Below are 65,389 nucleotides of genomic sequence, written 5' to 3' on the forward strand. Positions count from 1 at the left end.
GTGCACATTAAAGGGATAGATATGTGTGATAGGAATAAACTTCTTATGGGAAGAGTTAACAACCAGGGTTCTCCGTCAAACCCCAGTAAGAGGATGTTCAGAGGAGAGATAGGAAGAACGTTTTCACTCTGAGAGTGTTGATTATTTGGAATTCACTGTTTGAACGTGTGGTAAAGCTATGCGTCAGGAGTATTTAGCCGAATACTTGAGAAGTTAGAGCACACATGGATAAGGACCAGGTACTAGAAAGTGAGGTGAAGATAAATAGAAGTCTGATGAAAAATCCAAACACTGTACAGAAAATACAGAGCATGAAAACATGGAAAGGGTAAAGACATGGAAACTACTGACGATCTGTTACAAGGGGTCTGCGGAATGCTACGCGCGTCAAAAGGTCACTGGGGCAGGATGGGGCCAGTGTGGCAGGATGGGATAAGAATAGTGGAATGCTGCTACACCAATTAGCAGAGTCAGACTGCGCTGAAAGGTTACTATGGCAGGCTGAGATAATAACAATTAATAACGTCAGACTCGCCTACTAAATATCATCATGGCAGGCTGGGACAAGTCGTGACAATAAATACTTAGGACATGACTTTAAATAATAAATTGATAGTAGAGTAAGCCTGCTTGAGACGCTTGTAGCAGGACATGACATGAAATATCTAATCACTAGTTTGTCGAGTCAGCTTGGGACAGGAAAACATTGTGGTAGATGGGGTAGCTAAATATCTAATCATGACAGGTTAGTCTGGGATGGAAGATCATTGCAGCACAGGTGGCAGTAGAATACCTAATAGTGACAGTAGAATAATATTAAGTAGAAATATGAAAAACCATAGTGGTAGAAGTAGAACGATAATGGGAACTAACACTATTGGTTTATTGTATAATTGAAATGAGGTAATTCTGACGAACACAGTTGGCCATTTTGATAAGCTAAAAAAACATGATTCAAGAAAAGGAAAGAAGTGATGGAGTTTAATTCAGATACATGCGAGGGGCTGCACTTTGGGAAAGCAAATCTTAGCAGGACTTATACACTTAATGGTAAGGTCCGAGGAAGTGTTGCTGAACAAAGAGACCTTGGAGTGCAGGTTCATAGCTCCTTGAAAGTGGAGTCGCAGGTAGATAAGATAGTGAAGAAGGCGTATGCTTTCCTTTTTTGGTCAGAGTGTTGAGTACAGGAGTTGGGAGGTCGTGTTGCGGCTGTACAGGACATTGGTTAGGCCACTGTTAGAATAATGCGTGCAATTCTGGTCTCCTTCCTACCGGAAAGACGTTGTGAAACTTGGAAGGGTTCAGAAAGATTTACAAGAATGTTTCCAGGATTGAAGGATTTGAGCTAAAGGAAGAGGCTGAACAGGCTGGGACTCTTTTCCCTGGAGCGTCGAAGGCTGAGGGGTGACCTTCTCGAGGTTTACAAAATTATGAGGAGCATGGATATTATAAATAGACAAAGTCTTTTTCCTGGGTCGGGGATTCCAGAACTAGAGGGTATAGGTTTAGTTTGAGAGTGGAAAGATAAAACAGACCTAACGGGCAACTTTTTTTCACTCAGTGGGTGGGACGTGTATGGAATGAGTTGCCAGATGATGTTGTGGAGGCTGGTACAATTTCAACGTTTAAGAGGCATGTGAATAGGAAGGATTTAGAGGAATATGGGCCAGTTGCTGGCAGGTGGGATTAGATTGGGTTGGGATATCTGGTCGGCATTGACAAGTTGGACAGCAGGTTCTGTTTCCATGCTGCATATCTCAATGACTCTATGACTCTATGCCATGGACCCTGAGGTTCGGGGGGATTCAAGAATTTGTTTTCTGAGTGTCACAGCTTTTGTTTGCAAATAAAAGATCTTCTCCTTGAAAAACTCTCCGTAATCTCCTGGTGATTGTTGACAATTCCTCCACGACAACCACAACTTTGGGTGCAGTAAAATTGTGGCGACTGCAGCTCTGTGGTGCAATGAAAAGTGTGTTAGATTTCTACAAATTTGGTAACTTTGCTATTCAAGGTTTGTGGGTTTGAACCAACCAGAATTGGAGTTTAGTTCAGTGAAGCATCAGGTTGCAGAAGTCACGTGTTTGTACTTTCACTGACACTGTCTCGCCAGGAGCTGCAGTCCTTCCCCACACAGATTCAGACAGCACTGTCCTTCCTGTGACATGTCCCATGGAGAATGGAAGGACAGGCATTAATAACCCGCACTTTAGATATTAGCGACAGTTTTAAAACATTTGCACTGCCCCATCGAGGAATTGATCTCCAATCTCCCGCATAACATGCGGCGACACGAACCACTATACTACCGAGGACAACAGTTTCAAAGGAGACCCCTCAGCCCGTTGTGACTCCATTTGTCAAAAAACAACTGTTTAACGACTCGAATCATTTAGCCCATAGCCTTATAGTTATTGGCAGAACATATTCACATCTGAATATTTCTTCAGGTTCTAAGGTTTCCTGCCTCTCTGACTCTTACAGACACAGTGTTGTAAATTCCAACACCCGCCGGCCTATACCGCTTTTCCACACATCTACTTAAACTTTACTGCCTTTCTCATTAAATTTCTGCCCCCCTGCGATCGATCTCTCCGTCGATGGGAAACGTTACTTTCAGTCTCCCTTATCCATACCCCTCATTATTTTGTACATCTGAACCATGCCTTCTCACAAATGTCTCTGCACTGTGACAAACAACCCCAGTCTGTCCTGTCTCTCTTCATGACCAAATCTCTTCAGCCTCGACACTATCCGAGTGAATCTCTCCTGCACCTTTCCCAGTGTGATCACATCCCTGGACTTATGTGAATTGCAGATAATTGTCGAGGTAGAGTCAAATTGAACCTTTTTTTACATTCTGTGCCAGCATGCAGTGTGGCTCTGCAGCATATATTGCCTCGCGGTCTGGAGTCACATGGAGGCCAGACCAGTTCTGGACGGCCGATTCCATCCCTCAAGACCTTTAGTGAAACAGATGGGTTTTTCAGACAACGTATTTAGCGTATTCTTAATTGGAGGTATTTCTTGCATTTATATTCTACCACCGGCGTGGTGTGGTGAGAATCGAACCTGTCTCACCAGAATGTGACCTGGCCTTTTGTGTGAACAATCCAGCGATAATACCAGTAGGCTATTGCAGAAAGCCGTCATGGCTGATCTTTTCCAATTGAGTCGCTTTTCCCCAATTATTCTCTGTGCTCATTTATTGAACCTCACGCTCCAATAATCTCTGGTCCATGTCAGTAAAAGCTGCTAAAAGAGAATTGATCTCACAGCCACGATATCCAAACGGATCGAATGATTTGAAGGTGCCAATGAAGAGATTGGAGCATGGTCGCCCAGCAACAGTAAGTGCAATGGCATAGACTGGACGGTATCAACGTGAAAGTGTATGTTAGATTGTGCAATGCCTCAGTCAAATGGGACGAGGGACGGAAAAGAGAGTGAGGGCGAGTGGGAGGGAGGGACTTCTTCGAGAACATTTGGGTTTAAATCCTGATACATGAAACGCTGAAATATCAGAGAACAAAATTCGATGGAAAACAAATCATCACCTCGGAGAACATTATCATGTAAAAACGAGTTATTTCTTACCGTGTTTCATCAAAAGTAAAACTTTGAGAGAACTGACCGCTATGATGTGGATTCAATGCGAAGTCGCAGCAATCCCAACGCAGAAAACGAAATACTAAATGGTTGCAGCACTCCACAGACCACACTTGCCAACTGCAGCCAGTATGGTAGCAGAGGAAATGTCAGGAAGAATACATAATATCAGGACTTAGCGACAGGCATGTGGGAACTCAGAATGGGCTGAATCTTTAACTTTAACGTCCCCAGAGACTGTGGAGATTCCATGAATAAGAGTACTGGAGAATGGGATTAATGAAACTCTCCAAACTCATGGGACAGTGCAGGATATTGTTGAAACGTATGCTTCAAGAGCATTATAGTTGAACATCGGCTACTTCATCACTTTGCCCACACAAGGCAGTACTAACTGCTGCACGCAATCACACTTAATTCCAGTTCCAGACCCGGAATCAGGGATACTGTGTGAAGCAGCCAAGAAGATCCACTCGGAATTTGGGATGGAATGACGGGAGAGAGGCGCATGTATTTCTGAGATTGGGAATGCTCCTGGTCAAAAGCGGGGCGGAAGGGAATACTTGCCCCCATTTATTATATTAAAACCATAAGCAGTATATGTTGTTGATACAGCCAAATGGCGTATCTAAAGCGTGTTGGACCTTTAACTTTGGGGTGGCAATGTTCGAAATTTCATTTTCCTATTTGGATCAGTGTTCCTGACATTGGCAGTAGCAGCTGTTTATGTTTGCATCAGCTCAGGATCAGCTTCTTGTTCCCAGTAAATGCTGGAACCTGGAGAAGGAGGTGTTGTGGTTATATAATAAACGAGTCATCTTTGGGGACTCGGAACTGGTAATGTTAAAGTTCGACGAATAAAACCTGGAATGGAAGCCTGATCTCAGGAACAGAGAACATGACTTTAATTTCCTGCAATCCCATTCATGCATGACCCTTATGCAGGGGATGCTACTATCTTGACCCAATCCTGCCTATTTGTGACACCAGGTGCAGAACAACATGGCTGACCCTGAGTCCAAGAATGCCGACACTGTGCGTAGGCTGGCCATTCGGCCAATTCCAGTCGACACCATCCCTCCGAAGCACATCCTATCCACCCACACTCCATACCTATTCCATTCCTCTTCATTTCCCATGGCTGATCCCAGTAACCTTCACACCTTCAGACTGTGGGAGCAAACTCACACAAGCAAAGAGAGAATGTGCAAACTGCACGCAGTCACACGAGACTGGGATCGAATCCATGTCTCTCGTGCAGCGAGACAGCAGCGAATCAGCAGCGAATGAACAACAAATGCTGTCCTGACCAGCGACATCCACATCCTGAGGGTATATCAGGAAGAATAAAAACATATTCACAACATGGTCAACGGGACTTACGTCTGCGTGGACATGATTTGAACCAATCGTTCACCCTGGGTAGATACAAAGACACCGATATCACAGAGAAACCAGGGCAATACGGAATTCAAATACCTGCTGCAGTGGAAACTCATTTACTCAGTCAAACTGGGAACAGACTGGTCAACAGTCCCGTGTGTGGGAAGGGCTCAATGGCCAATAAAAACTCCAGCGTAGCCAGCAAGATTACATATACCAAACGGAGGTCAATTAAACTGTCAATGCTGCTGTTAATCCCAACCAGCTGCCGGTTTCATAGCGTCAAACTCATGCAGCATGAAAACAGGCCTTTCACTCCTTCCAGCTCATACTGCACAAAATGCCAAACTAAACGAGTCACATCTGACGGCTCCTGTAATTGCTGAGGGTTAATAATGCCCTTGTAATATTATTACTGCATTGTTAATATGAATGTCCAGATATAATTCTGTGGACACGTGTTCATATCCTGGCGTGGCAGATGCTGGAATTTTATTTCAATAAAATGAGTCTAATGATAATGTTGAATCAGTTGTTGGCGATCTGATTCACTAATGCCTGATAGGGAAGGAAACTGCCATACTTATCTGGTCTGGCTGGTATGTGACTCCAGATCCATCATATTGTGGTTGATTCTGAACTGCCCTCTGGACAATAAACAATGCACTAGGTATGAATGAATAGCTTTTTTCTAATCCCACGGAAACTTTCCAATTCATTTATCGATCCAAATATCCTGTAAATATTGTAAATGTACTTTCATCCACCACTGCCTCAGGAAGTGAATTGCACATATCAACCATCCTCTGGTAAAAAAGTCTCTCATGTCTTATTTTAAATCTCTCTCTCTTCACCTAAAACATTTGCCCTCTCGTCTTGAAGTGCCCCTCCTTGGAGAAAAGACAGTTACCGTTAACTCGAGCCGAACTCTCAATAATTTATAAATTTCTATCAGGTCGCCTTTCAAACTCCAATGCTCGAGTGAAAATATTTTCAGCCTATCCAGCCTTTCGTTATAACACAAACCTTCCCCACTAGCCATACGCTGGGATACCTGTTCTAAACCTACTCCAGCTGAATAATTTCCTTGCTATTACTGGGCGACAAGAACTGGATGCAGTACTCCAGAAGAGGGCTCACACAATGTCCTATTCAATTCAACATAACATACCAACTCCTACGCTCAAAGGACTGTGCAACGCAGGCAGGATGACAATTGTTTTAACCATTCTGTCTATATGTGAAGCAAACTAAAAAGAAATATTTAACTGTATCCATGGCCTTCGTTTTCCACAACACTATGCAACGCCCGATCACTAATTGTATAAGCCTTACTCTTATTTGATGTAGCAAAATGCAATACCTTCCATTTATCCAGGTTGAACTCCTTGTGGACCTTTTCAGCCCAAAGACGCATTGGATTAAGATCCTTCTGGAAAATTCGATCACTTTCTTTATTGTCTCCAATTCTGGTGTCCTCTATGAGATTATGAACCATGGCTTCTATGAGTTCCATTGTTTTCTCATATAGGTCAATGATTTATATTTATTTGTCGTGGCCATCATTTAGCAGCTTACAAATCAGGTAACAATTAGTTATGTCGTTAACCATGAGGAAGAAAGCTATAGACTGCAGGGAGATTGGAAACAATTGGCAAGAAAATGTGCTGAAAGGAATTCAATCCAGTGAAGTGGGTGATAATGAATTTGGGGAGGATCAATGATAAAAGTGTGAATACTGAGTGCCTTAAAGTAATAAAAGAGAAATTGGAGTAAACATTCACGAATCTTTGTATTTGATTGGACAAGGGATCAAGTGGTCTCGAGGGGTTGGAGATACTTTCTGTTCTTGACCGCAGGTGGGAATGTAAGAGCAGGGAAATGATGCTGGAACTTTAGCAACGGCCTATTCAAGATCAATGGACAGGGGAATCAGATGGACGGAAGTGCGTACTGCAGGTGCTGTAAATCAGAATCAAGATGAGAGTGGTGCTGAAGAAGCACAGCAGGTCAGGCAGCATCCGAGTTGCAGAAAAAAATAACACTTCGGGCAAAAGCTCTTCATTAGGAATAAAGCTGGGAGCCTCGAGGGTGGAGAGATAAACGGGAGGACTGGGTCTGGGAAGAATTTAACTGAGAGTGCAAGAGGTGAATGGAGATGGGGTTAAAGGTCGAAGAAGAGGGTGGAGTGGATAGGTAGGAAGGAAGTTAGACAGGTGAGACAGGTCAATAGGATGGTGCCAAGCGAGAAAATTGGAACTCGGATAACGTGGGAGTGGGGAGATAAGGAAACTGGTGAAGACCACGTTGATGCCCTGGGGTTGAAGGGTCCTGAGGTGGAAAATGAGGCGTCCGGTGGTGATGGAATGGCGGTGGAGGAGACCCAGGAACTGCAATTCCTCGGGAGAGTCGGGGGGGGCGAGTTGTTGATGTTTTTGGTCATGGGGCATTGGAGTTGATTTTTGCGGGTCTCTTGGAAATGTTCTCAAAAGCGCTCTACGAGAAGGTGTCTGTTGGCCCCAATGTAAAGGAGACCACTTCGGGAGCAACAGATGCAATAAATGACTCGTGTGGAAGTGCACATGCACATTTGATGGATGTGGAAGGCTCATTGGAGCCTTGGACGGATGTGAGAGGGAAGATGTGGATGCAGGTTTTGCAATTCCTGTGGTGGCAGGGGAAGGTGCCGCGAGGGGAGAGTCGGTCATTGGAGGGCGAGGACTTGACGAGGTAGTCATGGAGGAAACAGTCTTTGTGAAAAGTGGATCGGGTTGGGAGGGAAATATATCCCACGAGGTCAGTGTTGCTGACACTTTTTGCAAACCCACTTATTCCCACAGCTATCTGGATTATACCTCCTCCCACCCCAATTCTTGCGCAAATGTTGCCCTGTATTCCCAATTCCTCCACCTCAATTGCATCTGCTCCCAAAGGCCCATTCCACCATAGAACACACCAGATGGCCTCCTTCTTTAAAGACCGCAACTTCCCTCCTATGTGGTTGAAAATGCCCTCCAATGCACCTCATCCATGTCCTGCACCTCCGCTCACGAATCACACACCTTCAACCACAACAAGGACAAAACCCCCTTGATCCTCATCTTCTATCCCTCCAACCTCTGCAAAAATCACATCATCCTCCGACAGTTTCGCCACCTCTAAACGGATCCCACCACCAGGGATATGTTCCCCTCCCCACCCCTATCCACTTTCTGCCAAGACCGTTTGCTCCGTGACTACCAAGTCAAGTTCGCACCTTTCAATGACCCACCCTTCCCTCCTAACACCTTCCCCTGTCACTGCAGGAATTGCAAAACCTGCACCCACATCTACCTCCTCCCCTCTGTAAAAGGCTCTAATGGAGGCTTCCACATCCATCAAAATTTCTCCTGCACTTCCACACATGTCATTTCTTGTATACATTCCTCCCGATGCGGTCTCCTCTAAATTGGAGAGAGTAGATGTGTTCTCATAGAGCACTTCACTGAACATCTCCAGGATACCCGCAAGAATCAACCCCAGTGCCCCATGGCCAAACATTTCAGCTCCCCCTCCCACTCTCCCAAGGACATGTAGGTCATGGGCCTCCTGAATCGCCACTGCCTCACGACCCGATGGCTGGAGGAAGAAAGCCTCATAATCCGCGTCGGGGCGCTTCAAACCCATGGCATCAATTTGGACTTCACCCGTTTCCTCATTTCCCCTCCCCCTACCTTACCCCAGTTCCCACCTTCCAGCTTAACACCGTCCTCCTGACCTGTCCCACCTGTGCATCTTCATTCCTACCTATCCACTCCACCTTCTTCTCTGACATTTCATGTTCACCCCCCACCTGCATCCACTTATAGCACTCTCAGCTACCTTCTCCCCAGCCCCACACCCTTCCCAATTATCTCTCCATCCCATATGCTGCAGTCTCATTCCTGATGAAGGTCTTTTGCCTGAAACGTCCATTTTTCCTGCTCCTCAGATGCTGCTGGACCTGCTGTGCTTTTCCAACACCACTCTAATCTGGAGGGGAAACATTTCATTGAGACGGTTTTCGGATATTTTCTATTGTTGACCACAGGCTGTGGATGATAGCAGAACTTTAGCAACCACCAGGTCAGGGAACAGCTAAAGGACTGATCACAAGTCTCGTCACCGCATAAATTAACATTTTTTTAAAAATGTAAGATAAAATATGGAAGGCTGAAGGATGCAACTTTGCCCATCAAGACCGTTTCACCAATGAGTTTATCACTAATTCCTTTCCAAGTCAGGGTGCTATGGGCATTGGAGGGTAACTTAAAAATGGTGGCGTTTCGTTGCATCTTCCTTATTATTTTTCGTTGTCCTTATAGTCAGTACAGCTGTTGAGTTTTGAAGGTTCTATCAAAAATGCCCAAATGACTTACTCCTGTGCATCTTGAAGTTGGTGCACTCTGCTGCAATTGTGCCTTAGCGGTGTGGGGAATGAATATTGCAGGTATTGAAGAGGGTACACTCAAGTGACTGCATTGTCGTGGACGGTGTCCAGTTCCTTAAGTGTTATTGAAGCTACACCCATCTAGGCAAATGGAGAGAGTTATGTTCCACATCTCATTTGTGCCTTGCAAACGATGTAGGATTCACGGAACAATGAGTTGAGTTTATAATCAAAAAATGTCTCAAGAACACGTTGTTGTTGTCAAAGTGTTTATGTAGCCAGCTTCTATCCGTTTTTGCCCAAAATAATAGCTCTGTTGACGATTACACAGGGTAATATGTTTACAGTAAAGCCATTGAATGTCAGTGGGATATAATTAGAGTCTCATTTCTCAGAGTTATCATTACTCGATTTCGTCCTTGTGTGGACTAATCTGATTCCAGTCGCTGTCTGATTTCAAGTTCCAATTCCCGTCTATGCTTGAAATTTCAACTGTTTATTCGCATAAATGTCTCCCCCTGCCTTAGTAATATGAAATGAGGCTGCCGGTGACGAACATGTTGTCAACACTGGAGAAAATGGAGCTTCGTGGAATGATTGGTTGGGCTGGGATTATTCTCCTTGAAACAAAGGAGGCGGAGGGGAGCTCTATAATCACGCAATAACATAATAACATTCATAAACGGTCAATATTCATGGGACCTTGACAGGGTAGTTATGGGCAGGTGATTTACCCTCTGGTATGAGGAGAGCACCAGAGGACATGAACTCAGAATTAGATATTGCCTATTGAATTCAGAAATGAGGAGTACTTTCTTTGCTCAGGGGCCAGTGAATTGGTGGAACTACTTGCAGAAACTATTGTTGAGGCTGAGTTGTTGTGTATTTTCAAACTGTGCCAGACAGATATTTATTCAGAAAGACGATGAAGGTTTGTCGAGGCAATGCAGAAGAATTGAGTTGAGGATTATCAGATCAGCCATGAGTTCATTGAATGGTGGAGCAGACTCGATGGGCTGATTGGCTGACTTCCAATCCTACATCATTTGGTCTAACGCCTTATTTTATTGATAAATTTAGAGTTCTGAGGGGATGGGATGAAGGGACAGAAAAGGTTTCTCAAACTGATCAGACAGATGAGAAACTAGGCTCATAAGTTCATGAACAAGAAATGTGCTGTGGCCTGAAGACAACAAATGGCACTGGGCACACCGCAGATGGGTGTGTGCAGAAGTTGTAATTACTAAACAAAATGTGTGGATCTTATATTGTTGCCAACTTGGTCATCATGCTGGATGATGGATCGCGGGATGTTTCATACAGCAAAAGGTTGTGAAAGAATGAAAGATTCGTTTCATTGGAAAAGTTTTCTGCGGTTTCAATTCAATTGACTGTTGGAAATACTGATCAGACCTTTGTGTGGAGTATTACATTAAAATTCACAATCCCACTGGATAAACTATTGCACTCGATCTCTCCTTATTTATTTCACTTTCTATGGGTAAATTCATAGAAAGTCAAGATGGAATGAAAAGAGGAAAGAAATGTTTGCACTCCTTTTCATTATCCCAATTTAACTTTCAACAGAAACAAATTTCTTTACTTTGCTTTGATGAGGTATCAATTTATCACAAATCTCCGGTGAAATGAAGGGCATTAGCAAGATTCTCCATCCAGTGTATTCTAAAGATGCGAGGCACAAAGGGAAACCACAGCTGCGTTTGATAGAAGTAACAGCGAGAGTAGGATTCAAATCCACACATGCACAATGAAAGAGCAACCCGCCGCCTTCACCTCTGGGCCACTTCAGCCCATGGCAAAGGGGCTCACATGTGACCACATCAAGATTACATACGGTGCACCTCAGGGATAAGAAATTCCCGGAGCGGAATCGAATCCACACCATTATGTTACTGTTTTCAGCAGAATAATACCAGCAAAATCCAAGGAATTGACCTCGTCCTTGGAAGGAATACCTTGTCCTTGATTTATTCCGATTCGGAACTGTCTCAGAATGAACCAGCAAACATGAAATTCCCGTCACATTCACACACACATTTAATCTTGACTCATAATTTCTTCAGACAGTTTCTCTCTCACGTGAAGAAGTATATATGGGGAGAGGAGTGAAGGTGATGTTTTAGCTCGATGGTGTTTCTCATATGGCTGAACCTGAACTGGGTAAACTTCCCGGAAATGCAGTTTTGTTCGTTTCATTTTATTAATTTTGCTGCACCTTCACTCTGTTCATTCCAATGATCGGAAGTGAATTGGATTTATATGATTGGAATGCTTAATATTGTATTCAATTTTGCTCCGAATTTATTTCAGCTTAAAGAAAATACTGATGAGAAAAACAAAAGGTTCCACGACAAAACAAGATGCCAGTTTTGAGTCTCAGTTACTTTGGCAGATTTCAGTGAGTATCAAATGAACCCAACATCATGGCGATCATCCTCCCATCTTTAAACCATGGGATTAAAGCAGGAAATTGATCTCCAAGAGACGGGTCACTTCCTAATCATTATGGAATAGCTTTCCTTGACAATATACAAAATCTGCTCTGTTCCATTTATAATGCTTCATGTGGAATATTAATAGAAATCTTTCAAGACTCTGAGTTTGTTTTTTGCTGAATCTTACTCAGCTGCAGACGTTTCCGATATTTCTTTTCATCTGAAGTCGTCCAAAATAGACATTGTTTCCTCGCACCTTCTACCTCCTACACCCCACTTTTACACTTTTACCTGGCCACAGGCTGTCTCTCTCCTGGTGAAACTCGCTGCTTGTGTGTCTCTCAATGTGCCTTTCCAAATATTTTGGAAACGTATTGTCTCAGTGACAGAAAGTCTGCTCCCATTATTTCTTTGTCCTACATCAATGGTATTGAAATCTTGACTGTCAGAAATTTATGAACTTGAAAGAGAGAATTTACCACATATTTACTCTCTCCAAACCTCAAATACTCCGGAAAACTTCCATTCGGTTTTCCTTGGTTTAGTTTCAAATTTTCCAAAACACAAATAAATAAAATTCCATCCCCACTAAACGCCGTCAGCATCGTCTCCAATGTTTTAGCAGCCCAGTAAACGCTGGCAATGTCCTCTGATAGAATCACAGATTCCCTACAATGCAGGAAGTACAATTCAGCCAATAGATTCTGTAGGGACACTCTGAACAGCATCTCAATCAGACCTAGCTCCCGTTTCTATCCCTGCAGGCCTCTGGCTTGTGATTTCAAATAAACCTGCTGGAATAAAACCTGGCATCGTGTGACTGCTGAGCTTATCACTGCGTTACCCATGGATAACTCAACTTACTGAAGTCACTCCCTGGACACATCAGCGCAATTTAACATGGCCAATCCGCCTGACCTACAGACTTAACAGCATTGCGAACCACTGTAGTGTACCATCACATTGAACACTATCTGTATCATGTGTAATGGCTTGACACACTGGTAACTCATCCTAGTGAAAGCCTGCTGCGCCCACCAAACCGAATTCAATCCATCCAAACGCGGTTCTACGCTGTACAACCTCATTAGTGCTGCTGGAAATGTTTCTGCACTCAGATCTGAATGGGTTTACTTTGTTTTCTTCCTCAGATTCCTGCTTTAAATAAACACATCAGTCAGGAACAACTGTATAAAATGGATTTCATTGCAACGCAAACACAATATGCAGTTTGCTGAAGTTACGTGTTTGCACTTTCACTGACACTCTCTCTCCCCAGGAGCTGCAGTCCGTCTCCACGCTGATTCAGACAGCACTGTCCTTCCTGTGACATATCCAATCGAGAATGGAAGGCCAAGCATTAATAACTTTCAGTTGCGAACAAAGCGACAGGTTTAATACCTTTCCGATGCCCCCAGCGGAGAGTTGTGCCCTGTGACAGGCGGGGACAGTAACCTCGATACTGTGGAGGACAACAACATCGAAGGTGGCCCTTCAGCCTGTTGTGGCCACACTTGTCCAACACAACTGCTTTACGACCTGAATCAAGATTTCCACCGTTTAGCCCATAGTCTTATTTATTTTGGCATCACAAATTCACATCTCAATTTTTTTTAAAGGTTAGGACGATTTCCGCCTCTCTGACCCTAACCGCAAATCTACTCAAAACTTTCTGCCTTTTTCCGAAGTCTCTTGGCCCCAGTGTTCGAACTCTCCATCAATAACAAACGCTTCTTTCAGTCTATCCTATCCATATCCCTCATTATTTTGTACATCTCAGTCATGTGTTCTCCAATCTCCTCTGCTCGGCGACAAACAACCCCAGTGAACTCCTCACAACTGAAACTCTTCAGCCCAGACAATATCCCAGTGAATCTTTTGCAACGTTCCCAGTGCGATCACATCCAAGAAGTACTCTGAATTGCAGAACTGCGCAAAGTAATCTATATAGAGCCGAATGAACTTTTTTTTTCTATTCCGTTACAGTATGAGGGCGTCGCTGGTTCGGCAGTATTTATTGCCATCCCTAATTGCACAGCGGGTTGTTGAGACTCAACCATATTGTAGTGAGTCTGGAGTCACATGAAGGCCCGAGCAGGTAAGAATGGCAGTTTCATTCCTTAAATGACGTCAGATTTTTTTTCAACAATTGAACATGGATATATAGGAGTTTTTAGATTCGTAATTCCAGGTATTTATTGAATCCCAATTCTACCACCTAGCATGGTCTGAGTCAAACCCGAGTCCGTGGTGTCTGAATAAACAGTCCAGTGTTCAGTGGTAATAGCACTCGGCCATTGCAGAAAAGGAGTGAAACTGATCATATCCAATGAAGTCGCTTTTCCCCGATACTGTTCTGTGCCATTTTCCTGAGCTTGACACCTCCCCCCACCCCCCCAATAATCTCTGGTCCATGTCGGTAAAAGCTGCTACATGAGTGTTGAACTCACAACAGTGGTAACCAAATGGTCTGCAGGTCCCGATGGTGGGGTTGGGGCATGTTCACCCAGTAACAGTGACCGCAGCATCACAGACTGATCGGTATCAATGGGAGAGACTGTAATAGATTCTACAATGCCTTTGTGAAATAGGAAATGACTCCATAAACACATGATGAAAGAGCAGCGCTCCGAAAGCTAGTGCTTCAATTAAACCTGTAAGATCATAACCTGGTGTTGGGTGATTTTTAACTTTGTACTCCACAGTCCAACACCGGCATCTCCAAATTAATGGAATGGGGGTATGGGATGGAAAGTTCGGTTAGTGATCGTAGGAGGGAAGAAATCTCTGAGAACGGGTGGATTTGAATTCTGACATATGAAGCACAGAGACGTGAGCGAGCAGAGCTTGAAGGAAAATAACATCACCTTGGAGAAAATCAAAATGTTAAAACAACTGATTTCTTTGTGTTTCACAAAAGACTGGGACACATCGAGCGATTACTGCTGTGACTCGGATTCGAACCGAGGTTGCTGCGGCCACAACGCAGAGTACTAACCACTATACGATCACAGCACCCCACAGATAAACACTCTTAACATGCACCATAAGTACAGTATCATAACAAGTGTTAGGCAGAGCACCAAATGCACAATATCAGTGCTAAGCGAACAGTGGCAAATATGTGGGAACTCAGAATGGGCTGACCGTTTTACATCGGTGTCCACAGAGGATGTGGTGATTCCATCGTTAATGTGCTGAAGGCTGAGGTAAATAGATTTCTCCAAAACATCAAAGACTCTGGGGACAGTGCAGCTTTTGTTACCTGCACATCCACCAATATCATTTATTGCATCCGTTGCTCCCGGCGCGGTCTCCTGTACATTGGGGAGACTGGACGCCTCCTCGCAGAGCGATTTAGGGAACATCTCTGGGACAACCGCACCAATCAACCACACCGCCCTGTGGCCCAAAATTTCAACTCTCCCTCCCACTCTGCCGAGGACATCGAGGTCCTGGGCCTCCTTCACCGCCGCTCCTTCACCACCAGATATCTGGAGGAAGAACACCTCATCTTCCGCCTCGGAACACTTCAACCCCAGGGCATCAATGTGGACTTCAACAGTTTCCTCATTTCCCCTTCCCCCACCCCACCCCAGTTCCAAACTTCCAGCTCAGCACTGTCCCCATGACGTGTCCTGACTTGTCCTACCTGCCTATCTTCTTTTCCACCTATCCACTCCGCCCTCCCCCCCCGACCTATCACCTTCATCCCCTCCCCCACTCAACTATTGTACTCTATGCTACTTTCTCCCCACCCCCCCCACTCCTCTCACTTATCTCTCCACCCTTCATGCTCTCTGCCTGTATTCCTGATGAAGGGATTTTACCCCAAACGTCGATTTTACTGCTCCTCGGATGCTGCCTGAACTGCTGTGCTCTTCCAGCACCACTAATCCAAAATCTGGTTTCCAGCATCTGCAGTCATTGTTTTTACCAAGCTTTTATTGAAATGTATACTTCAATAGCAATGCAGTTTAACATCGGTTACTTCACAAGTTTCCCCACACAAGGCAGGAACCACTGCTGCCACATCGTCCTAGTTCCCAGCCCCTGAATCAGAGGAACTAAGTGGCGCAGTCGCGAAGATGCAACTTGAAATCGGGATGGGAATGAGGTCGCTGAGATACTCGCTGGCTCAAGTGAAACAACCGGAGAATGCACGGTGTTTCTATGATGGTTTAGAGGCGCAAGCAATTCCGAGGTTGGGAGTGTTCCTGGTCAAAGGCGGGGCAGAAGGGAAAATTTGTTCCCGTTTATCATAACAGCAATCTACAGTGCATCTTGCTGAGACAGATGAGTGCCACAACTGGAACGTGAGCAGCTGGTTTGAAGTTTAATTTTGCTTCACTATCACCCAGTTCCCTGGAATGAATTGCTTTCACCATTTTTATTTCCAATTGTTTGATATCTCCCTGCAGTCTGCGGCTTTCTTCCTCATGGTGAATTGCATGACTAACTGTTGTATGACCTGCACACTGCTAAATCACGGCCACTACAAGTAAATATGAATCATTGATCTATATGAGAAAACAGTGGAACTCACTGCAGGCATGCTGCGTAGGTTTGCAGGCGACGTCAGAATTGTAGACAGTGAGGAAGATTATCTAAGTTTCAAAAGGATCTTCATCCAATGAGTCGTTGGACTGAAAAATGTAACATGGAGTTCAATCTGGATAAATGGAAGGTATTGCATTTTGGTACAACAACAAGAGTAGGGCTTTGCGTAGTGTTGGAGAACATGGAATCTCGGGATGCAGGTACATAATTCCTTGTCATTTGCATTACATACAGACAAGATGGTTCAAAGGCATTTAACAAACTTCCCTTCATTGCTCAGTCCTTTGTGTATAGTAGTTGGGACGTTATGGTGAAGTTTTGCAGGACATTGATGAGGCCTCTTCTGGAATATTCTGTCCAGTTCTGGTCGCCCAGTTGTTGGAATGATATTATTCAGCTGGAGTAGGTTCAGAAAAGGTATACACGCTTGTTGCCTGTGGAAGGTTTGAGTTCTAATGAAACGCTAGATAGGCTGAGACTATTTTCAGATTCGAGATCGGGGTGCTGGAAAACCACATCATGTAAGACAGAATCCGAGGAGCAGGAGAATCATTTTTTTTCGCACAAGTGTCGTTCATCAGGCTCTTCCCTAAACGTCGATTCTCCTGCTCCTCAGATGCTACCTGACCTGCTGTGCTTTCCCAGCACAACACTCTCGACTCTGATCTCTCATCTGCAGTTCTCATTTTCTCTTAGTTGAGACTGTTTTCACTCGAGATTAGGGGTTTGAGCGGCGATCTGACAGACGTTTATGAATTATTGAGAGGCAAGTTTAGAGTTAACGATAGCGGCCTTTTCCCAGGAGGGGGATTTCAAGGCGAGAGGGCATATGTTTAAGATGAAAAGAGAGATTATTTTTTAAAAAAAGGCATATGAGGCATTTTTTTAGGGAAGGTGTTTTACGTGTGCAATTAACTTGCTGAGGAAGTGATGGATGATGGGACGTTTGCAACATTTAATGGACAATTGATTCCAAACATGAATGGGGAAGTGGGACTTTTAAAATAAATTTATTCATGCCTAGTACGTCAGTTATTTCCCAGAAGGCATTTAAGAGTCAACCACGGTATTATCCATCTGGAGTCTCATGTGGGACGGAGCAGATGACTATGGCAGGTTGCTTCCCGAACTGGCATGAGTGAATCCGATGGGATTTTCCACACAACTGATTCAGGTCATCTGGAGACTCTTCAATTCCAGGTGCTTATTGAATTCAAACTCCACCACCTGTCATGCCAGGACCTGGATCCTTTGTCCCCAAAATATTACCTGGGTTTTTGGATTAACACCACAGTAATAACACTACAAGGGCATTATAACCACTCAGCGGGTACAGCAGGAGGCAGATGGGACTAGATTAGTTTGGCAGTATGTTCAGAATGGATTGGTTGGACTGACAGGCCTGTGTTCATGCTGTATGAATCTATGATTAACGCTATGGAACAAATAGCTGGTTGGGATTAACAACAGCATTGATATCATAATCGAACACCTGATGGGATATGTAATCCTGCTGGAGTCTCCGGAGGTTGTTTTGCTCAGTGATACCCCCTTCCCGCACACGGGACTGGTGAACGGTCTCTCCACAGTGTTACTGATTAAATGAGTTTCCATTTCTGTGGTTAATTGAATCCCTTCCAGCAGTTCCCACATTGCCCTGCTTTCTCTGTGGTATCGGCCTCCTTTTTTTTCTACACAGGGTGAACGATCCTTTCAAATTGTGTCCACACAGATACAAATCCTGTTGTCCATGTTGTTCCTGTGTTTTCATTGTTTCTCATTCACCCACAGGATGTGAGTATCACTGGTCTGGACAACATTTATTCTTCGCCCCTTGTTCGTTGCTGTCTGTCTGCACCATAAACCCGGGTGTGATCCCAGCCTCGGGTGTCTGACTGTGTGCAGTCTGCACATTCTCTGCGTGTTTGCGTTTTTATTTCTCCCTCTGACCAAAGATGTGCCAGTTACAGGGATCAAAAATGGGAAATGCAGGCTTATGGGATAGGGAATACCGTGGGGTCTGGTGGGATGCGCTTCGGATGGACCGTATGGACTGGAAGGGCCGATTAGACTGCTTCCCCACACGGTGGGGATTTCTGAATTAAGGGTCAGCTCATGTTTTTCTGGTCCTGGAGTCTCTCGTAGGCAGGATTGGGTGAAGATGGTAGAATCCCCTGCATAAGGGACATGAATGAATGGGATTGCAGGAAATTAAATGTATTATCTCTGTTCCTAAGGTCAGGCTTGTATTTCAGGTTTTATTCGTCGAACTTAAACATCACCGTTTCCGTGTCCCAACCCCCAAGGATGACGAGTTTAAAATATCACCCCAACACCACCTTCTCCAGGTTGAAGTCATGACTGTGTGGAAGAAACTGATACTGAGCTGATGCGAGCAAATGTAGCTGCCACCGCCAGTGTCGGAAACACCGATCCAAACAGCAAAATCATCTTTTAAACCCACTACTGCAAAGTTCACGGCTCAACACGCTCCAGTTGTGCCACTCAGCTGTCTTAGCAAGATGTACTGTAGATCGCTATGCTCGTATAAACGGGGACAACCATTCCCTTGATCAGGAGCACACTCAACTGAGGAATTTCTTGCGCCTCTATACCATCACAGAAGGACAGGACGCACACCTATTGCATCACTGGAGACAGAGAGTAACTCTGCGCACTCATTGTCATCCCCATTTCCGGTTGGATCTGGGCGGCTGTGCCGATGTTAAGCTAAAATGGTATTCAAGCATACATTTCAACAATATCCTGTACTGTCCCGCGAGTCTTTGATGTTTTGTCGAAATCGATCAATCTTACTTTTCAACCTTTTCTTTCAAGGGATCTCCACAGCCTCTGAGGACACCGAACTGAAAGATTCAGCTCATTCTCAGTTCCCACATATCTGTCACTGTTCACTGAGTACTGACATTGTACATTTACTGTTCTTCCAAACATTTCCTCTGCTAGTATACTTATTGCTGCTTTCTTGCATCCTGTTCTGTGTTTACTGTGATCGTGGTTGTCGGTATTTTGCATTGTGACCACAGCAACTTCGATTTGAAACCAAATCACGGCACTAAGTGTTCTCTCAGTTGTCTTTTTTTGTGACACATGCTCAGAAATTAATTGTTTTACCTTCAAATTCCGCTCCCTCAAATCTCTGCGTTTCATATATCAGTATTCAAACACACCCGTAGAAAGAGATTTATCTCCTTCCCACAACCATTAAACCTTCTTTCCGCCCCTCCTCCATTTCTCTGTGGCAGTGCACAATCTATCACTCTCTTTCACATTCATACTGTTCTGTCTGTGCTGCTGCTGTGGTTACTGTTGTTGGGTGAACGTGCCCCAATCCCACCATCGGGGCCTTCAAACAAATCGATCCATTTGGATACCGCGGTTGTGAAATCAATCCCCATGTAGCAGCTTTTACTGACTTAGGCCAGAGACAATTGGAGCGTCAGGTTCATGGAAAAGACCCAGGGCAGTTTTGGTGAAAAGATATTTTATTGTTAAAGATCAGCTTTGTGGCTTTCTGCGTTGGTCTTGTGATAATTTCATAGGACTGATAATCGAGAGACCGAGGTAATAGTCTGGGTACTCGAGCTTGAATCCCACCATGTCATGATTGTCAAATTTGGATTTAATAAGTATCTGCAAGGAAGAATCTAAAGACTAATATATATCCATTGACAATTGTTGAAAAAAAATCAGCTTCATTAATGTCATTTCGGATTGGAATCTGCTATCCTTACTTGGTCTGGGCTGCATGTGACTTCAGACTCATAGCAATATGGTTGTGTCTCAACTGCCCTCTGTGCAATTCGGAATGGGTAATAAATTCTGCTTAGCCAGAATCGCCCTCATACTAATCCAGAAATTTTAAAACAATTGCTCATTAGGCTCAAGCAAGAGTGTTGTGTGCAGTTTTGCAAGTCACGTTATAGCAGGGATGTGATCACACTGAGAAAATTGCAGGAGTTATTTACCGGGATATTGTTTGGGCTGAAGAGTTTCAGTTAGGAAGAAAGACAGGACAGAGTGGAGTGTTTGTCGCAGTGCAAAGGAGATGTAGACAAGACATGATCGAGTTAGGGTATGGACAGGGTGGACTGAAGGAGTTTGCCATTGATGGATGGATCGATAAGCAGGGGCCAGAGATTTTAGGAGAAGGGCAGAATGGTTTGAGAAGATGTGCAGAAAACCTATATCAGCTAGCGGGGGGTTGGAATTTGGAATAGGCTGTCTGCATTATTCAGAGCGGCAGAAACCCTTATAACCTGAACAAATATTCAGGTGTGAACTTGTGATACCAAAACATATTAGGCTGTGGGATAAGCATTGTGAAATGGGATTCAGTTCATTAGGCATTGTTTTTGACAAATGTGGCCACAATTGGTTGAAGGGCCTCCTTCAACACTCTTGTCCTCGGTAGTAGAGTGGCTAGTGTCTCCGCCTGTCACAGGGCTCAATTCTCCACTGGGGAGAGTATAAATATTTTAAAACTGTCGCCCCGTTCCCAAGTGCGGGTATTGATACTTCTCCTTCCATTCTCGATGTCACAGGAAGGACAGTGCTGCCTGAATCAAGGTGGGGAAGGACTGCAACTCTCAGGGGGGCAGAGTGTCAGTGAACGGCCAAACACGTGACCTCTGCAAACTGCACCTTGTTATTGTGTTGGAATGAAAAGCATTTGACAGACTTGTTCCGGATTGAAGTGTTTATTGGAAGCAGGAAGGTGAGGAAGAAACAGTGTAAAAGCATTCAAATATGAGTGCAGAAACATTTCCTGCAGCACGAATCAGAACGTAAAGCAGAGTGGTGTTTCGATACATTGAATTTGGGTTCATTTGCTTTGATGAGGCTGAGTTACCAGGGTATAAAGCCATTAAAAATGATACAGGTTTTCCTCACGATGATGGAACATTGGCTCAGTAATTCGCACAGCTGTTCGGTCTGAGGGTTATGTTGATTGGCCAAGTTAAATTGTCCTCTCGTGTCCAGGGAGTGAATTTAGTAAGTTTAATTAATCAGCCACGGGTAACGCAGGGACAAGGTCAGAATTCACAGGACGCCAGGTTATATTCCAACAGGTGTATTTGACATCATGAGGGGGAGGGTTTCCCCTTGCTAGGTTTGGGTGAGATGCTCTTCAGAGAGTCGACACCGGCTCGATTGACTGAAATGCTCTTTCTGCACTGTAGGATTCTGTGATTCGATCAGAATTGATAATGACGGTGTTGACTGGGGTGTAAAGCCATTCGAGACGACGCTGACGGGGTTTACTGAGGATGAGATATTATTTACTTGTTATCTTCGAAAATTTAGAACAGTTATCCCTGAACCAAGAAAGACTTAATTGGGGTTTTTCATGTTATGAAATGTTTGGACAGAGTAAATAGGTGGAAAATTCTCTCTTTCAATTAAGTAAACATCTAGACGTCAGGCATTCAAAACCTTTGATAAAACCTTTGAACAACTTAGAAGTGAATCGCAGTCACTCCGAGAATTTGTTTTACAATATATTTGGAAGGCACATTTGTTGGCATACAAGGAATAAATTTCTCAAGGAGAGAGAGAGACAGCGTGTGGCTAGGTAAAGGTGTAGGGCTGGGGTGCAGTCGGTCCGATATTGCGGGGAAACAATGTCGAAGTTGGTTGACTTTAAATGTAAAGAAATTTCGTGAACGTGTGCAGATGAATATGATTCGATTCCAAAAACTCTGGATTTTGAAAGATTTGGCATAATAATGTACCTGAAGCATTGTAAATAGAACTTTGTGGATTTTTCTTATTGTGAAAGGATGATATTACATCATGAATAGGAAGTGACCAGTTGCTTGGTGAGCGACTTCCTGCTTTAATCACACGCGTTAAAGATGTGGGGACAAGCACCATAATATTTGGTCCATATAATATTCAGTGAAATCTGCCAAAGCAACGAGCAACAAAACTGTTGAGTTTTCCTTTGCATTTTAACCCTCTGATTTTCTAAGCAATATTTACCTTAAGCTGGAATAAAGTCGGAGCAAATTTGAATAGAACATTAATCGTTCCAATGAGATAAATCTAATTCACTTCTGATTATTACAATGAACATTGTGCGGTTGCAGTGAAATTAATATGAAATGAACAAACAGCGTTTCTTGCGATTTAATCCAAATCAGGTTCAGCCACATGAGAAAGGCCATTGAGCCACAACATCGTCTTTATTGCCCCCTCCATGGCTGCTTCTTCACGTGAGAGAGAAAGTGACTGAAGAAATTATGAGTCAAATGTAGGTGTGAATATAACGGAAAATTCTTGTTCTATGTTTCATTCTGACACAGTTCTGATTCAGAATGTATCAATGACAGCTATTCATTCTGACGAGCATGGCTATTTATTGGAATTTGCTGTTATTATAATTCTGGTGAAAGCAGAAACACAATGGTGTGGATTCGATTCCCCTCTGGAAATTTCTCATCCATGACTTTCACTGCATGGAACCGTGATGAGGTCATATGTCACCGCTCTACAAAATGTACAGAGGAGACCGAGAGATTATGGTGTTGGGTTCTTATACCGCTGGGCTTCACATTCACGGGTTCGAGTCACACTCTGTTTGGTAACTTCACAAACCGCTACTGCAGCTTTTCTTTGCACCTCACACCTCTGGTGCACTGGATCGAGAGTATTTTTCTTGTCCTTCACTGCACGGGAGATTCACGAATAATCAACACGACACTAAAGTCGAAAGGAAGAGTGAGAGCAGTCATTCTATTCAATTGTAGATTAAATTGGTGTAATGAGAAGGAACGCATTTTTCTTACACGCCACCCCCCACCTCCACCCACACATTTCATTTTGTCCTTCTATGAATTTACATCAAAAAAGAGAAACAAATAACAACAGATCGGGAGCAGAAGTTTATCCAGTGGGGTTGCAAATGAGTATTTTAACCTAACACTTCATACAATGATCTGATCAGTATTTCAAACAGTCACTCGGAATTGGAACCGCAAAAACCTTCTCCAATGAAACGAACCTTTCATTCTTTTACAAATGCCTGCTGTGTGTGAATAATATAACGATCCATCATCCAGTGTGATTACTGACTTGCCAACTGTATAAGGTCTACCCACTTTCTTCAGCAATCACAGCTTCTGTATACAACCACCTGCACTGTGGCCAATGTCATTTGTTGCCCACAGGTCAGAGCACATTTCTTCTTCCTGCATTTACGAGCCTTGTTCCTGATCTGTCTGATCTGTTTAATAAAACTTTTTCTATCACTTCATCCCATCCCCTCACAATGCTGAACTTATGAATAAAATAAGGCGTTCGACCAAATGTGGAAGTATGCCATTCAGCCCATGGATTCTGCCCCATCATTCAACGAACTCATGGTTGATCTGATAATCTTCAACTCCTTTCTGCTCACTTACCTCGACAAAGTTTCATCATCTTTCTGATTAACAATCTGGAACAGTTTGAAAATACCCAACAACACAGTCTCAACAGCGGTTGCTGAAAAATGCCACATATTCCTTGGCCCCTGAGCAAAGAAATTACTCCTCATTTCTGAATTAAATGGGCAATATCTAAATCTGAGTTCATGTCGTCTTGTGCTCTCCTCAGAGCATAGGGAAACCACCTGCCTGTATCTATCCTGTCAAGATCCTACGAATATTGAACGTTTATAATTATTATTATGTGATTATATCTCCCCTCCATCTCTTGTTTCAATCCTTGCCTAAACAATCATTCCATGAAGCTCCATGTTATACAGAGTTAGCAACACGTTTGTAAGTCTCTGCTGTCCTTTTTAGCGTCCTTTTTATTAAGAGAGGTGGAGAAATTTCAGCGAGGAAATGGGTTGAAATCTCAGGCGCAGATGGGAATTGGAACTTGAAATCAGAAAGCGTTTGGAATCGGATTGATCCACAGAATGACCAAATACAGCAATGATAACTCTGACAAATGAGAATCTAATCATATTCGATTGACATTCAATGTCTTCACTGTAACTGAATTCCTCCGTGTAATCGTCCTGAGAGATAGTATTTAGGAGAAATAGAACCTGAACCGCCCAGATAAAGAAGTTGACTACAAAAACATGTCCGTCGGTCGTTTTTGTTTGATTATTAACTCGACTCTTGTCTCCGTGAAGCCTACACCGCCCGCAATGCACAAATTAGATGTTTAACAGAACTCTCTCCATTTGCCGAGGTGGGTTCACCTTCAATGCCATTGAAGGAACAGGACACCCTCCACGACAATGCATTCTCTTAACTGTACATTTTTCAACACCTGAATATTTATTCCCTTAACTGCTAAGCCACAATTGCAGCAGACTGCACCACCTAGAAGGTTCACTGGAGTAAGTCATCCAGGCTTTGTTGACAGAACCTTCAAAGCTCAAAAACTGTACTGACTATAAGGACAAGGTTGAAGATGCACTGAAACTTCACCATTTGCAAATTACCCTCCAAGGCACATACCAGCATGACGAGGAGAGGAATCAGTGGTAAATTCATTGAGTGGTGAAGCGGTCCTGATGGGCTACTATTTATACTTCAGCCCTCCCTCTTTTGTCTTACAATTTTTAAAAATGTTGATTATTACATTGACCAGATTTGTGCTCATTCCTTTAGTTGTTTCTTAAACTGACGGTTGCTAAAGAACGAATATCATCTATAGTCTGTGGCAACAACAGAAAATATCCAAAAACCCTTACGAACAACTGATCTCCCTGTACAACAATCTTCAGAGATCTGTGAATGTCCACTCCAAGATCTCTTTGTTACTGTGAACCAATCAGAATCCTAACTGTTATTGGATCAACTCCCCAAATTCATTACCACTCATTCGTCTGGATTCTATTCCATTCGCCATTTTTCCTTTCCACCTGATTCATACATACCTGCGGTCCCTGACATTATTCATCATAGGCAACTTCACGACCAATTGTTGTATTATCTGTAACTTCTAAATCATGACTCCTACAACGAAATTTGAATTAGTGATCTACATCAGGAAACAGTGGTACTTCACTGGAAACAGGCTTCCAAACATGGTTCATGGCTGGATGGAATGAACACCTGCCATGTTCCAGTCTCCAAGGGTCGCTAGCCCAAATATCGCCATTACATTTGCAGATAACACGCAGATTGATGGAGTAGCCAGAAAATATAGAGGACTGTCAAAGAATGAAGGGGAATATAGATAGACAGAAGAGTTGAGAGGATAAATGTCAGATGGAGTTCAGTCCAAGCAAATGTGAGGTGATGCATTTTGGGAAGTCTAATTCTAGAGCCAACTATACTGTAAACGGAAGAGCTGTGGGTAAAGTTGATGAGCAGTGAGATTTTGGAGCTCAGGTCCTTTGTACCCTGAAGGTGGCTGCACAGGTGGATCTTGTGGTCAAGAAGCCATATGGCATGCTTGCCTTCACCGGACGGGGCATTGAGTATAAGAGCTGGCAGGTCATGTTACAATTGTACAAGAATTTGGTTTGGCCGCGTTTAGAATATGCTGTACAGTTCTGGTCTCCACATTACCAACAGGATGTGGACGTTTAGAAGAGAATGCAAGAAGGTTTACGAAGATGTTACCTGGTATGGAAGATGCTAGCTCTGTAGAGAAGTTTAGTAGGTTACTATTGTTTTCATTAGCAAAAACGAGATTGAGGGTTCCTGATTGAAGTCTACAAAATCATGAAGGGTACAGACAGGATGGATTGAGATAAGCTTTTTCCCAAGGTGAGGGATACAATAATGAGAGGTCACGCGTTCAAGGAGAGTGGTGAAACGTTGAGGGAAGATATACACGGAAAGTATTTCACTCAAAGGGTGGTAGGTGCTGGAATGCGTTGCCAGCAGAGGTAGTAGAGGCTGACATGGTAGATTCATTTAAAGTGCGCCTGGACAGATGTATGAGTAAGTGAGGAGCAGAGTGATACAGATGCTTAGAAATTGCGCGACAGGTTTAGAGAGTTGATTTGGATCGGCTCAGGCTTGGAGGTCCAAAGGGCCAGTTCCTGGGCTGCACATTTTCTGTGTTCTTTGTTCTTCTTTGATCACTACACTACCAACTTCATGCTACATTGCTCCATCTCAGAGAATGACATTGTCAATTCCGATTATCACAGAGGGAATGAGAATATGACATGTGTCTGTGACGGAATTTAAGTGATATACGCTGGATTGGAGTGTTTACTGGGAGCAAGAGGCCAATGTGGAGACGATGTGATCAAAAGCAACTCTTCGAGTAAAAGTAACAAAAAGGCGCATTGTTAAGGAAAATTTCAGAGAATGCTTCCAATTCATCGACCTCTCGTGACCCACAGCATGCTTCCGCTGAGTCAATCTGCAGTGCGGGTTAATACTGCTGTTGTATCTTAATAATCTAATAAACGGAGACAAATATGTCCTTCCTCCCGCCTTTGACCAGGACCACTCCCAGCTTTGGCATTTCATGCGCCTCTGTGCGGTCATAGAATAACCACGTGCTCACCTTCAAACCAGTCAATCCATTTCAATACCACAGTCGTGAGATTAGTTCTCATGTAGCAGCTTTTACTGATATGGACTAGAGATTATTGGAATATCAGGCTCAGGAAAAGGAAACAGGGCAGCACTGAGGAAAATAAACTTTATTCTAAAAGACATTTTTCCGTGGATTTCTACATCATTTATTTCACTTGCTCATTCGGCTCTATCTAAACTATTGTGTGCAGTTCTGCAATTCACATTACAGCAGGGATGTGATATCACTGGAAATGATGTAGGAGAGATTTCCCAGGATATTGTCTGAGAAGAATAGTTTCAGTTATGAAGAGAGATTGGATAGATTGGAGTTGTTTATCTTACAACAGAAGAGATTGAGAGGAGACATGATTGGGATGTGCAAAATAATCAGGGATATGGATGGCGTAGACTGTAAAAAACGTTTCTCTTAGATGGTGAGATCAATCATGGGGGTGGGTGGGGATGGGGGGAGCGTAGGAGTCTGGCATGGATTTATGGGCAGAGGAGAAAAGATTTGAGTGAATGCGCAGCCAAATGTTTTGAAACAGCGGGTAGTTGAATTCTGGAACTCAGCGCAAGCAAATGTTTTAGGGGCAGAAATCCTCCTAAGTTTCAGAAGTATTCAGATGTGAATTTGTGATGCCAAGGCATAGACCAATTCAGATAGATGGCAAACAAAACCTGAATGATCTGTATGATCTATGTAAAAATGACAAAAGTAGGAATTGCAGCTCGGGGAAAACAGAATGACGATTTCGGTTCAACAGACACTTCATCGGAACTGTTTTTGATTCATTATGTTAACTCTGATTTCTCTCTAGTGATACATTTGGAGTATTTTTTGTCGGTGCATCAATAATGCGGGTTGAGAAAGATAGGGTGGGGGAGTGTGAATCGCGTCGATGGCACAATGCAGACTCAACTGGCCAAATGATATCTGTCTATAGTGTGTCTAATTCTAACTCTGAATCTAGAAGTTTTTGTCCATTTTTCAAGTCTGTCGTTTTTCACATCTCACCTGTAATGTGAATTGTAGAACAGGACAACCGAGGGTTCAGGCATAAGCCACAGCCAAACCATTACCACCTGACGCCTGGAAGAGGAATGCCTCATTGTCTGTCTTGGGAAACTGCATCCACACGGGATAAATATGGATTTCAATGGCTTCCTCATTTCCCCTCTCTCCCCAACCCCCTCCCACATTATCACAGTCCAAAGCATCCAACACGGCATTACCCTCCAGACCCATTCATCTCTTCCCCTTCTAACTTGCACCTTCTCCCCCGCCTCCATCCACCTATCACTTCACCAGCAACCTTTCACACAACCCCAACCCCCTCCCTTTTATCTCTCAGCTCCCACCCACAAGACTCATTCCTGATGAAAGACTTATGTCAGAAACGTCGATTCTCCCGCTCCTCGGATGCTGCCTGACCTGCTGTACTTTTCCAGCACGACACTCTGGCCATGGCGAAGATAGACGAGCTCAGCTCAGGCTCTTTATCTGAGAGTGGAGAAGGCTGAGTGAGGTAGATTGGGTAGATAAATATCTAATCATGACAGGTTAGTCTGGGATGGAAGATCATTGTAGCAGAGGTGGCAGTAAAATACCAAATCATGACAATAGGATAATATTAAGTTGAATGTTGGAAAACCCATCGTGGCAGAAGTAGAGTGATAATAGGAACTAACACATAATCGGTATGTGTGATAGGAATAAACTTCTCATGGGAAGGGTTAACAACCAGGGATGTACGGTAAAAGCAAAGGAGAGGATTTTCAGAGCAGATATAGGAAGAAAGTTTTCCCTCTGAGATTGTTGCTTATTTGGAATTAACTGTTTGAACTTGTGGTAAAGCTACGAGTCATCAAAATATTTCAGGAGTATTTAGCCGAATACTTGAGAAGCGAGAGTACACATGGATAAGGACGAGGTACTGGAAAGTGGGGTGAAGATAAGCAGATGTCTGATGAAAGATCCAAACACCGTACCGAAAATAGAGACCATAAAAGCATGGGAAGTGTCTCCGCATGGATACTCCTGGCAATCTGTTACAAGGGGTCTGTGGAATGCTGCACTAGTCAGAAGATCACTCTGGAAGGATGGGGCCGCTGTGGCAGGAGGGGATAAGAATAGTGCAATGCTCCTACACCAATTAGAGTCAGAGTGTGTTGGAAGTTTATTCTGGCAGGCTGAGATAATAACAAGTAGACAAGTCAGCCTTGCTTGCTAAATATCATCATGGCAGATTGGGACAAGTCGTGACAATAAATATTTTGGACATGGTTTTTAATATTCAATTGATAGTTCGTAGAGTCAGCCTGCTTGAGACCCTCGTAGCAGGATAAGACATTAAATATCAAATCAGTAGTTAGTAGAGTCAGTTTGGGACAGGAAAACATTGTGGTAGATTGGGTAGATAAATATCTAATCATGACAGGTTAGTCTGGGATGGAAGATCATTGTAGCAGAGGTGGCAGTAAAATACCAAATCATGACAATAGGATAATATTAAGTTGAATGTTGGAAAACCCATCGTGGCAGAAGTAGAGTGATAATAGGAACTAACATCATTGGGTTATTGTGTAGCTGGAGTGAAGTAATTCGGACTAACACAGTTGGCCGTGCTGATAAGCTGAGAAACCTGAGTAAAGAAAAGGTATAAAGTAGTGCCATGGACCCTGAGGTTCGGGGGCATTCAAGAATTTGCTTTTTGAATGTCAGTTTTTTTGTTTACAAATAAACGATCTACTCTTTGAAGGTCTCTCCACATTTCCTGGTGATTGTCTACTTTTTCTCCACGACAACCGCAACTTTGGGTGCAATAAAATTGTGGCTAGCACGGCTCTGTGACGCAATGAAAATCACATTAGATTTCTACAGCATTGATAACTTGCTATTCAAAGTTTATGGGTTTGTTTTCCACCAGAATCGGAGTTTAGATGCCAGCTCAATCAATGATTGTTCTGCTGAATCATCATCAATTCCCATCGTCAGGAGTTCGTGACCCTGCTGTTGACCAGAGAACATTCCTTACCTTCATGGTTGTGAGTTTTGACGCAATCATATCGTTTGAAACATGATCAACCAGAATCAGCTGCTCAGCCGCAATACCTGCAAAGTTCGTGCAGAAACCCACTGGCTCGAAAAACTTTTCCTTTCCATAGTGGCATTAACATTTGCGATTGCTGAAATGTATTTTTCCCTTTGTGTGACAGGTTGTTGTGGATGAGCTGGGGTAAAACATTGAAGTGTTTGATCAGCCATGACGATATCAGATGTTCGGATCGGACCGGTGTGTGGAATAGCCTCCTCTTGTTCCTTTCTTACTGTGCTGTTTCTGACAGAAGGTTTTCAACAATAATATGATGAGGACAATCTGAATCTACACCACGGAATACCAATGTGCTCCCCTTTACACCTTCGGTCTCACAGCTGGAATAGACAGCTCCTATTGCAGCTTTAGATCAGACAGTGAAGGATTCTCTCAGGCCCTCTGTCAGACTGCATGCTCCTTCACACAGATTTCCAATTGGGCACATGGAGCAAGCAAATGTGCGAATATTGTGTGTTCATGGAGAGATTTCCCCTCTGCTGGGCTGCAGTTCTGGACATGGTGACGTACATGAATTTCTGACATTTTGTGTCTTACTGTGCATTCTTCCTACTTTACAATTTAAACTGGAATTGAATTTATTCTTGCATAACATTTTTACATCTTCAGTATTCATGAAACTCGTGCAACGTGTTCTTGGATTTAGGAATGGTGAAGATTTTTGATGAATGCAATATGTTTCATGTTACCTGTATGAATTTTCAGAAGGAGGTTGGTGAACTTTCATTGATTCGAATTCTGTGCCGAACTGAAACCGATCGAAGGAAAAGCCCTGCGACAGCGGCAATGTCACATTGTCTGTAAACAACGCAGGAACCAACAGAAACCCATTTTTCAATGAATTCAATTTTGCACATTTTTTGTGTCCTTTCCTGAACCTGATGCTTCAATAATCACAGGTTGATGTCTGTTTCACCTCGTCTGTGTCAGCTTTAATTTCAGAACCACATGGTTCAGGGGTGTCATGGTGGCTCAGTAGTTATCACAGCTGCCTCACAGCAGCCTCGGGTAGCAGTGTGGACTTTGCACATTCCCCCCCCCCCCCCCCCCCTTCTGAGTGGGTCCAAATTAGTCAGGGGAACATGGTTTTGGGTGGGTTACTGCTCGGACTTGTTGGTCCGAAGGGCATGTTTCCACACGGGAGGGAATCTAATCATCACAGCAAAAGTAAAGTAGTTGAGTTAAAGTTCACAAGGGAGGAGTAGGCCAGGTGACAGCTTTGCTGTCTGCGGCTCTAGGAGCGTAATTTGTCTGTGCCTCGTACTTAAAGGTGCGTAAACTGCCAAGGTTGTAAGTTCAATGCTTATCTGAAGATACCGTTACTGTCATGGACCAGGAAATATTGGAGCATCAGACTGAAACGCAGTTGAAAACAATGTTGAGTAAAGTAGCAGTTATTGGAAAACTACAGTTTCTGATTTGGGGAAATGTTCTGTCTTTGGGAAACGTGTCAATTATTGACTGAAAAGCTACAAATATTCCCCAGGTCAATATCCGTCTGTGGATAGAGATACAGAGGTGAAGTTTTAGTTTGATGACCTTTCTCAAATCGCTGACCCTGCAGTGGATTACATTCTGGGAAAGTCTGTTTATCTCGTTTCATATCATTCCATTTCCTGCAAACTCGCACAGCTCATTAAACCAATCGAAAGTATAGATCTATTCCTTTGGGAAGTTTGATAGTTGTCAGAATAAAAAAAATGATTGCTCCAAACATCTTTATCGTTCCCCACTGGCTTTGAAGTTCGAACCTTTAGTTTCCACTCACCAAAACAAGGGAAATTCCCTCATATTTACTCTTACCAACTTCACATCAGGTGGATAACCTCCTTTCGGACACAATTAAGTCTTTCTTGATTTCTCCCTCATGATTCTTTATCTATCCCACCATCCCATTAAACCACCTCTTTTATTTTCTAGTGGTTTTATCTCCTAGTAAACCTCATTTCCATCGCTTGTATCGATTTTGTATCAAGTGAAATCTGGCCGTGTCATTCCTAATCTCTTTATATTCCGGTAAGTGCTGCCCATGTCTTTTATCATATCTTTATATCCCAGTAAGTTTCAACCTCAGAAAGGATGCTGGGTCCAATTCAACACGTGAAAACTCGCGACTAAGCTGTGATATCTTATTACCGACACAGGAAAGGTGGAATCAATTTCAACTGCAGCTGAATCGATTGGCTGCAGCAGCATCGGGTCAAATCCCAGTCACTTCAGTGGCTGTTGTTCTTATATTTATTTCTTCTCTCCGTGTGCTGATTTGGAGTGCGAGCAGCGGCTGAGTTTAAACAAACCCGGAAGGGTACAGCTAAGGTAAGACAGTTTGTTTTAAAATTACTTACCGGGAGCGGGCAGCGGTGTTTTATTCTCTTCACAGAAAGAGCGGGAGCAGCAGGGGGAAGTGACGACAACCAGAGGGGCAGCTGAGACCCGGAAGCTGGTATTGAGTAAGCTTACTTGGGTAGGTTTTGTTTTCCCTATAAAAGCGCGCAGGAGTGGAACCCGAGGCACTACAGAGGTAGTGCCTCCTACCCGCCCTCCTCCTCTAACCTAATAATAAGACCCGTTGTGGTAAGCAGGTAAGCGCTGCATTTTGCTTGTTCTATTTTTTAGATCTAGTTTGTTTTTTTAAAAGGTCACTTTTAGAGGGATGGCAGTGAAGGCAGTGCAATGTTCCTCTTGCAAGATGTTTGAGGTGAGGGATGCCATGGTCGTCCCTGCTGATTACACTTGCAGGAAGTGCACCCATCTCCAGCTCCTCCAAGACTGTGTTAGGGAACTGGAGCTGGAGCTGGAGTTGGATGAACTTCGGATCATTCGGGAGGCAGAGGGGGTCACAGATCGGAGCTTTAGCGAAGTAGTAACTCCAAAGATTGCAGACAGATGGGTGACAGTGAGGGGGACTGGGAGGAAGCAGCCAGTGCAGGGAGCCCCTGCGGCCGTTTCCCCAAAAACAAGTATACCGTTTTGGATACTTGTGGGGCGGGGGCTTACCAGGTGTAAGTAATGGGGCTCAGGCCTCTGGCATGGAGCGTGTCCCCATTACTCAGAAGGGAAGGGTGGAGAAGAGCAGAGCAATAATAATTGGGGACTCGATAGTTCGGGGCACAGATAGGCGATTTTGTGGGGGCGAGAGAGACTCACGTTTGGTATGTTGCCTCCCAGGTGCAAGGGTACGTGATGTCTCTGATCGTGTTTTCCCGGTCCTTAAGGGGGAGGGGGAGGGGCAGCAGCCCGAAGTCGTGGTCCACGTTGGCACCAATGACTTATGTAGGAGGCGGGCTAAGGATGTTAGGCAGGCTTTCAGGGAGCTAGGTTGGAAGCTCAGAGTTAGAATGAACAGAGTTGTTGTCTCTGGTTTGTTACCCGTGCCACGTGATAGAGAGTCAAGGAATAGGGAGAGAGAACAGTTAAACGCGTGGCTACAGGGATGGTGCAGGAGGGAGGGATTCCGATATTTGGATAACTGAGTTTCTTTCAGGGGAAGGTGGGACCTCTATAAACAGGATGGTCTACACTTGAACATGAGGGGCACCAATATCCTTGGCGGGAGGTTTGCTAGTGCTCTTGGGGAGGGTTTAAACTAACTCTGCAGGGGCATGGGAACCCAGACTGTAGCTTTCGGGTGCAGGACCTGGAGTGTAGGGAGGTTAGGAACATGGTATCAATCTCAAAGGAGGGTGCCTGTATACAGGAAAGTGGCTTGAAGTGTGCATACTTCAATGCAAGAAGTATACGAAATAAGGTAGATGAACTTGTAGCGTGGGTTTGTACCTGGGACTTCGATTTTGTGGCTATTACGGAGACATGGGTAGAACAGGGACAGGTTTGGCTGTTGCCAGTTCCAGGGTTTAAATGTTTTAGTAGGGTTAGAAGTGGGGGTAAAAGAGGGGGAGGTGTGGCATTGCTTGTCAAAGATAGTATTACAGCAGTGGAAAGGATGATGGATGAAGACTCGCCATCTGAGGTAGTTTGGGCTGAGGTTAGGAATAGGAAAGGTGAGGTCACCCTGTTAGGAGTCTTTTACAGGCCTCCTAGAAACGTAGAAGAAAGGATTGCGAGGATGATTCAGGAGAAGAGTGAAAGTAATTGGGTGGTTGTGATGGGGGACTTTAATTTTCCTGATATTGACTGGGAAAGCTATAGCTCAAGTTCGTTAGATGGGTCGGTGTTTGTCCAATGTGTGCGGGAGGATTTCCTGACACAATACGAAGATAGGCCAACAAGAGGTGAGGCCATACTGGATTTGGTTCTGGGTAATGAGCCAGGACAGGTGTTAGAATTAGAGGTAGGTGAGCACTTTGAGGACAGTGACCACAATTCAGTGATGTTTACTTTAGTGATGGAGAGGGATAAGTGTGCACTGCAGGGTAAGAGTTATAGCTGGGGGCAGGGAAATTATGATGTGGTGAGGCATGACTTAGGATGCGTGGATTGGAAAAGTAGGCTTCAAGGCATGGGCAGAATTGATATGTGGAGCTTGTTCAAGGAGCATCTATTGAGTGTCCTTGATAAGTATGTACCTGTCAGGCAGGGAGGAAAGGGTCGTGTGAGGGAGACGTGGTTTAATAAGGAATTGGAATCCCTTGTTAAAGGGAAGAGGGCGGCCTATGTAAAGATGAGGAGTGAAGGTTCAATTGGGGCGATTGAGAGTCATAAGATAGCCAGGAAGGATCTGAAGAGAGAGCTAAGAGCAGCAAGGAGGGGACATGAAAGGTCCTTAGTTGGTAGGATTAGGGAAAATCCTAAGGCTTTCTATAGGTATGTCAGGAATAAAAGAAAGACTAGGGTAGGAATAGGTCCAGTCAAGGATAGTAGTGGGAAGTTGCGTGTGGAGGCTGAAGAACTTGGGGAGACACTGAATGAATACTATTCGTCAGTATTCACTCAGGAACAGGACATTGTTGCCAATGTGAATACTGAGTCACAATTAAGTAGAATGGATGGCTTTGAGGTATGTAGGGAAGAGGTGTTGGAAATTCTGGAAAGGGTGAAAATAGATAAGTCCCCTGGGCCTGATGGAATTTATCCTAGGATTCTCTGGGAAGCAAGGGAGGAGATTGCAGAGCCATTGGCCTTGATTTTTTATATCCTCGTTGACTACAGGAATAGTGCCAGAAGACTGGAGGCTAGCATTTGTGGTTCCCTTGTTCAAGAAGGGGAGTAGGGATAAACCTAGTAACTGTAGGCCGGTCAGTCTCACTTCTGTTATGGGCAAAGTCTTAGAGAATTGTAAGGGATAGTATTTATGAACATCTGGATAGGAATAATGTGATCAAGGATAGTCAGCATGGTTTTGTGAAGGGCGGGTCGTGCCTCACAAACCTTTTTGAATTCTTTGAGAAGATGACTAAGGAGGTGGACGAGGGGAAAGCGGTAGATGTGGTGTATATGGATTTTAGTAAGGCGTTTGATATGGTTCCCCATGGTAGGCTACTGCAAAAAATATGGAGGTATGGCATTGAGGGTGAGTTGGAGGTTTGGATTAGGAATTGGCTGGCTGGAAGAAGACAGAGGGTAGTAGTTGATGGCAAAGGTTCATCTTGGAGTGCCGTTACTAGCAGTGTTCCGCAAGGATCTGTTTTGGGACCATTGCTGTTTGTCATTTTTATAAATGACCTGGAGGAGGGGTTAGAAGGTTGGGTGAGCAAGTTTGCGGATGATACAAAAGTCAGAGGAGGTGTTGACAGTGAGGAAGGATGTGGCAGGTTCCAGCGGGATATAGATAAGCTGCAGAGCTGGGCAGAAAGGTGGCAAATGGAGTTCAATGTAGCTAAGTGTGAGGTGATTCTCTTTGGTAAGAGTAACAAAAAGATGGGGTACTGGGCTAGTGGTCGGATACTTGGTAGTGTGGATGAGCAGACGGATCTTGGTGTCCATGTACACAGATCTTTGAAAGTTGCCACCCAGGTAAATAGTGCGGTGAAGAAGGCATATGGCGTACTGGCTTTTATTTGTAGAGAAATTGAGTTCCGGAGTCCTGAGGTCATGTTGCAGTTGTATAAGACTCTGGTGCGGCCGCATCTGGAATATTGTGTGCAGTTTTGGTCGCCATACTATAGGAAGGATGTGGAGGCACTGGAACGGGTGCAGAGGAGGTTTACCAGGATGTTGCCTGGTATGGTAGGAAGATCGTATGAGGAAAGGCTGAGGCACTTGGGGTTGTTTTCATTGGAGAAAAGAAGGTTTAGGGGTGACTTGATAGAGGTGTACAAGATGATTTGGGGTTTAGATAGGGTTGGCTGTGAGAACCTTTTTCCACGTATGGAGTCAGCTATTACGAGGGGGAATAGCTTTAAATTAAGTGGTGGTAGGTATCGGACAGATGTTAGGGGTAGGTTCTTTACTCAGCGAGTCGTGAGTTCATGGAATGCCCTGCCAGTAGCAGTGGTGGAGTCTCCCTCTTTATGGGCATTTAAGTGGGCATTGGATAGGCATATGGAGGATAGTGGGCTAGTGTAGGTTAGTTGGGTTTGGATCGGCGCAACATCGAGGGCCAAAGGGCCTGTACTGCGCTGTATTCTTCTATGTTCTATGTTCTATATTAATCCTAGCACAGGGAAAGCAACAAAACATCCTAAATCTATGGTCACTGCCACAGAATCTCCTGTTGATGCCCTGACAGAAGAGCCCACAGTCGCAATAATTCTACTATATCTTCTCAAACGCTGCCGAACATGAGAATCATCCCAAGTGTCCAAAAATTGATTGCTCTGCCATTTTCCTCAGAGACAATCCCCTTCAGCAGTTCTAAAAACTGGAAATCATTTTGATAGAGGAATAGCCACCGGAGAGGTTGCAGAGAAGGTTTATGTTGGATGTTGCCCAGTATGGAAGGTGTTCGCTGTGAAGAGCGGTTGAGTAGGTTAGGTTTGTTTTCAGTAGAAAAAAGGAGATTGGGGGGATCTGACTGAGGTTTACAAAATCGTGAAGGATATCGACAGGATAGATGAAGATAAGCTTTTTTCCCAGGGTGAAGGATCCACTAACGAGAGGTCACGCTTTCAAGGTGAGAGGTGAAAAGTTTACGGAGGATACACACGGTAATTGCTTCACACAGAGGGTGGTGGGTGTTTGGAACGTGTTGTCTGCAGATGTGATAGAGGCAAGCACGGTATGTTCGTTTTAGATGCGTCTGGACAGATGCATGATAAGGTGGGGAGCAGAGGGATACAGATGCTTAGGAATTGACCGACAGATTTAGACAGTACATTTGGATCAGCTTAAGCTTGGAGCGCTGACGGGCCTGTTCCTGGGCTGTAAATTTTCTTTGTTCTTTGTTCTTTTTAAGTACTGGTCTTTGGATCATAGTTGGGAAAATGTATCTGTGTTTCAGCACCTTGGCGAGTTGAATGGGATAACAGTGTATTATTTCAATGAACAAACTGCGAAACTGAAGCATGAGAAACTGGGAACCTGGATCATAAAACAAACCTCTGCATCATACAGTTTACAGGTTAATGATCAGACCACTTTCAGTGTTTTTAAATTGTTATGATTCCTTCCCTCAGCATGGTCATTAAACTGGCTCTGCCTGTTTATTCGACTAACCTTTACTTTCTGCTTAGTTTCTGACCGGCTGCTTTGGTTCCCAGCCTCCTGTATCATCAGCTTAAATCTGCACGAACACACCACCCTTCCAGGATGTTGGGGCCCCTCCAGTTGAAGTGCACACTTTCCTTTTTGTACAGTTCCCACGTGCACTGGACAAGATTCGAATCATTCAAAAATCAGAAACAATCCTCCCAAACTAGCTCTTTGTCACATTCAACTGTACTATCTTCCTCTCCTTTGTCTCACTTTCAGGTGGTACAGGGAGTAATCCTAAGATTACATCCCTGGAGATCCTGCTTTTAAACTTACTGCTAAATCCCTGAATTTTCTTTGCAGGACCTTTCAACTTCACTCTTCTTACCGATACCATTGATATCAATGAACCACTACCCTCCCACTTCAATATGCCATGAGCATGCTCAGAGACATTCTTGATCCTGGCACCGACTGCCCATTTTTTGAAGAAATCATACAACCGTAGAATCCCTCCGGTGGGGAAACAGGCCATTTCACACAGCACGTCCACGCTGACCTTCCAAAGAGTAACCCACCCTGACCCATTCCCCTACTCTATTCCTCTGCATTTACCCCTGACTAACGCATCTAACCGACAACTACTGGCTAAAAAAAACAACCCAGACCCATTCCTCAACATTATGTTGAATCTGCGTTCTCACAGTAGATACTGTCAGAACTACTGAACATTCCAAGCAACTTCTGGTTTTGTCACCGATGATGAGTGCATATTGATAAAAATGAATTGAAAAAGAAAACAGCTGAATTTAAACTCTAGGGAGAAAACTAAATATTTGGTCGTTCAATAATGTCAGTAAAGTTTCATTAAATTACTGCTGTTTAGTCCATGAACATCACTTGTTCACTTTCCCAATTCATGAATAAAGGAGATTTTTACATCACTTTTGGTATCAGAAAGCTTGGAAATGTTGCACGTTTACTCCTTCATATGGGAATGTGATTACATCACATTCTTTCATCCCAAACACAATGCATTACTTTGTCGAAGAATACCAGTAACATTGTCAGTAAGTGGAATGATAACTGGAAAGATATATTTAGGTAAAGGAAGAATGAGAGAAAATGGGTCTTTTTTTGGAACAGAAAAGACTATTATGTGAACTTACTAAGTTGATCAAATTTTTGGAAATCTATGCAGGGCAGATAAAGTATATTGTTATGAACGTGTCCAGGTATATGTTACTTTTAAGGGAGACTGGAAGCTGGCACAAAGTGCTCTGAAAGAAGTTAAACTGTAAAATTTGACCATGAAATCAATAGTGAGGATGAGTTGCCACGGAACAAAAACCAATTGAAATTCGGCAAGCCCGCTTAACTTATGCCCCAACATACTGAAATCAAATTGAGTCTGAAATATAATGTATTTGATGACATCAAAATCAATGAAATGATCTGATGTTTTGAGGTATAAAACCAGACATTTGAATATTTAGGAGGACAACTGCCAAGGACATCCACAAAAATAGACTGCGAGCTGAAGAATTTCCTGAAGGTAACTGTCTGTAAGAAGTTTGCACAGCAGAACTTCGAAGCTGACCGAGAGTAACATCTACAGATCAAAATCCACAAAGGAGAATCGACAAAGCTGACTGGTTTTGAAACATGATTATATATTTTTTGTAAACCTTAATCGGGGTTTTTTGTTTCACCAGACCAGTATTGTTGAGTGGGAGGTAAAAGATACGTTTAACCTAAGGGATTTCTAAATAGTTGTTTGTTTTATTATTCTCCGTCGTCCTTAAATAACGAAGTTGTTAATTTTACTTTAAATAGTTACTTTGTAAATGGATTTTTGCCTCAAAACTTATGATATTACGGCATGAGGCGAACTTATTGTGTGTGACTGGTTTGAATTTGGAGAAATATTAACCCTGTGTTGTAACATGTTTGGGGACTTTCGTCAGCGATTTGACAGGTTCAGACAAATCCAAACTGAGATCTGGGTAGATTTGAATTGATTTGAGGTTTGAAAAAAAAACACAGTATATTTAAATATTTGCATGTTAGTGTCTGAGATCTTTAAATAAAATGTCATGGAGAAAGATTGTTTAATTTCGATAACTTGTGGTTGGTTAAACTAAAAGTGAGAGAAATGGCTCTTAAAATTTTAAGAGGTTTGAAGATGATCCTCAAATTTGCCAAGAAAGTTTAGAAAGTAAGATAAGCGCCAAACTTTTAGAATTAGCGAAGAGCATAGTTTTGTGTTTAACCAAGGACAAAAGTAAAGCTGAAGTTGTCAGGGAATTACTCAAACAGGAAGGTATGTCAAAGTAACCGACAAGTGAAGTACAGTGAAAAAAACTTAAATTATAATTGAGGAAAATTGAGTTTAAAGATAAACAAAGGGAGAGAGAAAGAGAGAGAGAAGAAACAGGAAGCAAGACAAAAGAGAGAGAGAAAAAAAAGGGAAAGAGAAGGTGCGCAGCTGAGCAAAAAGAGAGAGAATAGATCTTGAGATGTTGTGATTTAGTCAGCAAAGTCAAGTTAACAGGATGGAGATAAAAAGGGAAGATAGTGATACATACAACTATGTTAAAACTCTGGCACATTTTGATGAGAAAAATGTTGCAGCAGTTGAGATGAAGGGCAGCACGGTGGCCAGAGACCTGGATTCAATTCCCGCCTCAGGCGACTCTCTGTGTGGAATTTACACATTCTTCCCCGTGTCTGCGTGGGTTTTCTCCGGGTGCCCTGGTTTCCTCCCACAGTCCAAGAATGTGCCATTCAGATGAATTGGCCATGCTAAATTGCCCGTGGTGTTAGGTAATGGGGTAAATGTCGAGGAATGCGTCTAGGTGGGTTTCGCTTTGGTGGTCAGTGTGGACTTGTTGGGCCAAAGGGCCTGTGTCCGCACTGTAAGTAATCTAACCTAATCTAATCTTATTTCATTGAAAACTTGGCTAGGCAGATAGAATGGTCCAAGGAATTATGGGGAATGCGAGCTCAGAATAAACTGGTAGGTAGGGTGAGTGAAGTATATTCATAGCTGTCAGATGAGGAGTTAAGAGATTCTGAAGACGTCAAACAAGCTATTTGAAGTGCTCACAAATTGGTACCAGAAACATATAGATAGCAGTTCAGAAACATAAAGGAGGAACCAGGTCAGACTTACATTGTGTTTGAAAGAACTAAACATAGGCATTTTGATAGATGGATGCTTGCTTTAAAGATAGATACCACATATGAGGCTCTAATGGAGATTATTCTGCTGAAGGAGTTGAAGAACTCACTTCCAGAGATGATAAGCATTCACGTGGAGGAACAGCAAGTTCAGGAATTGAGAAGGGCAGGAGAATTAGCAGATGAATACAGGTTGCTGCATAAGACAAGTTACCAGCCAGAATTTCGTCCTGAGAGGGATAGAAAATGCGAGAAGGGGAGATGCTACAGTTTAAAAGAAAGAGTAAAGAATAAGAGTTTACCACAGGTTAAAGAAGATGCCCAAGAGAATGGAAAGGAGCTGAAAGGCCTCAGGTATTTTTACTGTCATAGTTTGGGACACAGAAAATTTCAGTGCAGGTGGTTTCAAAAGGGCATTGGTAAAAGGTATTTTCACTGCCATGAGATGGGATATGTAAAGTCACAGTGCTGGTCATTAAGAAAGGGACTGTGGGAGAAGATGTGGTAAAATAAGTTAAGCCAGTGACATTAGTGAAAGTATTAAAGGAAACTCCAACAAGAACCGAAGAGCTGCAGGAAAGTGCACAGCCTAAGCAGGGGCTGGGTATGGAGTCAGTATCTGATCTCTATAAAGAATTCGCCTCTGTGAGTAAAGTTTACTCAGGAACAACAGGGGGAGAAGGAGAAGAAGTTATCACTTTAAGAGATACAGGAACTAACCAGTTTCTAATAGGAAGAGATGAGCAAATTTGCAGTCTTTCTGATTTGTTACCCGAGAGTGTCGTAATTTGTAGGATAGTTGGACAGAAATTTAGCTTTCCTCTCCATAAGATGAGGTTGGAGTGTCTACTCAAGTCTGGGGAAGTAACCGTGGGAGTGACTGACAGAGTGTCAGTTCCAGGAATCCAGTTTGTTCTTGAGAATGGTTGAGCAGGGTTCAAGTTGGGAGCGATACTCCAAGTTGTGGAGAAGCCCAAGGAAGACCAAGAAACTGAGGAGTTAAAACAGAAATACACTGGTATTTTTCCAGACTAAACAGTAACCAGATCCCACAATCACAAGTCACAGTCGGAAGCACAAACTAAAGACAACAATGAAGGAGTTAAGATTAAGGTGTTAAACTGACATCCTGTTTGACATAATAGTGCTGGGAAATCATGCACAAAGAGAGGGTCAGACAGAGGTGTTTAGTCCTGAAAGGATAAGGGATCTGCAACAGACAGGCAAGATGATAAAAGATATATATGTGGACGTGTAATCTGAGAGTGAGGCAGAGATGTTCCTGAGGGTTATTACCAGAACTACAGCATCCTAAGACGGGAGTGGAGACCACAGCAGTTTAGTGCAGAGGAGTAATGTCCTGAAGTTTTTTCCAAACGTCAGCAGTGTAGTGGCCCTGTTAACCGACTTGCTGAAGAAGAACACAAGGTTTTGGTTGACAGAACAATGCCAGGAGGCATTCGATCATTAAAAGAAGTATTGACCACCAAACCAGTTTTAGCTACACCAAACGCTTCAACACCTTTCAAAGTTGCCAGAGAGGATAGGTTTAAGGTGAGAGGGAAGACATTTAAAAGAGATCTAGGGGACTGTTGTTTCTCACAGAGGGTGCTGTGTATATGTAGCGAGCTGTCAGAGGAAGTGGCATTGGGGAGTATAATTGCAACATATGAAAGACAACTGGATGTGTACATGAATCGGAAAGGTTTGGAGGCGTCTGTGTCAAAAGAAGAAAAATAGTAATCATTCAGTTTCGGAAACCAGGTGAGCATGGATGAGTCGGGCCAAAAGTTTTGTTTGTATATTGTCTAATTCTAAGTGTCTATGACTCTTTCACTCCTCCTTCATCACTGGTCCTTCATTGTACTCAATTCATTTCCAAATCAAAACTCATCTGCAAATACTTTAAATGATCTAACTCTCCAAACTTGATTGAATAATGAATTCCTGGCATTGATGTGGTTCTGCAGACCACAGCAGCATCAGAAGCAGAATTAAATTCAATCACAATCTGTAACTTTTTTTCCTGCGCTAATCCCTCAATCTACAATTCCAACCAAATTGCTGTTGTGGACATGTGACTGGATTACTAATCCAGACCAGGCTAATGCTCTGGCAGTGATGTATAGGTGAACGTGCCAGTGTCCCAATCGTGTGTACCTAAACCTGATGACAACCTTTTAAAGCTACCATAATTGACTGCTTGTATTCCACTCATCAGAATTAACATCTGATAGAGAGGGTGTAATGATCACAACACCAACAAACCAACAGTACTGTCACATCCAGCCATAAATGGTGATGGACGGTTAAACAATTTCATGGAGGAGAGAGCTCCACTATTATCCCCATCCTAAATAATGGAACAGTCCTGTCCATCAGTGTAGTTTTGGCAAGATGCTGCACCAGACGTGTTGAGTGGATGATTCACCTCACCCTTGCCATGACGCCCACAGAATCACAGATGCCCGTCTTCAATCAATTTGATTTGCTGCATGTGACATGAAGAAACAGTTGCACACAGTCGATACGACAAAGGCAATGTGCCCTGACACCATTCCTGTAATAGGACTGAAGACTTGTGCTGCACAACAAGCCGTGTCCCTGGGGAAGCTCCCAACTCTGACATCTCCGTGACAATGTGGAAAATTACTCAGCTATGTCCAGTCCCCTAAGAGGAGAATAATTACAATCCGACCATTTACCACCCCGTCAGTCCCATCACGATTGTTAAACTGACAGAAGTTCTTTTTTGACAGATCTGTCAAACAGCCCAGAAATAACCAGCTCAGTGGTTTCCAATAGGTCCCTATGTGGAGATGGTGCTATTGTGGAAATGTCACTGGGTTACTAATCCAGACCAGGCTAATGCTCTTACAGATGATGGAAATTAAGAACAATTAATAAAATATCGAGATCTAAAATCTGGTATCAGTAATTGTGATCCTGAAATCAATATCGATTGCAAACACCAATTTGCTTCATCAATGTACTTTCAGGAAGTGTTTTCTGGCCTGGTGAATTCCATGCATTCCTGGTTGGGCCTAAAAGATACTCTAGACACCCATGCATGTGATAAACTTATTAATGGTCTCTAAACGGTAAAGGAAGACACAAAATTGTATCAAACTGCTCCGAGGTTTTGAAGGATAAAACTGACAGAGCTTCCAGCACCAGCCTCAGTATCGGAAAAGGGAACGGGAAACACCGTCCTGTTGGTCCTGCAGAGGCCTCCTTCCTAACATCCGATAGCTTATGACAGCCATACTCCAGATGCCTCTCGATCCCTTTCGTGTCGAGAAATCCTTATTTATATTCAGTGACTTGTGTTCCACAGCTTATGTGGGAGAGAAATCCCCAGAGTCACCAGTCACTGAGTGCAGACATTTATTCTCAACTCAATGCAGAGTGGCCTGTCTGAACCTAATGCGGTGGCCCCTTGTTTTAGATGTCCAAGCCAGGGGAATTATCATCCCTGCTTCCAATCTGTCTCACCCTGTCAGAGTTTTATATATCTCACTGAGATCTCCACTCATTTTCCTAAACACCATGGAATACAGGCCCAGTCGCCCCAAACTCTGCTCTCACAACAAGCCTGTCATCCTTCACTGGACTCCCTCAATGTCAGGTTTGTCCCTTATCAGGTCAGGAGACCAAAACTACACACAATACTACACAATGTTCGAGATGGGCTCTCACCAAGGCCCTGTACAGCTACAGTAAGACACCCTTACACCTGTCAGTCAATCCCCTAGAAATAAGGTCAACACACCATTTATCTTCCTGCCAGCTTTCTGCTCTTGCAATATTGCTTTCAGTGACTGGTGTACAAGGAAATACAGATCCTTTTAAATGTTACAGCTCCCCACTTGGTGGGTTTGTGTACACTGGTCAGCGTGCCAATGCCATTCCCAGTATTGGCTTCTGGTTTCAGAACTCACTGCCTTACATGGACTCGGAGGGCTGCGCAGCAGGAAGAAAAAAGAACATGAATCCCTTTAAAGATTAACATGTTTCATCCAATCCCTTTTCAAATGATAGGTTGCTGTAATATTGTCCCCATTAAAGTGCACACCGTCACATACAACCCCATTGATCTTCATCTGCCACATATTTGCCCATTCGCTCCACTTGTCTCAATCACTTTGGAGGTTTTTTGAAAAATCCTCCTCACCCACTAACAATCCGACATCATTTAGTGCTGTCAGCAGACTGAGAAATATTGCATTTGGTTCCCTCAATTAAATGTTTGACATGCATTGACATGCTGGGGCCAAACACTGATCCCTGTGACACGCCATGATCCTTCCACTTCAAAACATATTGCTTTATGCCTGCTCATATTTGGGAAACTGACAGGTTGATCCATACAGAGAAGAAATGGATGCAATGCATTTAGATATTCATAAAGATCTTGATAAAGACTACGGCCTAGTGTGCAAAGTCAAATATTACGGGATTGGGACTAAAATATGAACATGATTTTAGAATAGAAGAACTGAGACCCATTACATAAGAACATAAGGAGTAGGCCATCTGGCCCTTCAACCCTGCGCCACCATTCAATAAGATCATGGCTAATCATTTCATCGCCTCAACTCCACTTACTCCCCACTCACCATAACTCTTAATTCCTTCACTGTTCAAAGATTATCGATCTGAGTTCAAACACATTCAATGTCAAAGCCTCAACTATTTCACTGGGCGAAGAATTTCACAGATTTACAACCTTTTTGGACAAGAAGTTCCTTCTCAATTCAGTCCTAAACCTGCTCCGTCTAATTTTGAGGCTTTGCCCTCTTGTCCTAGTCTCATGTACGACTGAAAAAGTCCTTTATATTTCTATCTTATCTACTCCCTTCACAATTATATATGTTTCTATTGGATCCTCCCTCATTCTTTCAATTTCCAATCAATATGTAATTCCAGTCTGCTCAGTCTCTCCTCATAACCAGCCCCCCACCCCCCCCACCCCCCCGCCCACCTCTGGAACCAACCCAGTGAGCCTCTTCTGCATCCATTGTAGTGCCAGAATTTCGTTTCTAAAGTAGGGAGACCAAAGTTGTACGTACTATAGGTGTCGTCTCCCCAGCGTTCTGTAGAGCTGCAACATAACCTCGCTACCTTTACACTCAATCCCTTTCTCAATGAAAGACAAAATTCCATTTGCCTCGTTAATTACCTATTGCCGCTGCAGACCAACTTCTGTGATTCATGCACAAGAACACCCAGGTCCCTCTGCACAAGAGCATGCAGCATTGTTTTGACAATTCAAATAAGAGTCCTCTTTACTATTTTTCCAAACAAAATAGATGATTTCACATTTATTATAATTGTAGTCCATCTGCCAGACCTTGGCCCACACACCTCAACTCTTTATGTCCCCTTGTGAAGTATAAAAGTCCTCTGCACACTGATCTCTGCCACTCATTTTAGTCTCAACTGCAATCTTTGAGACACTACACGTGGCCCGCAACTCCAAATCATCTATGTAAGCTGTGAATAACTGTGGTCCCAGCACCGATCCCTGAGGCACTCCATTCGTCACTGATCAGCAACCAGAAAAACAATCATGTATTCGCCTTCGTTGCTTCATGTTAGTTATCCAATCCACTATCCACGATAATACATTACCCGTAATGACACACATTACGCAGCAGACTTTTTGGCGTCACTGTATCTTTTTTTTAGATTACTTACAGTGTGGAAACAGGCCCTTCGGCCCAACAAGTCCATACCAACCTGCGGAAGCACAACCCACCCAAACCCATTCCCCTACATTTTACCCCTTCACCTAACACTAAGGGCAATTTAGTATGGCCAATTCACCTAACCTGCACATTTTTGGACTGTGGGAGGAAACCAGAGTACCCGGAGGAAACCCACGCAGACACGGGGAGAATGTGCACAGTCAGTCACCTGAGGTGGGAATTGAACCCGGGACTCTGGCGCTGTGAGGCAGCAGTGATAACCACTGTGACACCACAGCTACCGGGACCCTGCAGTTGTAATGTCGTCTTAGAATTCCAGGAGATTACATACACGTGGCCTGCCTTTCATGAACCAACACTGTGTCTGCTCAATGGGACAATTTCTATCAAGATGCATTGCCATTTATTCCTTGATTACAGGTTGAAATATTTTCCCCACTACAGATGATAGGCTTACCAGTCTATAATTCCCCAACTTTTGTCTATCTCCGTTTTTAAACAGTGGTGTCTGATCTCCTGTTTTCCAATTTGCTGGAATTGCATCAGAGTCCAGTGAATTTAGAAAAATTTCCACAAGTGCATTTGCTATTTCTCTCATCACCTCTGTTAGTACCCTGGGATCCATTCCATCAGGGCCAGGAGACTTACCTACCTTTGGCTTCATTAGCATTCCCAATATTACCCTTGGGAATGGTTGTATCCAGGTCCTCACTTATCATCCTCGCTTTGACAATTACTGGCATGTTATTAGTGTTCTTCACTGGGTAAACCGACTAAATATCTCTTCAATTCCTCGTCTATTTCCTCGTGTCCCATCACTTGATCCCCCTTCTCAACCCTCTAAAGGACCATTGCTAACCTTAGCCATTCTTTTCGATTTGTATATTTATAGCATATTTTGCTATCTGTCTTTATATTTTGAGGTAGTTTACTCTCATAAACTATCTTATGTATCTTGATATGTTTTATGTTGCTTTATTTTGCCATTTTAAGTTTACCCAATCATCTCCTTTCCCACTGGTCTTTGCCATTATGTATGCCATTTATTTTAATTCGATAGTCTCCCATATTTCCTTAGACATTCCCGGCAGATTCCCCTTTTCCTATAGTTCTTCCAATTCACTGTTATATGCTGTTGCTGAGCATGTTGATAAATTGCTTCGAAAGCTACCCACTGTTCATCGATGGTTCCACCATAAGGTCTTTGCTGCCAGCCTGCTTTAGCCAACTCCTCTCTCATTCTATTGTCATCTGCTTTGTTTAAGCACAGGGTCCTGATCTAGGATTTTACCTTCTCACCTTCCATCTGTATTCTGAATTCAGCCATACTTTCAGTCCCAATTATTTCTCCCAAACCATTTTTTTAAACTAATTTCATTCTTTAGAGATAGGCTTCCCATGTCTGCTGGGAAGAATTGATTTGTTTAGTTTGTTTCCTTCTGTGAAGACAGAACTGGCAGTGTGGAGGAACAGCAGGATCTTGGTGTGCAGGTACATAGCTCCCTTAAAACTGCCTCCCAGGTGGACAGGGTTGTTCAGAAAGCATATGGTGTTTTGGCTTTCATTAACGGGGGATTGAGTTTAAGAGCCATGAGATCTTGTTGCAGCTCTATAAAACTTTGGTTAGACCGCACTTGGAATACTGTGTCCAGTTCTGGTCGCCCTATTATAGGAAAGATGTGGATGCTTTGGAGAGGGTTCAGAGGAGGTTTACCAGGATGCTGCCTGGAATGGAGGACTTATCTTATGAAGAGAGGTTGACTGAGCCTCAGACTTTTTTCATTGGAAAAAAGAAGGAAGAGAGGGGACCTAATTGAGGTATTCAAGATAATGAGAGGCATAGATAGAGTTGATAACCAGAGACATTTTCCCAGGGCAGAAATTGTTAACGTGAGGAGTCATAGTTTTAAGCTGTTTGGCGGAAAGTATAAAGGGGATGTCAGAGGCGGGTTTTTTACACAGAGAGTTGTGGGAGCATGGAATGCGTTGCCAGTAGCAGTTGTGGAAGCGAGGTCATTGGGGATATTTAAGAGACTGCTGGACATGCATATGGTCACAGAAATTTGAGGGTGCATACACGAGGATCAATGGTCAGCAGAACACCGTGGGCTGAAGGGCCTGTTCTGTGCTGTACTGTTTTATGTTCTATGAAGTAGTTGCTTAATAGTTCTGTCATTTCTCTGCTCTCATTCTCTATTCTCTGGATTGAGAGTGCAACGAAGCTGCACTTGTTTTATCTTATCTTTTCCATTACAGTTCACCTTATAACTCTCATTAATGTTGTCTTCAGAAACCCAGCAATTCATGTCCACACCATATAATCACAGGAGCATAGACTCCATCAGAAAATACAGTACAATCTACATTAGTCCCACTCTCCTACATCAGTCCCATAGCCAGGAATGTTATGACACTTTAAGAGCTCGCCTAAGTAGGTTTTTACCAGTTATGAGGTTACCAAGATAACTCCCCTCTCAGGAAGTACATTCCATAGCCCAACACCTTCTCAGTGAAAAACAATCCGCAAATCCTCTCTACATCTCAAACCCTTCACTTTAAAAGTGTGTTTCCATCTTCTTGACCCTCTGACTAAAAGGGACAGCTGTTGTCTATCCACCTGGTCCATGCTCCTCATAATCTTATCCTTCTGCATCACATTCCGCTCAAAATCCTCTGCCCCAAAGTAAACAACCCGAGTTTATCCAGCCTCTCTCCATAGCAGATAAGCTCCATCCCAGGGAACATCCTGGTGAATCACCTCTGCACCCCCTCCATTGCAATCACATCCTTCCTGTAATGTGGCTTCCAGAGGTACACACAGAATTCCATCTTGGCGTAACCAAAGTCCTGTATAACTCTTGTAATCTATGTCTCGATATGTAAATGTTATATTTACTTTTCCAAACGCATTGTTAACTCCACTACTACCCTGTCCAGTCCCCCTCAGGGATGTGTGGAGAAGCAGGCTCTGAGCTTCCTAGTGTGCTGACATTCATTGAGTAATCCCCTGTCTAGTTCATTCTTCCAAATTGCACCACCTCATAGTTATCAGGGTTACATTCCATCTGCCAGTGATCTGCTTATCTGACCATTTCATTTTTATCTTCCAGTAACATAAGACCTACCCCCTCACTGCCAACCACCCGGCCAATCTCTGTGATAAACACAAACTCAAATTCCACACTCCCCCACACCCTCCACTTTCATATCTACATTATTTATAAGTATCATAAATAATAAGGGTCACATCATTGACCCGTATACTACATCGCTGGACACTGATATCGATTCACACAGTTTCCAGAACCACCCTCTTTCTCCTGCCATAAGGAAAATGTGAATGTCATTTACCAAGTTACCCTTGACAGAATGAGATTTTACTTTCATTATCAGCCTCCAATCTGGCGCTTTTTCAAAGGCCTTGCTGAAAAATAAAATGAACAACCTTCTCGAAAAAGTATCAATAAAATTCATTCGGCATGACTCCCCTCTGATAACTATCCCTCTCTAAATGAAGATCCATTTTCTCTCGCCCTATTTTCCCCAATAGATTTACTGACACTGATCTGATAATCACTGATCAATAGTTCCCTTGTCTACTTGCACTAACCCTTCCTATAAAAGGTGTTCTGCGTTCCTCTGGCCCCTCCCCTGTGACCAGAATTTATTTAAACATTTGGGTCAGGGCCTTGCTCCGACAGCAGCTTGTTATACAACACAGCCAGACCTGTGGACTTGTCCAATTTTAAATCAGCCAAAACTATCAATCCTTGCTCGCATTTCATATTAATCTGCTCACGAGTTTCCCAGTCCATCTTCTTGAGCCATGCTTCATCCTTTTCCTGAGTAAACCAGGTGTGAATCTCTCATCTCATAATCTATCAATGTTCTCCAGCTTCACACATTGATTATCTTCTTGGTTTCTAATGAGCCCTAATTATTCCCTGGTTATTCTGTTCTACTTGATGTCCTTGTGGAACATCTTAGGGTGCTCACTAATCCTGCTCACACCTTTTAATGCGCCTATGTTCTTCATTCCCCTCTGTGTGAATTTTGTAAAGCTTCATTTCAATCACCTCTCAGTCTCTGAAAATCTACAGAATACAGGCGGAGTTCCCTCATCAGACAATCTTGCCATCCAAGGGGTTAATCTAGAGAATGCACATTCAGTATATGTGATCAGTATATTTTACTTAGATCAGAAAACCAAAACGGTACACAATACTCCAGGTACAGTCTCACCAACACGATGTGTCACTGGTGCAGAACGTCTCTTCCACTCAGAGTGAATCGTTATATAAGTTGGGATCTGTACTGAAACCAATGCTAGAGATCACAGCCGTTGAGACAGCATCCGTGGAGAGAGAGCACAGAGCTCTTCATTGTCTGTATTCTGATTCCTTCAAACAAAATGAAACTTAAGTTTTATCTTCCCTATTTGCATATGTTCTTACCAATGCAATTTGCTTTATTGTTTTAGGGCTAACTTACCGTATGAATTTTTTTAAAAATCCTCCTGATATCCAACTATACCAAATCCACTTGTTCTCCATTGTTTATAACGACAAGGGACATCTTCAAGCAAATTTTTTGTAAATGTTGCCTTACCTTTCAGATTTCTAGCATAATTCTCAAGACATTTGCTATAATATTCCAAGTGCCCAATATCACATTCTTTATAATAAATTCCAACAGATTCCCAACTCTGAAAAATAAGTTAACTAGTCTGTAGTTCACAATTCTCCCACTTCTTCACTTTGTAAATCCTTGGAATGCATTTATAACCTTCCCAACTGAATACGGAAAAATACAGTGATTCGCAATGCAACTATTATGTCCATTTCTGCTTTCTCTGAAATTCTGATGTGAAGTACGTTTGGTCTGTCCGAATTATCAATATAGTTATGTTTTCAAATGCTACCTCGTCACTGATATGAATTATTTTACTCTTCTGTTACACAAGTCCCATGGTCATTTGGTATTTCTGGGAGATTTTCTGGACCTTCCTCCGTGAAGACAGAAATAAAGTAACTGGTGAGTTTCCCCCTGTCATCTGTTCTGTTCTCCACAATAAATTGTCCTGTCCACACATTCACTCTTCCACATTTGACCTTGCTCTTATTTTCCTTTCAAATATTCATGGCAGTTTTTCATCAGTCTTTTTGTTTCTGTTTGGTTTGCATTCTTGTTCTCTTTCTAATTTACTTATCAGTTTATCAGTCTTCCTTCGCTGCGTCCAAAATTTCAATGAATCCACAATATATGACTCTTTTAGAGTCATAGAGTCATAGAGATGTACAGCATAGAAACAGATCCTTCGGTCCAACCCAAGGCACTTCCATCGATCTATTCCAAATACTAACTGATTTTGTTCACCATCGTTGAATCACCTTTCACTTTTGCGATTTATTCCTTGGAGGGATATATGTATAAAGTAGACCTTATAGTGTTTCAGTAAAAAGCAGACATTGCCTCTCTTTCATTAATTCATTTATTGTACTTTTCAAATTCACGAAAGCCAACTTTATTCTCATATCTTAATGGCTTGTATGACTCAGGTATATACCCGAAATATAAGAATTTTTTATTTGAATTCAGACGTCATATAAAATTCAATATATTTAGATCACTATTTCCAAAAGCTCCTTTCCAGCAAATTCTTGATTTGATCTTCTGATCACATAAAACCAACTCCAAAGTTTTTTTTTTATTCCTGATGAAGGGCTTTTGCCTGAAACGTCGATTTCGAAGCTACTTGGATGCTGCCTGAACTGCTGTGTTCTTCCAGCACCACTAATCCAACTCCAAAATTGCCTGATCAATAGCTCAGTGCTCAACATACTACTAAAGCAACCCGTCTCATACACACTCAGCATTAACATTCACTTGGGTAAACACTGGTTAGATGTGCCTTCAAACTATCCATTATTACTGCAGTACCCACAAACCTGCATGTCTAATTCTCTTTTTAATGACATATTTACATTTGTATTGCATCTTTCACTTTGATGTATAACTCCCATGAACGTTGCATCTCCTTGCTGTTCCTAAGATCCACCTCACCAGATTCTGTGGAATCTGAGTGACGTGGGCTCTGGGGAGGTTAATTCAGGTGAGATGCTTGGAGAGGCATATCTCATCTATTAAATTATCTCACCACATCTTACCTGCTCCTCTCAAGTGTCATTGTGAGATTTTCTCCAGATCTCCCGTTTTGCTGGTGAAATAGAGAAGGACAATGATCTTTCAACAATGCTGTGTATTTCCCCAGACAGCTGAGCCTGCTCTGAACTTGGTGGGAACTTTACAGCAGGCTGGAAGAGTGTTGTTGCTGCTGTACCGGATCTTGGTGAGATCACATCTGGAGTACTGTGCACAGGTTTAATCTCCTCTCTGTGGAAAAGATATTGGAATTACATCAGAGATTATTCCCTTAACTGGTTTCTGCAATGAAGGTGTTAATCATAAAATCTCTACAGTGTGAAGCCAAGCCATTTGACCCATTGACTCCACACTGATCCTCCGAAGACCATCCCATCCAATTCCACCACCCACCCCACCCAATCTTGTAACCTGGCATTTTCCATAACTGATACACATGACCTCCACATCCCCGAACATTATGGGTAATTTAGCGTGGCCAATTCTCCTAACATACACATCTTGGGACTGTGGGTGGAACCTGGAGACTGAAATTGATTCTGAATCTTTAGTGCTGTGAGGCAGCAATGCTAACCACTATGCGACCTAATGTGGGCAATACAACTTGCCTGCACAGTTCAGTCCTTGAAAAGTGACATTTGTGCAGGGAGATTTAATAACTCCCAAACCTGTCATTGAGCAACAGGAGGAGGACATTGAGGTCTTGAGCGGCTTGGTCAGAAACAGGTGCAGGACATTCAAGCCATCAGGACTAATGTCAGAACAACAGGAGGGCTTTCAGCCCGGCGTGTGTGTAAAGCCGGACCATTTAGTCACTCACGCCTCTTATACAGCAACTGGAACAGATCTTTTACAGCCTTGTGCCTGTTACACAGAAATTGTGAAAGGGAACTTAGAGGTTATAGAAAGGGAAGAACCTCGAAAAACCAGCTTCACTGGGGAATGAAAAGTATTTAAAAATCTATTGGGATTAAAGACAAAGTGTTAGAATAGTTATGAAGGAATTAATAACAGGAGATTTCCAAAGCCAAGCCACAATCCAGCAGAGTCAACATAGTTTTATGAAGGATAAATCATGTTTAAATGCTTTGACTAACTTTCCTTAAAGAAACGTAACAAGCAAGGTGGATAATGGGGATCCTATAGATGTATTATATCTGGGCTTCCAGAAATCATCGCAAAAGATTAATATGCAACACAAGAACACATGGGGTTAGGAACAATTTACTTGCTCAGCCAGAGGATTAGCTAACTAGTAAAAGCTGCATGCATTCATGTAGAACTCTGAGCTCAAAAACTGCATGAATTTATGTAAAACTCTGTTATCTCACTTTTTAGATTAGAATCAATCTAAACATCAGGTCATAGACAGAGAACACAGGGGGCTAACACCTTCAACATATTGTCTAGCTATCACCATTGTTAACAGCTAACTCAAGAATGCAACTTTTAAAAAAAGGTTTTGTGATTTACACATGAAAGAAGTGAAACTATCACTGTATTCTAACAGATGAAAGACTCAAGAGACAATCTTTTTTTTTCAATGTTTAATTTCAGTTACATCACACTGTAAATTTTTGCTATAAATTCTGTGTTACGATCGAGCCCTCCACTATCACCTGATGAAGGATCGTCGCTCCGAAAGCTAGTGTGCTTCCAATTAAACCTGTTGGACTGTAACCTGGTGTTGTGTGATTTTTAACTTTGTGCACCCCAGTCCAATGCCAGCATCTCCAAATTAGTAAACGCCATGATATGGAGCCGCTGGTTTTGGATGGGTTAGACAAGGTCATTAATCAAATGACACCAGGTTAGAGTCCAGTGGGTTTATTTGTAAACACAAGGTTTCATTGCGCTGATCCTTCATCAGGTGTAAGAGAGAGGAAGACCTTAAACACCGAAGTTATAAGGGAAAGATCAAAGGGTTGGACAACTCATCCACATGAATTGTCCACACACCTAAGATGGCTCTTAAATACTTAATCATTTAGAATGGACGTGCAAGTTTGATTGATTAATATGCAAATCGCAGAATTTATTTCAAGCTACTACCTGGAGATACCGTCAGGTATTATCGATGTAAATGAAGTAACACTTGCGGTCAGACATGTGAGGCTCTTGTTTGGACTCTGTCTGTGTCTTAACCTGGAGTCAGACTGTTTTATTTACAAAGTAGGAGTCGCACATGTCCATATGTGTGTGAGAGGGGGCGTGTCTGTATGAAGGGGAGAGAGAGACACACATTCTATATGTGTGAGAGAGTGAGGTGGAGTGTGCGTGTGAGTGCAGGAGGGGGAGAGAGAGAGAGAGAGAGGCTGTGTGCGCTTGTGTGTGGGACAGAGTGGAGTGCGTGTGTGGAATGTGAGAGAGGGGGTGTGCGAATGTGTGTGATGGGCGGATAGGGAAGTGTGCATCATTGTATGTAACGGGGAGAGTGAGAGAGTGTACTTGTCCATGCTAAGATACAGACAGATACGGCTGATCAATTTCCCCACACACACTCACTCCGTGGTTTCAGAGCTTCCCCCTCTGCAGCCTCTGCTCCATTTGTTGTTCATGTTACACACCCAGATGCTGTAACTACAGTTCCCCAGGCTCCATCCAGAGTTGGGTCACCAAATCCTCAGGTCTCCCTGAATGTCTGAGGTAGCTCACCACACAACCTCCAGCAAACCATCCCCAGCCACTCCACTAAATTTTCAATCACAGGAGTCAATCACAAGCCCCTCAGTTACAAGTTAGATGCCTGATCCTTTACAATTATTCTGAAGGGTCTTCCTCGTGTGCCTGATCGCACAATCAATTGAGAGAGACAAACAGAGGCGTTCCAAGTTTTAAAGAAATGTGTCAAAGCTCCTGGAACACTCCTGTCCATGAAGCACCACATGGGACATATCGAGAAGTGAACAACAACCTGACCCACACCGTTTCAATGTTTATGAGCTTCCCCATACCAGCACTCGATACACGAGGGAGTGAAAAGCCAAAGTGAGGGAAAGATACAGAAAAAAAAACAAATAAAGAACTAATTAACTGACAACTTGGTGAAAGTGTGGATAAAGAGATGGAGGGATTGGAATAACGGGATAAATATGACAATGGTGAGTCCAATCACAAGAATGCACACATTGAAAGACATTGCCAGATCAGCTGGAATGGTCCATTGCCTCAAATTTTGAATCTGCTTTACAGAATCAGCCCAGACACCATAAACTGGGGTAAGGTAGCGACAAACATGGAGAGTTATGCAGACCGTGCTAGTGGACTACTCCATAAACTGGACTATCTGCATAACATCGGGATCATTGCAAACCTTTGCCAGGATATTGCAACCCTCTACCACCACCTTCGGTCTCCGGACTTTGAGTCAATTTTTGTATCCAAATGGCTAGTTCTCCATATATTTCATATGAACCAACCTTGTTAAACAGATGACCATGTACAATGTTGTTCAACGCCTTACTGGTGTCCATAATCGACAATGTACACCTCTCTATCTCAATTAATCTTTTTAGGCGCTTCTTCAGAAATACCTGTCAGGCCAGTGAGACACAATATTACTTGTTCAAAGCCATGTTGACTATCCCTAATCAGTTGTTACCTTTCAAAATGCGTGAAAATCCAATGCCTTGTAATCCTCTCCAACAACTTACTCATCACTCACATCAGGGTCATTGGTTTTTCCTTATTACCCTTCTTCAATCCTTTACGTAATGGCACCAAGTTAGCCAACCTCCAGTCTTCTGGCACTTTACCTGTCGCTATTGATGATAGCACAGGGCCCAGCATTCACTTCCCTAGCTTCCCACAAAGTATAGCGTACATCTAATAAAAGCCAACACATTTTCCTTCCTTTGCATGTTTTAAGATCTCCAGCAGCTCCTCTGAAATACAGACACTTTCCAAGATGTCACTACTTATTTCCCAAGTTCTCTAGCTTCTATATCATCCTGCAAGTAACTACTGATCCAAAATATTCGTTCAGTACCTCCCCCATTTCCTGGGGTTCTGCACATGGGCAGCCTTGCTGATCTTTAAGGATGTCCTATTCTCTCCACAGTTCCTCTTCGTCCTTGATATATTTGTAGAATTCCTTTGGATTCTCCTTAACTCTATTTGCCAAAGCTATCACATGTAAACTTTTTATGCTCCCAATTTCCCTCTTAACTATTTTCTTGTTGCCTTCAGACTCTTCTAGTGATTCACTTTAAACCAGGAATTAAGAGGCCAATAATGACCATTCCGATTGTCGGAAAAATCCATCTCGTTCACTGAGACCCTTTAAGGAAACAAACTGCTATCCTTAACTGGTCTGGCCTACATGTGACTCCCCAACCATAACAAAGTGGTTGTCTGTTAAATGCCCGCTGGGCAATTAGGGATGAATAATAGTTGCTTGTCTAGCCAGGGACGCCCTCATCCCGTGAATGAATTAAGAAAAGAAATCTCCATTCCTGCTGTCTATATCTGACATATCCTTCCTTCTTATCCGTTACCAGAACCGCAAGTTCTCCAATCCTCCAGCATTCCTTACACGTACCAGCCTTACTCTTCACCCTAACAGGGATGGAATGTCTCTGTCCTCCTGATGTGTCATTTTCGAAGGCTACTCTCTTCTCAATTGTCCCCCTTCTCTGCGATTATCGGCCCCAATCGACTTTGGAAAATTCTTGAATATCATCAAAATTGGCTTTTCAACAATTTAGAACTTTAAGTTTTAGACCTGGTTCATCCTTTTCCATCTCTATTTTGAAACTAATAGAACTATGATGGCTTACCATAAAGTGCTCCCCCACTGATACCTCAACCACTCCCTCTCCACTGCCTTATTTCCAAGGGGAATGTGATGTTTAGATCCTTCCCTGTGAAGGAGAGCATTGGACAAGCAGCTGCAGCGTTATAACCGGTTCTGGGGTCAGCAGAGTCTTCGATTCATTTGGTTGATTCTAACAATAATTTGTCTCAGTGACATTTTTATAGAGTGTGACAGAGGGATTGTCTGTACGAGGCTGAGCTAGTTTCCTGGTGCTATCTTATGGAATGCATCTCATTAACTACCCACCCCACCACATGGTGACCCTCTCATTCAATGCCAGTCCAATTCTCCCACCCATCATGGTGGAGGTACTCACCATCGCCCAGATGTCCCTGGATATTCCGTGAACCCTGACACTGGTGCCATCTTTAAAAGGCCAATGGGCACACAGTTGAACTTTCTCTGTTAGGAGCTGCCCTACACAGTTTACCCCGAGCATGGCAGGTAAGGAACAATTACACAACGGTTTGTCGACAGGGACACGGAGGTCCTGGTGGATGGGCTAGTTCAGACGGGGCCATTCTCTTCCCAGAAGGGGCCACACCACCAGACCCACCGAGCATGGTCTGAGCTCCTCACCCAGCTCAGTGCAGTATCTGTGGTCTGAAGAAATGTCCAGCAATACAGGACAAGCATCAATAACCTTCCCCGCTCTGTCAGGATAAGGATCACCGTACTCTCTCTGCTCCCTCACACTCACTGTATATCTGTTATAGCACCGACCCCCGAACAAGACTCATGCTCCACCACTCTCACTGCTGCAAACAGCACCTTCCTCTCTCTCTCTTTCCCCTCCACCATACCTCTGTCATTAATAACACTTTTTGGATACAATACGATGGACTGACTCCTTCTTGACACATCACCCTCTCCACCCCCCACCACCCACACCAGCACGAACAGCAGGGACCCCCACTCCTACCTTCACTCCCTCCCTCCATTTCTCGTATTCCAAGAGAAGCAGCCTGGAATAGGACAGAAAGGGACAAGCCGCGTTGTGGAGTGCCCAATATCCATCTCTCCACTACCACCCGGAACTGTGTGTCTGTATTTGACTCTGAGTATCTGTATGTAAGTGCAGGTCTGACCGTCTCTGTGGTGCTGAAAATGAACCAATCTCTCCCTCAGCTGGCCTCCCCACCCGACTGCAGTGACAGCGGCAGAGAGTGACAACCCTCGAGGATTCAGTCTGGGAGGGAGAGACAGTGAGAGAGCTCATAGCATGATCCAAACTGACAGCACCATGAATACATACACACACGCAAACACGAGCAGGCTCGCACACACAATGCTGGTAGATGGAATGTTGTAAATATACTTGGGCCTGTCAGAATGGAAATGCTCATCTCTGAGTGAACCACTTTGTCAGGAGATCAGATGAATTAATTTCTCACTCCGTGACTTGCAATGTTAAAAACTTACGTGAGAAAGTATTGAAAAGTCCTGAAAAAGGTCCAGTAGTGTTGCTAATGACGCAGAAACAACATTGCTCAGTATCAGACAAAACTGCTGTATGCTTCCAACGATATTATTGAAAAATCAAACGGCCGTGCAATTTGGGAGGTACACAGTAAAGGATTTGTTATCTTCTGAGAGAGGAGAAAACTCTGCCATTGATGCAGTGGTGTGGGGAGGCCAGAAGAGGGTAGTATTGTATGAATCTAATCACTAAACTCAGAGGCGAGCACTGCTGCCTCACAGCGCCAGGAACCCGGGCTCGATTCCACCCTCGGGTGATTGTCTGTGTGGAGTTTCACATTCTCTCCGTATCTGCGACGGTTTCCACCGGACTCTCCTCTTTCCACCCACAGACCAAAGTTGTGGATATTAGGCGAATAGGCCATGCTAAATTGTCCAAAGTGCCCAGGGATGTATAGGTTAGGGCCATTAGTGGTGAGTAAACATAGGATAGTAATTAAACGTGTCTGGGTGGGTTACTCTTCGAAGGGTCAGTGTGGATGGTTTGGGTCGAAGGGTCTGTTTCCACACTTTAGGAATTCTATGAACTCTGCGAACAACAGGGACAGACAGAGACAGTGGAGGAGGGAGACTTTGATTCCAATTTCATTATATTTACTTCAAAAACAACTTTGCACAGAGATGCAGACAGAGGTACACACAAAGTGAGATACTGACACTAACATACATAACGTATGCACACAGAGGTACGCACACAGATATGGACGTTTACACACAAACACACGAACATAACCCCACATACAGGCACACACTGTCTTTAATACAGCGATATAAACGTTTTATTAATAAGTTATCAATGGTCAGTTGGAGAAGGCAGGAGAATGGGGTTGAGAAATATTTTTGCCGCGATCAAATGTCTTGACAGACAAAAATGGGCTGAATAGCCTAATTCTGCTCCAGGGTTCCTTGCTCATATGATCATGTGGTGCCTGGAATCGTCTTTCCACAACGTCAGTGGAGGCTGCATTTGGTAAGTATGTGGTTTAGGAGAGTTAATGAGAAAATGGACAGGCTTGAAGAGCTGAGTGATCAATATCTGTTTCTAATTGTTGTCTCCTTTTATATCAAAAGCGTGGTGATTACTTTGAAGGGAACATATTTTGAGAATAAGGAGATTCCCATTTCAGACTGAGACAGGGATATTCCTTTCTGTTTAGGGTTGTGTAATCTGTGGTGTTCTCATGCCGAAGTAGCAAGGTTCAGTTCCTTAGATCTTTGATGTACAAGAGAATCCATGTTTATTGGGTACAGACAGGAAAGGGATGTTTAGTAACAATCACATCAACAATGCACATTCAGAATGGTGCAGCAGGCACAAGGGGCTGAATGGCCAGCTGCTGCCCCAACCGATATGTTGTTTTCTCAACCACTCAATAATGTTACAGAGGTAAAGAAAGATCCCATTTAGCCAGTCAGCATCGTTATAATGAGACAGACGGAGACCATTCTGCCCTCTAAGGATTCACACAGGAATAGATTGAGGTTATTGAGCCGGCTAAGTACATTACACAGTGTAGGATGAGGCCATCCTACCTTTCTAGCTTACTGTCCAGCATCAGGGGAAACCTGGTAAACTATCAGGGAATAAATATTCCCTGATTTACAATTTACAATCTATACCAATGACATGGATGAGGTGACTGATTGGATTGGAGTTCAATTAGCTCATTTACCAAGACAGTCATTTAACAGGATATGGAGCCTCTGCAATGGGATACCGACAGGGGAAGTTAGTGAGTAAATTTGGCAGAAAACAGTATAACAAGGGCTAAGGGAAGTCAGTGCTCTGTAAAACAGATAAAATAACAGTAACCTACTTAAATGGAGAGAACATCACAGAACGCATTGGTCCGGAGGGATGTGTGTGTCTCGGTAAATGAGCCATATAAACCTAGTCAGCAGATTCAGCAAGGGATTAGGGAAGTGTATTGAATGATGCTGTTTCATGCAAAAGCTATCGGGTATTATCACCAGGATGTTTTACTGTATCTGTACATGACAATGCTGAGACTACATCGAATGTATTGTATGTAGTAATGAACCTTGAAATTGAAAGAGAAAAAATATGCAATTGTTTTGGACGCTTTTCACAGATGCTTCACTTTACTCCTTGTTAGAATGAAGGCCTGATAGAACCATAGTGTCATACAGCACGGAAACAGACCCTTCAGTCCAGATCATTTGCACCAACCAGATATTCCAATCTGATGTAAAACCATTTACCAACATTAGACCCATAACTCTCTAAACCTTCTTATTCATATACCCATCCACTGCCTCTTAAATGTTGTAATTGTACCAGCCTCCACCACTTTCACTGCCAGCTCGTCCCATTCACGCACTACCCTCTATGTGATAAAGGTACCACTCAGGTATCTTTTTAATTTTCCCCTCTCACTTTAAGTCTTTGCCCTCTGGTTTGGACTCCTCCAGCCTCGGAAAATAACCTTGGCCGATCACACATCCATGGCCCTCATGGCCTCTACAAGTTCAGAGTACTTCAGACCTGAGAATGAGAGTTGATCGTATTGAACCATATAAGATCCTAAGGAGAGTGTATTGGGGCGGAGCTGAGGGATGGGAGAATAAAACTATGGATTAAATTTTTAAAAACAACATACTCATTTTAACACAGGTACTATGAAGACATGAATTTATGTACAAAAAGTATATAGACATATATAAATATACCTTCAAATTATAAATTACAAATTATTCCTAAATGAAGTAGGTAACAGGGATGGAGTCATTCAATCAGAAGAATATTCAACCAGATCTTACCGAGTCCAGGTTGGTGTTTGGGTCACATTATTGCATGTTTCAGATCAGAGAGGGAGCAAATGCAAACTGTCGTAGAAACAACAGCCATTGCTCAGTCTCTACTTGTACTTCTCTACAGCAATCTATGAGAGCTGAAAACCAATCAGCCATCTTTAGCACTCTTTGAGGGTTCCTGTTGAGGATTCCTTGGAATCTCTCCACTGCCTGCAGCAAAGGGAATTCAGGCAAATCCAACTGTTCCATGAGGAAACCCCAGTGCTAGCAGCTTCTGTGAGGCAGAATCACTTCATAGGCAGAATAACAATTGAAAATCTCTATAATTTGCTTTTATTCTGAAATTAACTGTTATTTGGACAAAGGTCTTTCAAATTAATATTCTACAGAGTTCCATTTTTTTCTGTTTGCCTTCAGACGTGTGTGTGCTTGCATGCGTGTGCGTGTGTCTTCGTATGCATGTTTCTGTGTCTCAGATTTATAGAAAAATAAATGTTGATGTACATATTGTCGATGTTCAAACTGTATTGCATTTATGTATCCATCGTAATTCGAGTAAATTTGCTTTGGTTTTAGATTAGTTATTTTTACAAATTTAAAAAACCTATCTGACTTGTTCCTAACACTGAACCTGACCCAGTCTGAGACGGATATCATTTACCATATCACACACTTAGTTACACTGATAATTTGTCGTGACGTCTGGAGGAGTGTGACTAGAAAAAGAAGCAATGACTCTCTAACCTCGGTAGGAACAGCGATAAGGAGAAATTCTCAAAAGGCCATTTGAGTGGGAATTTCTCCTACCCACAGGTTTGTGGTCCTGTGTGTTTGCATTTATTTAAAGGTGTGTTAGTTAAATATTTGATGGGCAAGTGAATCAAGGATAATGAACTGTAGATAGGAACGTGGGGCTGAGACCACAATCTGATCAGCCACAACCTTAGTGCCTGGTAGTGCAGGGGCCCACTCCTGTTCCTCAGTCCTACTTCGCCCCATTCCATTCAGCCACTCAATCGGCCATTCACGAGCAATTGGAGACCACTTACTCCTCCTACCTGGTGCACAAAAACTGAGGTGACCATGTAGCCCCTGAATACAGTCAAAATGATTTAGTGTGGATTGAAAAACGTTCTTGGGAAAAAGAGTTGGTGTTACTGTGAGACAGTCCCCTCCTGTCTCTATACGGAATTTCCTCTGTCTCCATTTAATTGTCATGTTGTTGACCCAGATTCATAGTGAATAATGACCACATACTGTACCCAGAAATTGCTCACAAAATCCTCTGGTCTCTTTGACTACAACATTCCTTCACAGGACTTCCAGGAAAATAACAACGATGAACCTTCCAATAACAGAATGCAAGAACATGAGAAGCAGGAGTGGGTCATTCAGCTCCTACGGTCTGCCTTTCCCTTCAATTGGATCATGGCTGATCTGCTCTAAGCCCCAACTCCTGGAATGTCAGCCGTTTCAACCATCCATCCATCCCTTCTTCCAACTACCTCAATGATCTATCTCCCCTTCCTCTGTGGAAGAGTGAAGTCCCGATGGTAACTCCCCTCTGTGAGAAGGGAACACACCGCAACTGTACACCATGACCTATTGACATCAACAAAATATATAAGAACCAGGTGAGTGGCCCTGACAACAAGGCAGTGTTTAACTGAGGATGGTATCAAGTAACCTGAAGAAAATTGAACATAATGGAAATGAAGGGTAACCTCCCCACAGGTTGGAGTGATTCAGCACAAAGAAGATGTTTGTGGTTCTTCGACATGTCCCACCTCAGTCTCGGGACATCTCTGCAGGAGATCCACAGCACAACCATCCTCATTTGTGCCTCGGTGTCTTCCCCCCCCCCCATCAGAATCTCAGAAGTGGAGATTGTGACTGAAGATCATGTAAGGTTTAGAACAATGTGCCCCCCTCACCTCCTGAAGCAGCCTGTGTCCATGTGCAGGAAGACCCGGACAACATTGAAGTGTTGGTAACATTCATGTAACAGTCCTGCTGGATACTGTGCGTTACCAGAGTAAAGAGAGGTGCTCATTCAGCACCTCAAGCTCACTTCACAGGAATGTGAGGAGGTCATTCTGCCCATCAATGTTATTGGATAAGAATAGGGATAGCCCATTCATTCTTTCCTGACTATTACACAGGAAGACAAGGAGCCCAGTCAAATACATGAGCTGTTGAACAGGAAACACAGTTTGCCCAGTCAGGTTCTTGAGCATCTCCCATGCCATCAAGAGGTAGCCATTCAGCCGCTCAAGCCCATTGTACAGAAATAAGACGATGTTATTTATGACCAAACAAGACAAACCAATGAAACAGAGACTGCACGGATAGATTGCTCTATGTCGTTCCTCCTGGCTCCATTGCTAATGGTACACAATAGATACATTAATACGGTTCGTTGACGGGGAGGAGGGTGGACATCTCCGAGAAGGCAGACCGGTATTCCCAGTGGAGGTCGGAAGCTGTTGGGAACAATAAATATTTTAGGCGTTGCAGCTGCTGACAGAATTGTGAACAATGTGACTTTCAGTGCAGGGTCACACACCAACTGCACATTGAGGCAATGAGAGTTCATTCAGAGCCGGAAGCTCTCTCCCAACCAACATAGGAGCTTCACAGAGGTACATAAACTAAAAAGAAGCATGTATCATGGGCAAAATGTAAGTTCCCATGCCATCAATGTTTTTCTCTGGACGTTTTGTGTGTTTGTCCATAATCTTCAAGGTTCAATGCAGTCAACTCTTATTCTCTCACGGTGCTGCAAATTAAACATCAATTTCCTTCACACTCTCTTCATGTTACCATCATCCCAGAGACTATTCTGATAAAACAGCTTTGCACTGCCTCTGTGACAAGGAGATCACCGATTTATAAAGGTCAGAAAATCTGTCCACAATAGCCTCAACAACTCTCCACAACTCCTACATATGATTCATTTTGTAATGAAGGCTAGCATTTCATTTCCTGGATGCCCTGCATGAATTCTGATCATGACGCGTGATCAAGGACATTCTGGTCCTTTTTGGCAAAAGCACTTCCCAACCTCGCACCTTCTAATAAATACAACATGAAAAGGAAAGTATATGTTAACAAAAAAGAACAAAGGAAATGTACAGCCCAGGAACAGACCCTTCGGCCCTCCAAGCCTGAGCCAATCCAAATGTACTATCTAAACCTGTCAGTCAATTCCTAAGCATCTGTATCCCTCTGCTCTCCATCTACTGCATCTGTCCATATGCATCTTAAATGAATCTACCATGCCTGCCTCTACCACCTCAGCTGGCAACGCATTCCAAACGGCCACCACCCTCTGTGTGAAGTACTTGCTGCATGTATCCCCCTTAATCTTTCCATCTCTCACCTTGAAAGCGTGACCTCTCGTTAATAAATCCTTCACACTGGGAAAAAGCTTGTCTCTATCCACCCTGTCTAAACCCTTCACGATTTTGTAAACCTCAATCAGGTCCCCCCTCAATCTCCTTTTTATTAATGAAAATAACCCTAACCTACTCAACCTTTCTCCATAGCTAGCACCTTCCATCCTCGTAAACCTTGTTTGCACCCTCCAAAAGGCGTCTATATCCTTTTGACAATGTGGCGACCAGAACTGTACAGTCTTCTAAGTGCGGCTGAACCAATGTCTTGTACCATTTTAACATGACTTGCCAG

General features: G+C 43.2%; 1 non-coding gene across 1 annotated transcript; it reads right to left on the reverse strand.

Moving 5' to 3' along the window:
* Positions 1 to 14,799: 14,799 nt before the first annotated feature.
* trnah-gug (transfer RNA histidin (anticodon GUG)) lies at positions 14,800 to 14,871 on the reverse strand. The gene has a single exon. It is a non-coding gene; the product is annotated as a tRNA-His (tRNA).
* Between the last annotated feature and the right edge of the window lie 50,518 nt (positions 14,872 to 65,389).

Source organism: Chiloscyllium punctatum, chromosome 17 (genome assembly GCF_047496795.1).
Source record: "Chiloscyllium punctatum isolate Juve2018m chromosome 17, sChiPun1.3, whole genome shotgun sequence".
Taxonomy (NCBI): Eukaryota; Metazoa; Chordata; class Chondrichthyes; order Orectolobiformes; family Hemiscylliidae; genus Chiloscyllium; species Chiloscyllium punctatum.